The sequence below is a fragment of the Gobio gobio genome (assembly GCF_949357685.1).
Source record: "Gobio gobio genome assembly, chromosome: 1".
Classification (NCBI taxonomy): domain Eukaryota; kingdom Metazoa; phylum Chordata; class Actinopteri; order Cypriniformes; family Gobionidae; genus Gobio; species Gobio gobio.
This window is the reverse complement of record NC_137097.1, coordinates 20,001,810-20,073,898: the sequence shown is the minus strand read 5'-3', so window position 1 is coordinate 20,073,898 and position 72,089 is coordinate 20,001,810. Positions and strand designations below refer to the sequence as shown.

Genomic DNA, 72,089 nt, shown 5'->3' with positions numbered 1-72,089 from the left:
CAGTGATTGTCCCGCGATGCAAGCATGATAAACTGCTATGGCAGCAACGTATACTTTGAGTGTGGAGGGGGAACGACCCGCGTCCATTAGCTCTTGAAGGAAGGCGAGCACTTCTGTTCCCTCGCACGAGACTGCGTCAAGGTTTCGTGCTGTACACCAGTTAGAGAAAACCGACCATTTCAGTGCATAGAGCCGCTTGGTTGCGGGGGCTCTAGCTTCAGAAATAGTGTTCAGAACAGAGAGGTTTGCGGGTATCCGTTGATGAGCCATACGTGGAGAGCCTCCAGCTCGGGATGGGGACACCAGATTTTTCCTCTCGCCTGCATGAGGAGATCTTTCTTCAGCGGAATTGGCCATGGGGCTGCGTCTGACATGAGAGTCAGTTCTGAGACCCATATTTGGTTCTTCCACAACGGGGCTATTAAGAGCACTGTGGATTTGGTTTCCCTGATCTTTTTGATGGCCTGTGGCAACATCGCGATTGGGGGAAAAGCATACAGAGGGAGTCTGGGCCAGGCATGGGCCAGTGCATCCCTGCGTTTGCAGAAAAATATTGGGCAGTGAGCATTGTCTTCGGATGCGAAAAGATCTACTTTTGCTTCGCCGAAGTTGTTCCAAATCAACTGAATTGTAAAAGGGTGAAGAGACCATTCCCCGGGGGGAATGCTGCCTCTGGATAACATATCTGGACCTTGATTCAGGATACCTGGCACGTGAGCTGCTCTCAGGGAGCTCAGGTAGTGCTCTGCCCATATAAGGAGGTGTTTCGCCATGGAATGTAGGGAGCCTGATTTCAGGCCGCCCTGGCGATTTATATAGGATACCACTGACATGTTGTCTGTTCAGACCAAGACATGGTGACCCTTTATGTACGGAAGGAAAGCTTTCAGCGATAGAATGACCGCTTTCATCTCTAGACAGTTTATGTGCAGCTTTTTCTCTGACAAAGCCCATTGGCCAGAGACTGGCTTGTCCTTGTGTAGGGCGCCCCAACCTAGGTTGGATGCATCTGTCGAGACCACTTTCCGCTTCGTAACTGTACCCATAGTAACACCTGTCTGATACCAGGTGGTCGCCTTCCAAGGAGCCAGAGCTTTGAGACAGTTGTGGTTCACTTTGATGCGAAACTGGCCCGATCGCCATACGCGGGCCGGGACGCGGGAATTCAATCAGCGTTGAAGGGGCCGCATGTGTAACAGACCCAGTTTGAGTACTGCCGAGGCCATAAGACCTAGCATCTTCTGGAAACGTTTGAGAGGAATGTAAACGCCGTCTCTGAACGATGCCGCCATGCTCTGAATAGAGAGGGCGCGCTGTGACGTAAGCCGCACCCTCATCTGTATTGAGTCTATGACTGTACCCAGAAATGATATCCTCTGGGTAGGAGACATTGAGCTCTTGGCGGTATTGATCCTGAGACCCAAGCATTCTAGATGTTTGAGGAGCCAGAATTTGTGTATCATCAACTGTGCCTCTGATTGGGCTATGACAAGCCAATCGTCGAGGTAATTGAGTACCCGCATGCCTTTCAGTCTCAGCGGGGCTATGGCCGCGTTCAGTAAAAGCCTGACTCGCTTTGCGTCGGGTGCACGGTTTCGACCGCTCCCTTTTCTAACAGTTTCGATACCTCGGCGTGGACCACGTGACTCACGCTGCCTTTTACTGAGGTCTCGACCACGGCGCGAAAGCGCGGGGGTCTGCGAGCGATCTGTAGTGAGTAACCTCATTTTATGTTCAACACCCAATTTGATATACCGGGAATGGCCTACCAGGCCTGTGCCCGTGAAGCCAGGGGCTGAATTAGTAACGGGGGTGGGCCGCTTAGTGATAGGGACCCGGTAACCCGGTTGCTTTGTGTTTATCCTTTGCGGCGTGCACTGGGTAGTGGGCGCGCACATTACATTTGTGGCACAGGACAGCGTGTGAGCTGTGAGGGGGGTGTTTGAGTGTAGGGGTGCATACTGTGAAGTGTGCACAACATATACAGAGAAAAAGCTCTTTTTGAGATTTATTTGGGTCGCCATGACAACGGTGTTTGTGTGCAGGCGAGCGCTTTTGATAATGGGCTCGTTGACTGCGAAAACGGAGTCGCCAGTCACCTGGTTGAAGGGAACTGGGAGACTGAGAGAGAGTGGTGGGAGTCCGGCCAAGGCAAGACCTGGCCACCTTCTCTTTCCTCTTACGGCTAGGATGGCTTCGGTGGTTCGGGTTTCAACGTAGCTCGAGGTCGAGGTCCCCGGAACTCAGACTGCCTGATGCGGCTCGTAGAGCGTAAGCGCTGTCGATGCCTAGACGTCGAGCGCTGCCTTGAAGTCGGCGGTGCAGCCATGGCGGGTTGGGGCGGCGCTTTGTGCCGGCCAGACGAGGAGCTAGAGCGTTTGGGGAGAAAGTGCTTCATAGCATGCGGCGCTTTCTGTGCCTCCGTGAAACGCTCGGCGAAGCCAACCACCGCCGGGCCGAACAAACCAGAGGAGGAGATGGGGGGCATCCAGAAAGGAGGCTTTGTCGGCGTCCTTCATCTCCGTGAGGTTCAGCCATAAGTGGCGTTCTAAAACAGTCAGGTTGGCCATAGTCCTTTCGATGGCCTGCGCATTGGCTTTGGTAGCGCGCAGAGCGAGGTCTGTGGCGCTGCGCAGGTCTTTCAGGATTTTAGAATCAGGAACAGACTCGTCCAGAGCCTTGTTGAAGTTTGGCCTTGTACACCTGAAGGACAGCCATGGTGTGTAGTGCTGAAGCGGCTTGGCCAGCGGAGGCGTATGCTCGACTGGTGAAAGCTGAGTTAGAGCGACACGGTTTGGAGGGGTCCTGAGCCCTGGCCTGCCATCCCCTGGAGGAGGGCGGGCAGAGGTGCGCAGCAACGGCCTCTTCGAGGGGAGGAAAACCCTCGTATCCTTTTTCCTTAGCGCCGTCAACAGAGGAGAGCACTGGGGAAAACGAGGATTTAGCACGAGCTGAGAAGGGGGCTTTCCACGCCTTAGTTAGCTCGTCGTGGACTTCAGGAAAGAAGGGAGCGTTCTTGTGAGGGGAGGAAAGGCGGCGGCTTTGCAGGAACCACTCGTCCAGCCTGCTTCGCGTTGTCTCCTGGGGGAGAGACCACTCGAGCCCGAAGTCTCCCACAGCGTCAGTGAGCACGCAGATCAGCTCAGCATCAGCGCTGGACTTAGAGCTTGTGGCGGTCTGCGTCGAAGCAGGGGGCTCTGAGACAGAGTTCGACCAGTCGCGTCCAACGAAAGGCTGTCCTCCTCCTCCTCTTCCTCTTCCGCTGCTGGTCCACCGAAGGAAACGGAACAGGCCGCTGTGAGTGAGGGGCGCTGTTCCTCCTGGGTGAACTTCACCGGCGAGAGCGAGGCACGTGGAGAATGACTCGGTGTGCAGTCGCTCGAGCGCTCAGGTGGCCTCTGGTCACGGCGCTTCTTCTTGCGCGGTTCGAGAGGCGCGGGCTGGGCGGGGACTTCTAGGCTGGCGAGACGAGCCCTGAGGGTCTGTAGCGCCATCTCGTCGCACTCGGGGCAGCCGCCCTTGGAGAGTGCGAGTTCGGCGTGGTCCCATCCAAGGGATGCCACGCAGAGGATGTGGCGGTCCCCGCCGAGGAGAGGTGCTCTGCACGAAGCACAGGAAGGGCGAGGCATTTGAAACAACGCCTCGCTGCTCTTTTTGAAAGCGGGGTTGCGGCGGCAACGCACGCGCTAATGACACACAGACACAAATAAAGGATATTATGCTGGATGGCGAAGCTGGAACGGCAGGGGGCTGAAGGCAGAGACCAGGTGGGGAATCCGGCGTCCTCAGGGCTGCAGGTAGTTCTGCTTGAGTGCTTGTTCGACGGCGGGGCTTCAATTCCGAAGATCAGCGAAGAAAGGTATCGCTGAAGGAGATTAAATCTGATATCCTATGGCAAAACACGGTCTTAGATAGCCTCGAATATGCAAATTCAATTTACCTTGTTCGGCGGGAATTCTAGCGACCCCTATTGGATTCGCTCTCTCAGCCGCCTCGCCACAGGCTCCTGCAGTTGCCGCAGCACAGCCAATTCTATCGTTTTACATAAGAAATTTTTTCTTTGTTTCTTTGCAGCCAAAATTAACTAGAAATACCACATTTGGATGATCATAAACAAGGTCAGAAATTAACAGTGGCTTGGGGCAAAAATGCCACCAAAAATGAATAAATAAGAAATAATTAAAAAATGCCCCTGTATGAGTTCTTGATTTAATCTTTATCAGCTGCAGTCCATAACATTTATTGTTTAAAAATGACTAGATGCATATGAGTGAGTACATCATGAATCCATTTTCCAAACCATGTTTGTATTAGGGATGGGCTACAGTGGTCGAGTAATCGAGTACTCGAACGTGACAGCGATCATCGATCATGAGAATGATGATCGCCCTGAAAAAAAAATATTTGTCTCTTTTTTATTAGTTATTGCATCGTTTTGCGGAGGTCTGATTGGTTAGCGTTTTACAGCGCGCCTCCAGACCGCGGCAAAATAAAGGCGTGCACTGCAGTGATGTCTGGAATCATGAGATCATTAAATGGTTAGTGCAAGATGTGCAGCGCCAATCTGCATAGCATTATAATGAGAGAACACGATGGAAATAGAATGCTGTAAATGATCTGTGCTTAGTTCCCCGTGTATCAGCTGATCCACAGAGAAACTAGCGAGAACACTCAGACTAGCGCGTGAAGTTCATGTGAGCATCCGCGTCCTTATCTGCAGATGCACGTTGTAAGATACTTTTATGTTGTCTATATCTGATTAATCTAATATAAGAAGCGTTTGGTTGAGCTTAATAAGCTAGAAAAGCGCTGCCGTTATACCGGCTGTTCTTCATTCTCTTCAGTTTCAGCTCAAACGCATATTTCATGCTCGACATGATGGTTTAGAGACGGTCATATTCTTTTCAGATAGGCTATTTCTTTCTCAGAATCATTGATATTAGTAATGCAGCACTGCTATACTGTTCTCGTATTTTTTAACAGTAGACCTAGTTTATTTAAAGTTGGTTTTTCGCTATGAGTTCGAAAACGCGCAGTGATGTCTGTAAACGCTTCGATCATGAATAATAAAATTAAGTGCATGATGTGCAGAGTCAATCTGTCAAAGCATTATAATGAGAACAGGATTTTAATAAAATGTTGTTTCTGTGTGCTTTCGTTGTCCGTGTATGAGCGTTGTTAAGGGAAGACCGCATTCAAAATGTTCTGTTTCAAACCATAGCCTGTAAAATCTAGCGCGCTGAAGTTCACGTGCGCATTCACGTCCTTTTGTGTTGATTTATGTCGTAATAGGTTCATAATAATCTTCATATTAATATTGATATATGGTGCGTTTGGTTGAGTTTATTAACCAGCTAGCAAGCTCTGCAGGGTGGTGTTATTTCACAGTTTCAGCTCAAAGGCAATGCTCGATATGACTTGGTTATTTGAGACGGTCATTTTATAAAGATGTTTCTTTTTCAAAGACATTTATGCATCATAATCTAGCAGTTATTTTTTGTTTTATATGTTCATGTTTTCATATACCCGTTTTCATGTCACGTTTGTATTTGTCAACAACCATTTTCATAACAGTATTTTCATTATTTCAATGACGGACATGCCCCGCCCCCTGCACATGCCCCGCCCCCAATTACTCGAGTACTCGTTTTTGAGACCTATCGATGATCGAAATGAGAAATTGACAAAAATGCCCATCCCTAGTTTGTATCTTACCCTGAATTACTACGGTACACATACAGGGAGTGCAGAATTATTAGGCACGTTGATTTTCTGATCATATTTTTTTTCCAGGCACATTTGACCAATTCCAAACCACAGTAATCCTAATAACTACTATTGATTTAGTATTTAATAATGTATAAGTGATATATAATTGTTCATGAAGGCTGGAAATGAAAATCACCTTATATTCAGGTGTGCAGAATTATTAGGCATGTTTTCTTTTACAGATAAATTGAGCCAAAAAAGAGATTTAACTCAGACTGAAAAGTCAAAAAGTATTAAATGCCCATGAGAAGGATGCAATACTAATGCAATACTAGACATTGCAGTTAAGGCATGACCATTGGACAGTGAAATGCTCGTTGGGTCAGCAGGATCTGACAAAAACAGGTGGTGAAGAAAAGACACCTGTTAACTGCAAAAGAATGAAGAATTAAGGTGAAGAATTAAGGGTGAAACCATCAGGAACCCTTTAGTCTCCAGCGCCACCATTTTCCAAAGCTGCAACCTACCTGGAGTCTCCAGAAGTGCAAGGTGTCAGGATCTCAGAGACTTCAGTTAGGTAAAGAATCCTAAAAAATGACCCCCACTAGATAAGAATCACAAGCTGAAGTGTTGTAAAATACATGAAGAAGGTTTTTTTATAGGCTTTATGGACAGATAGGTTGAGAGTGACTCTTGAAGGACCAGCACCACATCCTCTAGTACCACTGTTTGAAGAATTCATCTTCCAGAATCTGGCAGTACGTTTTGGGAGTTCATTTTAGTCCATCCTGAAGTCCGTTTTGCAGAGATGGACTAAAATGAACTCCCAAAACGTACTGCCAGATTCTGGAAGATGAAGCCTATAAAAAAACCTTCTTCATGTATTTTACAACACTTCAGCTTGTGATTCTTATCTAGTGGGGGTAATTTTTTAGGATTCTTTACCTAACTGAAGTCTCTGAGATCCTGACACCTTGCACTTCTGGAGACTCCAGGTAGGTTGCAGCTCTGGAAAATGGTGGCGCTGGAGACTAAAGGGTTCCTGATGGTTTCACCCTTAATTCTTCACCTTAATTCTACATTCTTTTGCAGTTAACAGGTGTCTTTTCTTCACCACCTGTTTTTGTCAGATCCTGCTGACCCAACGAGCATTTCACTGTCCAATGGTCATGCCTTAACTGCAATGTCTAGTATTGCATTAGTATTGCATCCTTCTCATGGGCATTTAATACTTTTTGACTTTTCAGTCTGAGTTAAATCTCTTTTTTGGCTCAATTTATCTGTAAAAGAAAACATGCCTAATAATTCTGCACACCTGAATATAAGGTGATTTTCATTTCCAGCCTTCATGAACAATTATATATCACTTATACATTATTAAATACTAAATCAATAGTAGTTATTAGGATTACTGTGGTTTGGAATTGGTCAAATGTGCCTGGAAAAAAAATATGATCAGAAAATCAACGTGCCTAATAATTCTGCACTCCCTGTACTTATTCTCCCCACTGTAAATTGCACAGGAAAGCATACTTATTATTAATTTATAATAATTCAATTTTAATTTCTTAATTTTTAGGTTATATACAAACTGATATATTTTTAAACTGCCAAAATGATGCAGATTTTTGGTCTGACCGCCCAGAAATACTCCTATCATCAATACATCCTTGATCAAACGGCTGCAAAATTCAACCCAACCCCCAAATTTAACCCTAAGTTTTCAGGATTGCTTGAAAATTAAAGGCAGGCATTTTTCATTAAAGGTCCCATGGCATGGCATTTTTCTATTATTTTATAATGTTTCCTGAGCTGTACTTATATTGTTAGTATGACTTTTACATCATAAAATGTCATAATTTAGAAATAAAAGGCATTTTTTATATACTGCTGTTTGCCCTGTGGCTGAATGCCCTGCTTCAAGAGGCGTGTCTGCTGTGAGACTTCAGTAAAAACACCCACTGTTGTGATTGGCTGACATCTTTGCATTTTATATGAGCGGAGGGGGCGTGGTTTATCGAGGCACGAGCAGGCACGAGTCTGCCAGGGAGACGGATGGACCTGAGTTCACTTCACATCAGTTCTCAGCATGTCTGAACTGTTTTAGTTACAGCATATACTTTAGGTTATTAGTCTATTTCTATTATAGTCTAGTTTTTATTTCTGTCACTCATGTCAGAAAGTTAGTAACTTTAGTAAATTATGGATCAGCGCTGACTGGAGACGCGAACCGTTTAGAACGATTCAGTCCGATTTGGTGAACTGATTCGGTTCACTAAAAAGAACTGGTTCAAAAGAAAGATCGTTCGCGAACCGGACATCACTAATGTATCAGAGACTGAGCTCAGCGATTGCTAACAAAGTTATTTATAGTAACTACTGAGTTATGAGAGCGCTGTCAGTCAGCGCGAGTTTATTGTGTTTGTATCTGAGAGTTCTGAATAAACAGTCACACCGAGTCCGTCTCTTCATCATTATTCTACCAACTTTGTAACACATGCAAAGTACCATTACAGCTGTCGAGATGAACGAGTTAAAAGTAAGTGTTGATAATAGCATTATTTTTAAAATAAAATAAAAGCGTCAGTGACGCGCGTTGAGTACACAGCGCAAACAAAGACACAACAGCAGTAATCGGATGTAATCCAGTTTATTGTGGGGCTAGGCTGGCTAGCCCGGATATGCTCAAGCTTACCCCCCTTCTGCTTAATCTCACGCCGCGTTTGGTGCCTCCGCTGTGGGCCAGATGCAGTACTGTGGGTCGGGGATGTTGAAGGCCGAGCTTCGGCGTGTGTGAGGTTTATCTCTGCTGATGTTGAGCAGAAACTCATGACTGTATGCACATTTTAGAACCGATAGACGCGACGAGGACGTACAAAAACACTGACTCACAAGATATAAAACACGAAAACACCGTTCTGTCTGGAGAGAGAGAAGCCGCATTGTGTGCACGAATAATAAATAATTAGCTACACATCAGAAATCACTGATCACAGATCAGAAGGAACTGAAAAAACACTCCAAACACTGAGAAACTGCCAGCGTTCACTCGTTCACAAGCAATGATGCAATGATCTCTCGACGAGCGTTTGCATGGGCGTGCCAGATTCTCTGGGCGGAGGAAAGGGAGGAAACCGTGCCTGCTTGGACGTCAAACCAGGAGACTTCAGGATTGGCTCGTCTGGCCTGTCATTTTCTCAAAGGCAGAGAAAGACAGCCACAACTCGGTTTTACACCGATCAACATTTCTATCCACTTGGGGACAATATTCAGGCTAGGGGAACTCATATTAATGTTGAAAAACCTCATAAAATGAAAATTTCATGCCATGGGACCTTTAAAGCTTAACTCTGCAAGACAGTGGCCCTCCAGGACCAAAGCTGCCCACCCCTGATCCCTAGGATAGGATAGGTTATATATCATTTACTACCGTATGCCCTGGTAATGATGCTTTAAATGTCTAAATTGTTTTATGGATGTTTTTTTGCCCTAGACCTCATGGCATTGAAAAAGGCAAGTCATGAACTTGATGAAAGGGAAGAAGAGAAAGACCATTATGATAAACACCATGACTTCATGACTGGAGAAAGATCGACACGGGCTAAAAAAACGTCCTCACAAAAAAGAGACCAAAAGACAGGAACTAAAAGTTATTTCACTTGCCAACAGTGTGGAAAGAGTTTCACTGTTAAACAAAACCTTAAAGTCCACATGAGAATTCACACTGGAGAGAAGCTTTACACCTGCCAACAGTGTGGAAAGAGTTTCACTGATAAACAAAACCTTAAAGTCCACATGAGAATTCACACTGGAGAGAAGCCTTACACCTGCCAACAGTGTGGAAAGAGTTTCAAACAACAAGGAAACCTTAAAGTCCACATGAGGATTCACACTGGAGAGAAGCCTTACACCTGCCAACAGTGTGGAAAGAGTTTCACTGATAAACAAAACTTTAAAGTCCACATGAGAATTCACACTGGAGAGAAGCTTTACACCTGCCAACAGTGTGGAAAGAGTTTCACTGATAAACAAAACCTTAAAGTCCACATGAGGATTCACACTGGAGAGAAGCCTTACACCTGCCAACAGTGTGGAAAGAGTTTCAAACAACAAGGAAACCTTAAAGTCCACATGAGGATTCACACTGGAGAGAAGCCTTACACCTGCCAACAGTGTGGAAAGAGTTTCACTGTTAAACAAAACCTTAAAGTCCACATGAGAATTCACACTGGAGAGAAGCTTTACACCTGCCAACAGTGTGGAAAGAGTTTCACTGTTAAACAAAACCTTAAAGTCCACATGAGGATTCACACTGGAGAGAAGCTTTACACCTGCCAACAGTGTGGAAAGAGTTTCACTGATAAACAAAACCTTAAAGTCCACATGAGAAGTCACACTGGAGAGAAGCTTTACACCTGCCAACAGTGTGGAAAGAGTTTCAGACAACAAGGAAACCTTAACGTTCACATGATAATTCACACTGGAGAGAACCCTTACATCTAGCCTGGTTTTACCAGACTCTCGTACATTTCATTTGTACATAGAGTCTGGCCACTCTCCATTGACAAGCGTTTACTTCCTTGAAGGCGGGTTCTCTGGTGAAGTTTAAAACTATTGGATCTGCCAAGAGTCACTCTGGATCTGCCTAACCAATCACTAACGTTTGGTCGTGACGTATGTCATGCGCCGTTCGCCTTTGATTCTCACATTAACTGAGCACACCACCTCATTGTCAGTGATAAAACCTTGTGCATTTGGATTGTTATTTATTCACGGTGGAGAGGAGAGTTTTGTGTTCGGAACGCGCTGCTCTCGTGGTGCATATCTCGTGCAATCATAACATGATTGTATGCTGTCAATAAAATGTCATATGCTTGGTATGATAAGAATAAATGCTGCCGTGCCGTGAATAACAGCCCAATTCAAATGTTTACGTGCTTTTCTTCTTTTATTTTTTGAGCGGTGATGAAATATTTTGCTCTTGTAAACACTTGCCAGTATTTAAAGAAATACAAGTCTAGAAATGCAAATTACAGCTCACGCAACCGCACAGTGCTCTGAAAGGGTCTATAAAGGATATAAACAGTGAGTTTTGAAGTGATATATTCTTGAAAACTCAGAGATGTGGATTCGGACAGCAATTACATTACCACACGACCTTGGTGTTTGTCAAAAGCAGTCGATAATTCAGCCTGGGGTTTTTCTCGCGGGTGGTGGGAGACGGACGGCTTCAGCAACTCCTTCACCACTAACGGAGCGAACTTAATACATTTCCCGGACCACAACATCAGCAGTGGTTGTTCTTGCTCCGTGTAACGGGAGTTCGTTTGTTCAGGGAAGAAGGAGGCGAGAACTGGCGAACGTTTAACAACTTTTAATCAAATAATAAACACAAAATGAAAGTAAAAGCGGCAGCCCCTCACGGACGACTGCCGCGCACAAACATAACAAAACACAACTTAAAATCCAGGCCTGGTCCTCTCTCGTCCTTCACCGGTGTCGCTCGTCCTTATATGCCTCCGTGCTCCCTCATGAGAGGACTCGAGACCGGTGTGTCTCAATCACGTACACCGGTGTCACTCGCTCGTCCACCTCGCCACACTCCGGTTTTAACATTCGTCAGCGCTGCCACACACTCGCATCTTTCACCGCCGCCATTACTGAACTACAACTCAAACTAGCGCACGACATCAACGTCATCGCTCTCAGCCACTCCCTCTGTTCGCTGATTGGACCGGTAAAAAATTGTTCGGGGGAAAACCTAAGCATACACCGCAGTCCCAGACGTAGTACTGAAGGAAAATGAAAATTGAGCGGAAGTACGTAGGAGGGCGGAGCCAGGCTACCTTACATCTGCCAACAGTGTGGAAAGAGTTTCAGACATAAACGAAACCTTAAAGTCCACATGAGGATTCACACTGGAGAGAAGCCTTACACCTGCCTACAGTGTGGAAAGAGTTTCACTCATAAAGAAAAACCTTAACAGGCACATGATGGTTCACACTGGAGAGAAGCCTTACACCTGCCTACAGTGTGGAAAGAGTTTCACTCATAAAGAAAAACCTTAACAGGCACATGATGGTTCACACTGGAGAGAAGCCTTACACCTGCCAACAGAGTGGAAAGAGTTTCAAACAACAAGGAAACCTTAAAAGCCACATGAAAACTCAAAGTTAAGGGAAGCCTTACGCTTGCTCTGTGCGGAAAGACTTGCAGAATGAAAGAAAACCTTCAAATTGACATGAGAGTTCATACTGGGAAGAAGCCCATATGGTGTCTAATGGTGCGTTCACACCGGACGCAATTCGCGCGAGTGATTTACATGTTAAGTCAATGCAGAGATGCGAAATGGCATTCTGCGGCGCAGAATAAAAGGGCTAGTTCACCCAAAAATGAAAATAATGTCATTTATTACTCACCCTCATGCCGTTCCACACCCGTAAGACCTCCGTTCATCTTCAGAACACAAATTAAGATATTTGTGTTGAAATCTGAAGGCTCAGTGAGGCCTGCATAGGCAGCAATGAAATTTACACTCTCAAGATCCATTAATGTACTAAAAACATATTTAAATCAGTCCATGCGAGTAGAGTGGTTCAATATAAATATTATAAAGGCACAAGAATATTTTTTAAAATAAATTAAAACAACGACTTATATAGTGATTTCCGATTTCAAAACACTGCTTCATGAAGCTTCGGAGCATGTTGAATCAGCAAGTCAAATCATGATTTGGATGGAGTGTTAAACTGCTGAAATCACGTGACTTTAGCTCTCCAAACCACTGATCCGATACACTCCGAAGCTTCATGAAGCAGTGTTTTGTAATCAGTTATCACTATACAAGTCGCTATTTAGTTTTTTTTGGCGCACCTAAAATATTCTAATCGTATTTCAACAAAAATATCTTAATTTGTGTTCCGAAGATGAACCGAGGTCTTACGGGTGTGGAACGGCATGAGGGTGAGGAATAAATGACTTTATTTTTATTTTTGGGTGAACTTACATTTTATAACCCACATGAATTTAGAGAGTTTTGATGCTTAATTGTTGAAAAAGAGAAATAAACCCTTGAATGTTAGATAGTGTAAGTGTTTAGTCTAGCTAATAAAATCTTGTTTGTGTCACATGTAAAGTTGTTTGTGGTACATGCTCTGAGTAGTTCTGTTCAAGTCAAGTCAACTTTATTTATGTAGCTCTTTTTACAAGGCAGATTGTTTCAAAGCAGCTTCACAGTATTAAACAGGAAAATAATGATGCAGAGAAAACGGTGATGTCATCAGCTCATTTCAATTATTATACAGTGACAATGCGGGCAGATCAGTAATTTAGTTGATATAGTTAATGTAGTTTACTAATCAGATTTATTTGGATATTTAGTTGAAAATGTAGTGTCCCCATCTGAGCAAGCCAAGTCAAAGGCGACAGCGGCAAGGAACCAAAACTCAGGTGGCATAATGGAGAAAAATAAACCTTGGGAAAAACCAGGCTCAATCGGGGTGCCAGATCTCCTCTGGCCAATTAACAAACAGCGTATGATTTTTTTTCTGGCAACTTTACAGGTCAGGGGTCATATTAGATCAGAATATTCGAAAGATCGGAGTCATCACGCCAGAGACGGGTTTACAGAGAATGACATATCGATTAAACAATTAATTTTATTGCAATTTTCGAAAGATCGGAGCCATCAGGCCGGCCATGGGTTTATTGTGGATGATATATCCATTAAACAATTATTAAATGGGAATATTCGAACGCCGGAGACGGGTTTATTGAGGATGCCATGTCGATGAGGTAATTTAAGGATCGATCGCCCTGCAGTTGATTTCGATATTCTCGGTATTATCAACTGGACAGAATTTTGAGACCGCAGTGGACGTGATGGCGAGGATAGAGCTGCCAGGCAGGAGGCCGAGAGGAAGACCAAAGAGGAGGTTTATGGATGTAGTGAAGAAGGACATGAAGGTAGTCGTTCTGAGAGAAGAGGATGCAGGGGATAGGGCTAGATGGAGGCAGATGATTCGCTGTGGCGACCCCTGAAGGGAACAGCTGAAAGGAAAAGAAGAGTAGACGTGACGGCGTATAATATGTTAAGAGCTCGCTCAAGTACTGGGAAGCTAAACCATTTAGTGCTTTGTAAGTAATAAGCAAGATTTTAAAATGTATGCAATATTTAATAGGGAGCAAGTGCAGTGTTGACAGAACTGGGCTAATATGATCATACCTTTTGGTTCTAGTAAGAACTCGAGCTGCTGCGTTTTGGACCAGCTGGAGTTTGTTTATCAAGCGAGCAGAGCAACAACCCAGTAGAGCATTACAATAATCTAACCTTGAGGTCATGAATGCATGAACTAACTGTTCAGCATTTTGCATTGAGAGCATGTGCCGTAATTAAGATATTTTTTTAAGATGGTAAAATTCAGTTTTACAGATGCTAGAAACTTGGCTTTTAAACGAAAGATTGGTATCAAAGAGCACACCCAGGTTCCTCACTGACGACGAGGACTGGACAGAGCAGCCATCAAGTGTTAGACAGTATTCTAGGCTACTACTTGTGGAGCTTTTTTGTCCAATAATTAAAAATTCAGTTTTTTCTGAATTATGTTGCAGGAAATTACTAGTCATCCAATTTTTTATGTAGAGCTGAGTATCGTCAGCATAACAATGAAAACTAACGCCATGCTTTCTAATGATATCTCCCAGTGGTAGCATGTACAGGGTGAAAAGCAATGGTCCTAGCCCTGAGCCAAGCGGTACTCCATACTGAACTTGTGATCGGTGTGACATCTCTTCATTTACTGCTACAAACTGATAACGGTCAGATAGATATGATTTAAACCATGCCAATGCAGTTCCACTAATGTGTTCAATTCCTACATAATTTTCGAGTCTATTCAGAAGAATGTTGTGGACGATAGTATCGAATGCAGCGCTAAGATCGAGTAACACTAATAGAGAGATACAGCCACGATCAGATGATAAGAGTAAATCATTTGTAACTCTGATGAGAGCAGTCTTAGTACTATGATACGGTCTAAATCCTGACGGGAAATCCTCACAGATACCATTTCTTTCTAAAAAGGAACATAATTGTGAAGACACTGCCTTTTCAAGTATTTTTGACAGAAAGGGTAGATTTGAGATTGGTCTATAATTGCCTAATTTTGTAGGATCAATTTGCGTTTTTTTAATAATAGCCAACTTAAAAGTTTTCGGTACATATCCTAAAGACAAAGATGAATTCATGATATTAAGAAGAGACTCTATGACCTCTGGTAGCATCTCTTTTAATAGCCTAGTCGGTATAGGGTCGAGCATGCACGTTGTTGATTTTGATGATTTAACGAGTTTAGCCAATTCTTCTTCTCCTATAGCTGTGAATGAGTGTAATTTTTCCTCAGTGACACTACAATGCTCTGATGTGATACTGTAGTAGACGGCTGCATGGTTATAATTTTCTTCCTAATGTTATCAATATTACACGTAAAGAAGTTCATAAAGTCATTACTGCTGTGTACAAACATCAGAAGTTGAAGCTTTATTTTTGGTTAATTTAGCCACTGTATCAAATAAATATCTAGAGTTGTGTTTGTTTTCTTCTAAGAGAATCGAGAAATAAGCAGATCTAGCAGTTTTTACGGCCTTTCTGTATGCGATCATGCTCTCTTTCTACGAATTGCAAAAAAACTCCAGTTTTGTTTTCTTCCAGCTGTGCTCCATTTTACTGGCTGCTGTTTTTAAGGACCCGAGTGTGCTTGTTGTATCACGGCGTTGGACTATATTCTTTAATCTTCTTTAAGCGCAGAGGAGCAACTGTGTCTAAAGTGCTGGTTATTGCACATTTGTACTCCTGTGCAGTTGCAGAATCTTTGAAGCACTCTTTGATGAGTGGCCCGAGATGAGCTGCGACAGCCAGTGGTTTCTTAGGCTGATCGAAGACCACATGCAACCAAATTAGATTACTTACTTTTAAGACTAGTCTAAGCAATTTAGACTAGTCAACCAGCCCCTGGTTAATCTATTGACTAAACATGTTATACATGTGGTCTTTGTTCGCTATGTTAAGCAATTCTAAAACATTTCAAAAGATCCATAGTCAAAAACATAGTCAGGGTTTTGGGACACCAGATTGGGGATTACAAAATTGAAGAACTCTTAATTTAGTTCATTTGTTGGGTGAGGGGTATTGTGGATTATTTATTAATATTAAACATACTAATGGTGAAAAGTGTAATTACACTGCATTCAGCACAATCTGGGCTACCATAATATGAGAGCATCATGTAATGCAAAGGCATATTTTGAGTACACCTTTATACCTGGAAATAAATCCTGATTTACTATTTAATTATATTGCTTCTTTTTTATTTTTATTACCTGTGATACTTTTTTTCAGGATTCTTGGATGAATAAATTAATTAATGGCTGATGAAAATTCAGCTTTGCATCACAGAAATAAATTATATTTAATATATATATTTATATTTATGTATATGTATATCAAAATAGAAAACCATTATTTTAAATGGATTTTTGTTGTATTTTTGGTCAAATAAATTTTTGCTTGATGAGCATGAGGCTTCTTTCAAAAACATTAATTCAAATAGTAATGTGTCCAAACATTGACTGGTACTTTATTTATAGTATCTGAGCAGAACTTTGCAAACAAAATCTTTATTGATGTGACGCTAGGCTACTTTACAGTAAACGCTTCATAATCTGTCCAAAACAGGCCAAAGAAATCTTGTGTTGTCTTGCGTCTATGACATGTTAATCTGCAGTTTTATATGTTTGCTAAAACATTTTATTTCAGTATTTATTACATATTTATTGCATCACTCATCTCAGTATAGTTTGGGTAAACTGTATGTGTAGTAGGGCTGCACGATTTAGGGAAAATGTCATATTGCGATTATTGAGGTCAATATTGCGATTGCGATGTGCGATTGCAAAATAATAAACAAATGGTATCATGAGTCAACTTGCTTGGTTCTCAAGGAAAATCCACACACAGATAACTGATAATGCTGAAATTTGTATTTCTCAACTCAAACTAGCAACAACAACAAACAAATGCACAACGTTTTCAAATTATTTTTTTTCAGCTAAATAAAACAAATAGAACAAAGAAATTTCTATGTTCATGAAAATAAGATATTTTGAACATTCTGTCCAAACAAGGATATTTTAGCTGGACGTAACATGTTTGTATACACTTTGAAAAAGGAATTTGGATATAAATGTGTGGTTCACTCAATCAAACCACTAAAACTGTCGTTGGTCATTTACAAAAACAAAAACATAGGCAACAAACTGGTACTTCCAAATCCTCTTTCTAAAAAGCTCTACTTATCACTTGAGAGGTTCTTTGCCAAAAAAACAAGCATTTCCACCTTGTCTGGTTTCAGACAGGAGCGATGATTCGATACAACATTACCACTAGTGCTAAAAGCTCTCTCTGATGCAGAGCTTGTTGCTTGTATGCACAGATATTTCTGTGCTAGTTTGCATAGCCTAGGGAAGTTTATTTTGTGTAACTTCCACCATTTCAGCGGGTCTTCTCCATGGTCTACACTTGGCATGTAAATGTAAGCGTTGAGTTCCACAGCCACTGCTTCTCTAAATTGTACCATGGGATCAAATGTGGTTGATGCTGTTGGTGTTGTTGTGCGTGTGTTTTCCTTGAAGAAACTGGCCAGAGTTTTCTTCTTGGCTTTAGCAGCAGGTGGATTTTCCACATCTAGGCTATCCTTGTCCATTGCTGCATTGCTTGTTTGGGCTACAGGCTGCTGCTGATGAATTTCCTGAAACAAATAAAAAATGTACATGTTTTAGAAATCTGTTACATAGAATTGTAGCCAGTTAAAGGGGTGGTAAACCACGATTTCACTATTCTAACTTTAGCTAGCGTGTAATGTTGCTGCTTGAGCATAAACAACATCTGCAAAGTTACAACGTTCAAAGTTTAAAGCAAAGGGAGATATTTGCTTTTAAAGAAATCCATTTCTAAGGACTACAGCAAACGGCCAGTAGGCGACTACACACATTCCTCCAGGGTTGGTGACATCACCAGCCCCAATATTTACATAAACCCCTCCTCCGTTAATATTAAATAAGGGGGGGGGGGGGGCATTTTGTATCACTGTTGTTGTGGTATAGTGGTAGGCTACATTGCAGGTCTGGGGATGGGCGTTTAACATACAGCATGTTATATGCATGTGTTTGAGACAGAGGGGAACAGCTCTCAGATATATGCTGCCCATCATAAAGCACGAGACAGACAGGGTCGGAGGAGAAGACTGGAAAATGTGACATAATGGACAATATTCGTCCGTTGCAATTCATGAGTGGTTCTGTGTGAATCATGCGCGACGGGCGCGCCTCCCGCTGCACATTTCACGGAGGAAAACATCCACAATTTTCGCGAGTTCAATGCCGGATTTGCACCTCGGCTTGTCCTGAAAGCTGGATTTACAAACAGAAGCTGTTAACGGGCCACAACCTGTAAGTCTGATTTATTTTTTGTCGATGTGTTTTCCTGTAATAGGTTAATTGTACTTTGTAGCAAGGAAGTAAACAGATGACAACACTGTTCTGCAAACCAGTCTGTTAAATGCTCATTCATACTTAACGTTATCCGACGAACACCTAACGTTACAAACACCTAACGTTAAAATCTCAACAGTGAACTTGGCATTAGTGTAAATGATTCTTTGATAAGAGCTTTTATGTATTATTTATCTACAGGCATGCTAAACATGGTTCTGTGTGTGATTTGGCCACTAGTAAAGCCAGTGCTTAGTGTTCGTTTTGGGTTAATAGTTCTTGCGACAGATATTTGGCTATAATCGTTCTAAAAATACAAAAGTGCCATTCAGTAGCGATCACTATAGACCCGCAGTCTTTACTCTTGAGGACTGAACAGGTTCTGCTTGATTATCTTCTCTAAAATGTTCTGGGTCTGATTCGGGCTCAGATTGGTATGGTTTTATTGACGCCATCGTTTCTAATACTGACCAAAGCACAATCTACAGGTAAAGGTAAGGGGCGTGGCGTTTCCGATAAACGTGCACTAGGCGGTTAGCGAATCACAACACACTGGGCCAGCTAACCAATCTGAACCCACTGCGTATTTTTGAGGGACCGGCTTCATACAACCCGGAAAGCATCAGACCGTTTTACAAAGAGGGACAGAGCAGTGTAGAATAAAGGTCAAATATATGAAAAATAATGCAATTTTTTTAAAAACGAAGCATGAACACATGTTACAGTGCACCCCACAAACACAATCAAGCCTTCAAAAGAATGTGTTTTACCACCCCTTTAAGTAAACACTGTGTTTTCACTCACTATCAACTCAGAGATGACTCGTTCCTTTAAGGTCTGGGTCTCTTCTGCAGAGATGTATTGTGTTCGGAACCTTGGATCTAGGAATGTGGGCATGTTTAGCAGGTCCTGCATGACTTAATATTTCTCGTTGAGGTAGTTCAAAATTTTAGATTTCAGTGATTTGGTCAGGCCAGTGTCCTCTTCCTCTTCAGCCAGCACTGAAGTATTCAAAATATGCAGAGCAGGCTTCACATAAGATATGCTCACATATCGTTCACCTGACAGGGCATCCGTGAAGTCCTGGAGTGGGCTGAGTGCTTTGTTGACAGATTCCAGGACCTCCAGGTCCTGCCATGAGGGCAGTAGGTGTCGCACTTTGCGATCTGCAGAGAGAATCTTGGACAAAGCATTTTGCTGCTCCAGGACTCTAGCGATCATTTTCTGAGTAGAACCCCAACATGTTGAGCAGCCTGTCACCATGGCATGCTCTGGGAGGTTAAGCTCTCTTTGTGCTTCCCTCAAAGCAACTCTCTTCTTCCAGCTATGGGAGAAGTGGCCCACAATCTTCCTGCATATCCCAGTAGCCCGGTTAATGCATTGTGCATTGTCTTTCAGGGCATTACCTGTAAGTGATAAGACAAGACATTTACTAACTACAGTGACTAAAAACATTCATATTTTAATATTCACACTCTGATTAAATGCCCAGTTCCAACCTAATAGCATAAAAACAGTAATACACAAATGACAACAAACACTTTGATATTCATATGTCACCACTCTAAGCTATAAATGTTAGTGCAGTAGTAGGAAAATAGCTGTGGCAGATGTGTAATTTATACACAACCCTATATATACGCAGCCCTAAATAAAATAGGCCACTCTTAGTATGATTTGTGGCACACATAACACTGTATTTAAAATTGTTATTCTTAAATTAACAACTATCCCAAAACCCCAAATAATAGTATAATATTTTATACTATTGTACTCTTAAAAGTACAATAGTATAAAATAATTGCGATAGCCTAATAACAAAAGATGAAATCAATTTAACTTACCGATGGCCAGAGGAAGTCTATGCCCAAAGCACTGGAACCTAGTCCACTGATTAAGCTCCACCGCTTTGACAACGTTAGTGCCGTTGTCTGTTGTTATGGCAACCTGACACTCCTCACGGAGGTCCCATGCAGCCAAAGCCTCTCTCAAGCCCATAGCTATGTTCTCTCCCGTGTGGTCGTCTGGGAAAGAGGATGTTTGCAGGCAGCGGCTTTTCAGTTCAAACTCCTCGTCAACAAAGTGCACAGTTAGGCTAATATTGGGTTCAGTTGTTCTGCTTGACCACAGGTCCGTAGTTGTTGAAAAGAACGTTAACGTAGCCATTTCCAATTGAACCTCGCCACGGCATTTGTTGTAAAGCTCAGGGATTGCAACTTGAGAAAAATAGTTCCGCGAGGGCAGCTGGTACCTCTTGTCCAGTGTGCGGATCATTTTCTGAAATCCCCCCCTGCTAACGGTGTATATGGGCATCATGTCTCCTGCCAAGCAGTGCGTTATAGAGTCGGTGATTTCTCTATATCTCTGTGAAGGCGCAACACTCTCAAACACATCTGTAATTGTGTTTTTTTTTTTTTTCAGCTTACAGATTGTTCTTTTTGTTCAGTTGTTTCTTTACTAATCTGGGCTTTCACCTTCATGCATTCATCATACTCTTCTCTGTGCTGTTTCAGGTGCTGATATAAATTTGTCGTGTTGCCACGTGATGTAGCAACTTTATTTTTACAAATTCTGCACAGTACCTCTCTCTGCTCAGTGTCGGATATCTTATAGCCAAAATATCGCCATATAACAGAGGTAGCATTTTTTCTGGCCACCAGTTCAGTGTCCGCCTGCTCGACATCCATCTTCACTTGTTCTCCGCGCTGAACACCGGAAAAAGTCACGACATGACCATACGCGCCACACGTGCCACTGCCTAAACTGAAACTCACTGGTCTTTATTTTTATTAGCGGTGAATAAAATCGGCAAACAGCTCTCAGAGAGAATGGGTTGTCATGTCCACTCCACACATGCATTTATTTATTATGAATTTATTTCATAAAATTGCAGCATTTTGCATCATATAATCGCACAGGCTTGATATCGTGATTGCGATTGCGATATGATTAATCGTGCAGCACTAATGTGTAGTAAGTGAAAGTATGTCAGTTCTATTCATTCACACAGAGACAAGCAGAATATACAGGATTCACATTTAAACAGTCTTTTTGTGGTTTAATATTCACAAACACCTGTATCTATATCGCAATTAGAATAACAGAGAATATATTTAACTGTCACAATCCTCGGGTGGATCCATTGTTCCTCGAAAGATACCAACTCTTCTTCTGGAGGTAAATTATCCCAGGATTATTCCTTACTGCATCTCAAAACGATGTAAAGTACATTAATCTCACTAAACTTGATGTGTTTTACCGAGTTGATGTGAGCATTGACTTGTTTGGATAGATCTCATCAGAATTAGCCTTTGAATAGAGCGCACGATCCGTGGGCGTGGCCCATTAGCAGATATTGAGGCAGCACACGAACAACTGACATCTCTCTCTTTTTAAATAGATTACATAAACGGAGAATATTTGAGTTCGATTTTATGTACATCATTTAAAAACCTGACATTTCGACATTTCTTTAGACATATGTCTCATGTTTGTGTGACATGTATTCACTAAGTTGGAGTTCATTTTCTGAAGAGTATCAGAATGGACTAAATTGAGCACATTTTGTTTTTTATTGTGAGTGCACAAAACTAGAAGTAGAAAATTAACAGATTCGAATGATGTATAACACTTGCCCGTATGACTAAAATCAATTTGTCATTTTTGAGTATTTTGAGTCTATTTCACACTGATATGAAAAAAGCGGCTTGGTCATGTAGGCAGGGTTTACGATTAGCAGCAGTCTGTATGACTGTCTGTGACACGGGAAATCAATTAATAAAAACATATATATTTTTTAATTATATTATAAGGGCTATTATATCTTATATTGATTTCGTTAATAACTTGACAGCACTTAAATGTATATTCTTACAAGTTAAAGAACAACTTGTTTGTGGGACTAGTGGATTTTTTGAAGGGGCAAGTAAGGGCAAAAATACTCCAGATACGGAATTTGTCCCTAGGATAAAATGGTCTGTTTTTGTCTTATTTGTAAGGGTCATGAATAATAATGTTGAGCTCTGCTCTGATTGGCTCATTTCAGTAGCTCACACAAGTGCAGTTATTCAGCAAACACAATCGAAAAACAGCACAAGCAGCTCGTGAGTCATGACAGAACACAGACCACCTGAATGACACTTTAAGCAGAAAAGAAATGCAGCTTACTTGTTTATTGGTGTTTTCAGATCATCATGTGTGCGAGAGAGAGAGCGAGAGCATGCACTTTTTAAGTAAAATACCGAAAATAATGTGTTCTTTTAACAGAAAAGCTCTGATTGGGGGATTTAAATGACTGAAATATAGCAACCACAACCATGGACACTCGAACGCTCCTCTCGTTGCTAAATCTTGAAAACAGTATAACTGTTCAGAAATTGTATGTACGTTAGGCGGAGGCAGGGAGACTGTTAGAGGGAGCGCAGCCTACGAACTACTCTTGAGCTGGCTTCTGCTGATGAAACTGCAAACTATTCTTCAGTAAATTTTTCTTGAATTAATCTAACTCCTGACTCTTGGTCTTCATTTTTCACTACTGGTCCAGGGTCCTAAGCTGTTTCCCTAACACCTCATCTTCACAATACCTGCAGAACTTCTGATGATTCGGCCATGTAGGTCCACATTAAAACTGCCTGGCCTTGAACATGGGCTGATAGGCTATATGCAAATTTGGGGAGGAATAAATATAATGATCCCAACTACATCACAGTCTGTGTTATGATGGCCATTTTTCAGTGGTCTTTTTCAAGCACACGATTTACATATGAAGGAGGAAAAAATGGTGTTTGAGGCTCATGGTATGTTAGTTCCATGTACTGAACTTTTATTATTCAACTATGCCAAGGTAAATACAGTTCCCTTTCAGTCGGTCACGTTCAACGTATGCCACCGACGAATTGGGATCACTTCTGAGAGCCCCTATCAGCTTTGAAATATAGAGAATGGGCCATTGGCCAGTGGCGTGCAAGATTTGCATCCCGTGGGTATAAAGTGAAATATACCCGACACACCTTGCATATATGCAACACACCTTGTCATTCACTTTAGAGCCGAACACCGTGATGGTGAAGGAGACTTTGTCTCACCTTCCTCGTGAGGGTTTAAGCGTTCAGCGCGCCATGTGCCGTCTAGCTTCCGGCTGACAACGCGGGTACGAAATTCAAAAACATAAATACCGTTTTGGCGCTGTGGCGCGAGATCGCTTTGGTGCAGCTCAGCTCTAGAGAAGCACAGCGCACGTGAACAGATCTTCTCTTCCGCATTAATACTTAATACCAGTTACAGCGCAAAATAAACATGAATGAACATCTGAACGTGTGTTAAAAGATAGAGTACAACTTACCGAAACCCGTATCATGTCACATGGAATCACTCGATCAGTGTTTCAAACGCAGAAAGGCGCCAGTAAAAGCTTGTAAACAATGTCATGTAACATTTACCTCAGAAAAAAAATATATCCAGTGTCCATAAACTCGTTAGTCAGCAGCTAGAAAAATTGACTCTAGAGACAAGCATTTTGCTAAATATCATATTCCATATTCATTATAATTTGTAATGTTCTTCAATATTGAATGCATGTTTGAATTAACCTGGCAAGTTTTTATGACAGCCACCATTTAAATGTTTATATTTAAAAAAAATATGTATATTATGTAATTTGTAAAGTTAATATTATAACTTTATTATTATATATTTTTTTTGTAATTTTGTGTAATTTAAGTGTTTACAAATCAGTTCATTTTTACCTTTAATATTATAGTACAACTGACTCCCATAGTTTACAGCACTAGTTAAGAGATTTGTTTTCCCAAATTTGTTTTAGATTTTAGATTTTGCATGAGATTTGTTTCAAAATGTGCCATGTATTGTACCTTAAATATATCCAAAATAATCAAGAACCAAGCCTTTCCAAAGTTTTTTTGTGTGACAATTTATTTATTTCATTTAACTCTTTTCTTTCTTTTTTTTATGACAAAAACAAAATAGTTTTTCCGTTATCACAACTATTCTAACACTGGTTATTCAATAAACAGATATTACTGTTACTAAACTCTGTTCAAAATAAATTTCATTCCAAATTGATCCATATCGTGATACGTATCGTATCGTGACATTGTTGGTGATACACAGCCCTAGTCACACTGATAAACACTTCAATTGCCGTTTCAGGTCTCTTAAATATAGGAACTTCTCTCTGGTGTGAGTTATCACATCTTATATAGTCCAGGCAAAGTAACTCATTTTGGAGCCAAAAATAGAACTAATTGTAAAAGATTTTTTCAGCATAGATAATTTCTATAAGGTGTCCAGACCAACATACTAAAAGTCCTAAGAAATCCTAGTTGAGGAAATATGTAGAATTCTCATCAATCCAAGATGTGCGCCAGTAAGGCCAGATAAACAATACACCCCAATGGGGCTATTTTTTTTTCCTTAACTCCTATCAAAATAAGACTTTATACAATGAAAGTATCCATGAAAAGTAACATTTTTTGTATTACAAGTTTCTTTGAAAATGAATTTGAATATGCAAATGAGCTATACACTAATCGAATAAAGGCTACCCAAAATATACCCGCATAGGCTTAATTTTTTTCCACAATAAAACTTTACACAATGAAAGTGTACAAGAAAAGTAAAACATTTTGTATTAGAAGTTTCTTTGAAAATGAATATGCAAATGAGCAATATACTAATCGAATATACCCAAAATACACCCTTAATTGGCTTATTTTTTCCTTTACTCCTATCACAATCAAACCTCACACGGTGAAAGTATACATGAAAAGTATTTTGTTTTACAAGTTTCTTGGAAAAATCTATTTTAAATATGCAAATGAGCTCAACACTATGCCTAATTGACTTATGGCCAAGAAGCCATAAAGTCACAAGTAGAAAAGGCAGAGATCATGAGTGAGATGAGACAAGATGAGAGACAGAAGCGTGCGCGCCCGCCGAGTGTGCACAGTTCGGACTACTGTCATTGTCATTGCGACTCCCCACCCTGCCTCCACGTCGCCTTCTAACTGTATTTGCAATACAGCTGCACCAGACAAACACTGCCAGTCTGAATGCACAACGCGCAGCTCCCGCTCTCCATACGCACCACTCCTGCCCTGCCAACTCACTGCTTGCGCGTGCGGTATGAAGCCGGCGTAACACGCCTGCTAACTTCACGATGAACACTCCGACCCCAGGAAACACCACTGTGTTCCCACCACTGACATTGGGCAAAGGACCATCTACATTGAGCAAAGGATTCAACATTTGTGCTTGGTGTAGTAGGGCTATACTTTCACTTTCTGAATCACGTCATATTCCCCTTCAGAATCAGGGTCCGCGAATAGAAGACCCAACACTTCATTGCGGGTAAGTTTTATTGATGCCATTAGAAAATAATAATAATCTAATGCAAATACTCGCTGACATTGACAATATTGCTCTGATAAAATGGCTCACTCGCACACTAGCTCCGCTTTTGTTCGCACTGATTCAATGCGCTCTTGCTCGAAGATTTTGAATAGAAGCATGACTTTTTTTGCGTCGGGGATGAAGTATGATATGTCTGCCATCTAGTGGAGGGGAGGTCGAACGAAATTTGACACCCTATTTGACAAAATCGTCCGTTTTATTCAGAGCCGCATCTTGTCGAGTAAACTCGGCCGTGGCGCCTAGAGGGTTACGGGTCCGATTCTCACTATTAACTAGTAGCTTATTAGTACGCATATTAGGATATTGGCTTTTTCTTATAACTTATACCTATAAATATTAATGCCTTATTCTGCATGACCATATTGAAGCCCCCCTAGTGACGCCCATGGTTTGAATTAATCCATAGGCAAAAACAATACAAAAGGAAAATCTAGAGGTGGGAAACTTGGATACATGTCTCCATTTCTCAAGTGTTTTTGTCTGTTTCAAAGTGAAGTGGGAGTGCAACTCTCTACAATTCCTTTAGGTCATAGAGCTTTAGGTCTTGTACTGCTAATGTGTTTTTGCTGCTATGGTAACCAGTACCTGGTTCGGGTTTTCGGGTTCGGGGATTACAAAGTTGAAGAACTCTAACTCTTAGGCTACGTTCAGACTGTCAGTCCAAATTCGATTTTTGTGCTGATCCGATGAACACAGGCAGCAAATGTTGTCCTGTGCATTTCTCTCTGAAAATCTTAGTAAAATGGGTTGTTCCAGACATTGTTCAGAAGAACAGCGTACTTTGATTAAAAAGTTGATTAGAGCAGGGGTTTTCAAACCTGTCCTGGAGGACCCCCAACACTGCACATTTTGTATATCTCCCTCATCTAACACACCTGATTCAACTCATGAGCTCATTATAAGAGACCGCAAGACCTGAAGTGGGTGTGTCAAATATGGGAGACATACAAAATGTGCAGGGCTGGGGGTCCTCCGAGATAGGTTTGAAAAACCACTGGATTAGAGACAGGAAAACAAATAAAGAAGTGCAGAAAAGTATAGGCTGCTCCGCTAAAATTATATCAAATGCTTTAAAATGCCAACCAAAATCAGAAAGACGTGGAAGAAAACGGAAAACAACCATTCGAATGGATCGAAGAATAGCCAAAATGGCAAAGATCAGCTCCAGGGAGATCAAAGAAAGTCTAAAGTTACCTGTGAGTACTGTAACAATTAGACGACGCCTATGTGAAGCCAAGCTATCGGCAAGAAGCCCCCGCAACGTCCCATTGTTGAAAAAACGACACATGCTGAAGAGGTTACAATTTGCCAAAGAACACTGGCCTAAAGAGAAATGGCGCAATTTTGTGGACCGATGAAAGCAAGATTGTTCTTTTTTTAGGTCTAGGGGCCACAGACAGTTTGTCAGACGACTCCCAAATACTGAATTCAAGCCACAGTACACTGTGAAGACTGAAGCATGGTGGTGCAAACATTATCATGATATGGGGATGTTTCTCTTACTATGGGTGTTGGGCCTATTTATCGCTTTCCAGGGATCATGGATCGGTTTGAGTACATCAAAATACTTAAAGAGGTCATGTTGCTGAAGAGGAATGCCCTTGAAATGGGTGTTTCAACAAGACAGCGACCCCAAACACACCAGTAAGCGAGCAGCATCTTGGTTCCAGACCAACAAGATTAACATTATGGAGTGGTGACTCAAAATCAAAAATGCTGTTTCTGAGGCAAAACCAAGAAATGCGGCATGTAGTGCAATCGTCCTGGGCTGGAATACCTGTTCACAGATGCCAGACATTGGTTGACTCCATGCAACACAGATGTGAAGCAGTTCTCAGAAACCGTGGTTATACAACTAAATATTAGTCCAGTGATCGACAAGAAAGCTAAATCAAGCATTTTTCAGTTTATACAGTAAATGTTTGACTTTGTAAAGAAAAATGCAGACACTGCTATTTTTTTGAACAGCCTAATATTCCTTTTCCTTCACTTTCTGTAAAGTAATAACAAATGAGCTAAATTTTTCTTCATGTTTTGACTTAGAATAGAATGCGCAGTTCCCAATGCATTTGCGTGTATTGATGAGCTTTACTCACTTTTTTAAACACACTGCTATTATTTTGAACACAACTGTAAAACATAAACGTCAGAAGTTGTTTTAGGACACATGCTGAAAGTTACTGCAGAAACAAGGTTGTGATGTTGCAAAGATCAGAAAATGACAATATAACAGAGATGTATTTTGAAACCGGACGACAGTACAGACGCTGCTCATACTAGGGTCCTATGAAATGGTTTATGTTTTCCCAAATTCATTTTTTTCTGTTTTAATTTTTCTGGATTTAGATTTTTTTTATTATACATTTTTAATGGTTACATGACATTTTAGTAAAACATGCAATTCATCTAAATCATGAAAAACTATTTAAAAAACTATTTATATTATTATTTTTATTTAAATTACATATTCAGGGCCATGAAAAACGTTTCCCCCTCCAATTCCTTTTTTTTATTCTGGATTCCATTTTAATGGTGTTGTAGGATTTGGGCCTCAAGAGGTTGATGTTATGGCACATTCACAAACGAAGAGAGTCAGTTTTAATGGAGATGGGATTTTTATTTCCCCCAATTAAGGCCAAGGGCTTAACAAAATCAATTTTAAAGACATAACAAGTAACAACAACAACAAAAAAATTGGGGAAAAAAAACTTGAGGTACAAGTCAAAAGTACAATGTACAAAATTGGCTTCTTGCTAGCCAGCAACCATGTCAGTCATGCATCCAAGGGTTTTTACAGACATCTGTTTGCCGTAACGAAGAGTAAACCGTCCTGTCACAAATGGCTTAATTACATTTTAATAGTAAATTATTTAACAAGCAGTGATTTTAATAATAATAATAATAATAATAATAATAGGTACTCAGAACGTTTTACATATAGAACGGGGGAGTCTCCTCAACCACCACCAATGTGTAGCACCCCCTGGATGATGAGACGGCAGCCATATTGAGCCAGAACACCCACCACACACCAGCTGATTGGTGGAGAGGAGACAGAGTGATAAAGCTAATTGGTAAATGGGGATGATTAGGAGGCCATGATGGACAGAGGCCAAAGGGTAAATTTGGCCAGGATGCCGGGGTTACACCCCTACTCTTTTTTTCCGAAGGACATCCTGGGTTTTTAAATACCACAGAGAGTCAAGACCTCGGTTTAACGTCTCATCCGAAGGGTCCATTTCAATCAATTTTTTCCTTCAGAAATGTTTGTATGTGTATGTTATAAATGAAGTCAAGGCAATCAAATGAAGGCATAAAACGTTCATTTATATTATCTTTTAATCATATGAAATTAAACATAATCAAAACATATGTTAAAACATCATGCAGGTAACATTTTATTTGTCTTTTTTTCCTTTGACCGGATGTCAGTGAAAGAAGAGAGTCAAGATATGAATGGAAAGGAAGAGAAAGATCAACATGAGAAACATGATTTCATAACTGAAGAAACATCTTTTAGTTGTTCAAAGACTGAAAAGAGTTCCTCCCAAGAAAACGCTCAAAAGACAGAAACTTATTTCACCTGCCAACAGTGTGGAAGGAGTTTCAGTGATAAAAGAAACTTTAATAGACATTTAAGAACTCACACTGGAGAGAAACCTTACACCTGCCAACAGTGTGGGAAGAGTGTCAGCCGAAAAGGGAACCTTAAAGCCCACATGAGAATTCACACTGGAGAGAAGCCTTACACGTGCCAACAGTGTGGAAAGAGTTTCACTGATAAAGGATACCTTGAAAGTCACATGAGAGTTCACTCTGGAGAGAAACCCTACACGTGCCCTCAGTGTGGAAAGAGTTTCAATCAAAAAGGAAACTTTAGCATGCACAAACAAACTCACACTGGAGAGAAGCCTTACACCTGCCAACAGTGTGGAAAGAGTTTCAGACAAAAAGCACACTTTCAAGACCACATGAGGATTCACACTGGAGAGAAGCCTTTCACCTGCAAACAATGTGGAAAGAGTTTCAATCAAAAAGGGCATCTTAAAGGCCATTTAAGAGTTCACACTGGAGAGAAGCCTTACACCTGCCAACAGTGTGGAAAGAGTTTCAACCGAAAAGCAAACCTTGACACACACATGAGAATCCACACTGGAGAGAAGCCTTACACCTGCCAACAGTGTGGAAAAGATTTCATCCAAAAAGGAAGTCTTGAATGCCACATGAGAGTTCACTGGAGAGAAGCCGTTCATTTGTGATCTCTGTGGAGAGAGTTTCAGATATAAAGTCACCTTTAAGCACCAGATGAGGATACACTTATGAGAGAACGGTTTTATATGTCATCAGTGTGGAATGAGTTGCAGACAGAAAAATCTTGGGTTTATGTAATAACTCATACGAGAGAGAATCATTTCATGTGGCATCACTGGAAAGACTTGCAGAAACAAAGCCAACCTTGAGATTTACATAAGAGTTTAGATAGAGAGGCCTTTCACAGCCCTCAAGGCTCTGAAATACGGCTCAGTTAGTTTTTTTTTAAAAATATTTTATCGGTCCTTGCTTAGGGGCAGCGCACTGGTGAATATCCCGTGTGGCAGTTAAATGAATGTGTAAATATGTGCTGTGCATTTTCCTTTCAGTAACAAAATTAATACGGTGAGAAAACTACATTCTCACCGCATCAGATATAATAAACTGTTCCCGCACAAAACTTGGAAATACTAAGATTGTGATGGCTACATTAAAAGAAAGGCACATGTTATCTGGCAGTATTCCCTTTAACACAACCTCCAATGTGTATAGAAGGAAATAATGCTAGGAAATTACAGGTTTTCCACCTGTCCAGCTCCTCAAGACCTCAAGGCTTTCGCACAAAATTTGACTCTCTGAAGCGTGAGATCAGCAATAAAGAATTTAGAAACTAAAGATCACCTCTGTTCAGAAAAGTGCAAACACGACAATGAAAGTTCTTGTTTTAGACTCTAATTCAGGGCTGTCAAACTCCTTTTCACTGAGGGCCACTTCAGCATTATGGCTGCCCTCAAAGGGCCAGGTGTAACTGTAAGACTGTATAAATGATACTATTCCTTGACACATTGTTAAATAACTGTCTCTTTATTTGATTATTATTTGAGTTACAAATATTGTATTCATTTTCATGATGCTTGATCTGTGCTTGGTCTCGATTAGATTCATAATTGAAAACATCTGTTCGCACAGATATGTGCTTCTAAACATGGACAGAACATGAGCAGAAGTTGTGGCATCAAAGCCGGGGGCAGTAGACGGTAAAAGTCCTTGAGTGCAGAATCCTGGAGCTTTGCTCTCGGGCCACTATCGCTTTGAAGCTCTATTAACTCCATCTGAAGGTGATGGGGCGCACTGTCGACGTCGACGGTCAAAGGATTGGCAAAGATGGCAAAGGCTGAGTGCTGTATTGTGAAGTCAGAGAAGCGCAGATCAAACTCATTAATTGACCGGCTTACTTTGGTATCCAACCGAGCGCATGAAAAAGCACCAGGAACCAGAGGTGGGACAAAGTCATTGTTATGCAAGTCACAAGTAAGTCTCAAGTCTTTGCCCTCGAGTCCCGAGTCAAGTCGAGTCAAAGATGAGGCAAGTCCCGAGTCGAGTCAAAAGTCAAAGCCAACAAGTCTCAAGTCGAGTCCAAAGTCCTACCGTTTTAGTTTCAAGTCATTTCAAGTCCTCTTACCACAGAAATAAAATTTATACAAATCATGTATGTCTGTAAGATTTGTATTTATTTAAACCTCTTTTTATACAATGACATTAATCAAATACAGTAAAAACACAAGCATTTTTTGTGAAAATTTAAATGTTCTATTTCAACAGCATATTGCACTAGAACAATGCACAGCAGCTTCAGTCCTGTATTGTATTGACCTCATATTGCAAAACAGTTTAACTTTCAAATAGACATGGGTCCTTTTAGCCTAAACTTAGGGCTAACTTAAACATGTCATCAATAAAATCTTCTGAAATACTGGACCAACGTGATAATATGAGAGAGAGAGAGAGAGAGAGAGAGAGAGAGAGAGAGAGAGAGAGAGAGAGAGAGAGAGAGAGAGATGTGTGGACAGGTGATGAGCAGAGAGTGAGTGTGTGTGTGCACGCGTGCTGTGGACAGGTGGAGGGATGCCCCTATACTGCATTGCATTTGCAAAAGATCAAATTGGCCAAAAGTCTGTCAGTCATTTGTGCACGATGGGGATGCGGAATGATGCCACCATGGCTGAAAACTCGCTCCACTGGAGCACTAGAAGCAGGCACTGCCAAGACTCGGATGGCTACTTGAAAGAGTGAAGGAAGAGTCTTACTGTTCAGTGCCCAGAACAAAAGGGCATTCTGTCCTTCTGCCATGCCAATGTAGTGACTTAGCTGTACTGCTGGTGGGGTCCCAACATCCCTTTTCTGCCTCTTATGGTTTGCAGCAAACAGCCCTTTTCCTTCCATGTCTTCTAGTTCTTCTTCAGCAGGCACTGGCACAGGCACAACCTCCGTCTCTGCAGCATCTTGCAGGATCAATTCTAAAAAAAAATGTGTCACAGTAGAAACAAAAGAGCCCTTATTACCATTACTGATGTTGATGATACTGTGCAAGACTGAAAATTGTTATTATTGTTAAAGTCAGATTAATATCACATTAGATCCTAGATCAGATTAAGATCAAATTATTTTACGTTGCATTTAAATTGCATTGCAAGTCAATATTTACCTTTAACTCGTTGTGCCACCTCTGCCTTGATGTCACGGTTGACCAGCACATGGGGCTCAATCCACAGCAGACAAAAGGCTGGATCCAAGGCAGCTGCTTTCAGATAGACTGTGTCTGAAAAAGGGGCAGTGATCCCTTCTTGAGACTGGGCCATTTTCACATTAATGAAGATCCCAAGAATCTTTTTTTCAGGGATGCCTGCAGACCTCTGACCAGGCCGCTCAGGAAACGAACTTGAGGCGTCAGCTTCTCAAGATGGTGATTGAGGGACAAGACGGATGGAACAACTGCACTGATTGTAATGACTTTCTCCCTGTGTCAAATCAGTTGCTTCTCCGAAAGGTTTCAAAATGTCCACCAACTCCTTCAGCAGATTCCACTCTCGTGGTGTGAATGACAGTTCTTTATGCCCGGCCTTCTCAAGAACTGCGCAGAGCTTTTGCTGATCACAATGAAGGACTGCTTTCACCTGCCACAGTGTGGAATTCCACCTCGTGCTCACTGCAGCAGGGATGCCTCTGTGCTCCCCAAATTCACCATCGAAGATGTCTTTAAACGTTGTGCTTGTGTGGAGCAGGGAGCTAAGTTTTGATAACTTGTAGAGAGAAGGACATGCCACTTTTGTTTCTTTCAAACCGTCTCCCACAACCAGCTGCAACGTGTGTGCAAAACACTGCAGGCGCTGTTTCTTTGCCATAGCATTTGAAACTACTCTTTACTCATATCAATGTTGTTGTGTTAAAATTCATTGTCTATTGTACACTACGGTATACGATAATACATTTCAGTTTCAGTGTATGCAATATTAAGAATATTTTCACTGCTTCAAAAGTCATAAGAAAGCCCTTTCCCTCAAAAAACTAAAGCTATACTACCACTAAAGGTATACATCATTGCCAGGCGTCTTCAGGGCTATCATCCACTCGCGAGGCATAGGCACTGAAAGGCACAATGTAATAACCTTAGTGTAATTGACAGAATTACTTAAAAATATTTTGCTACCTAAAAGTTAAAGATTTTTTGTGTCACGCATGCATGCATGTCTATTTCCCTCATATTAAATATAAAACGCATGTGGACTGATATTTTTCCAATGTTTGGACTCCTTTATTAATGGAGTATATAAACGGACGTTTCAATATATTGGTATTAAATGTATTTTCTGAGAATTTATATTTTAAGTTTTTACTGCAAATGTCGAAATGCGCGCTCTTTGGTCCATCGTGCTTGAGCTGTATGCGCAATATAATTTTATGACACAAAATTTTGAAATGTAGGCTTAAATCAAACACATTTTAATACAGATTCTGTATATATATGTGCGCCACATACCTATATATATATAGACCCATGTCTATATTAATGGGGCAGGTCAGATACCTGTGTCTCTTCGTTTATACACATATCCTTCAAGAATGGTTTTATGATCAATAATAAAATAAGAATCAATGATAATCAAGTTATAACTATTTTCTACATTGGATAAATCAGTTCATCTATAACTTCTCTATATTTAATGAGTGATTTTGTAGATTTTATTATATATATTTGCTGTGTGCTTGTGGAAACAAATTTCTTTAGGTGCTGCTCTGATGTCTGTGTTAAACGAGCTGACAGGCAACTGTCCTTGGAGTGTGAAACACTCTGGGAGTGAAGGGGGGCCTCTCTGCATGTGTTGATCTATATGTCATCCTAAAGTGACCTTATGTCCACATAGGTTACAGGTCTACGTGACTTTTTGGGGACTCAGAGAAATGTACCTCTTTTATGTGCCTTTCTTACTAAAAGAATAAATTCACTTCTGTACTAAGATGTTTTGGAAAAGTGCCTTGTTGATAGTTAGTTAAGATGTTCTCAACCTTGAGCAAACTGTTACTCTTTGGAGCTTTTGTGTGTATGTGCGTTGCATGATCTTTGCAGAATCAGTATTGGAGATGGAGTTTTCTGCAGACGATGCCAGACGTGGAGACGTCTTTCTGTGACCTCCGAGGTCATTGTAATCTAAATCTAGGACTGGGCGACAACGAGTCTATGCATTTTTAGTGATATGTGCTCCTATCTGTTTACGTGTGGAAAGTTGCTTACATTGCATGTTGTTAGAGCCAATCAGAATCATTCCACATTACAATAATGACGTGGTTAGACCTTGAAAACAGTATAACTGTTTAGAAATTGTATTGACGTGAGGCGGAGGCGGGGAGACTGTGTTAGAGGGAGCGCAGCCTACGAACTCCTTGTGAGACTTGAAGTTGGCTTCTGCTGATGAAACTGCAAACTATTCTTCAGTAAATTTTTCCCTGACTCTTGGTCTTCATTTTTCACTACTGGTCCTGGGTCCTAAGCTGTTACCCCAACAATATATATATATATATATATATATATATATATATATATATATATATATATATATATATATATATATATATATATATAAACGGAAAACAAAAACAACGAAAAAAGCAGCTGGCTGGCCCCTAGAGGGGTGGGGAAACCCCCCGGTTCCAACGTCTATGCACTCATGTACCTCATATAATCCGGGTTCAAAAATTCCTATTTTTGTTAGCATGAACCAGCAAGGTAGACGTGCGTTTATTGTCTCGTTGATACAGTAAATATGCAGCAGCTAGTAAGTTACGGTACATCCGATAAGGTGCTTGCATTCGTTCAAAACGTACCTTTCTTTGTGCAACTTCAGGTGCCGAACAAAGTTGGACGTTGTGGCAGCTCCGTCTGTAATCTTCGCCCCTCATGTTTTACAAATTGCAACTCGTTTTTTGTCGACTACCTCGTAATTTTTATAGCCAAACAAAACTATCTTTGGTATCATTTTGCCAACTGGCGCGTTGTTGCTTGTTGTGCTTCAGTGGTTGTCTTGTAATGTGCCTGCTAAGATGCTGTTGAATCAAACCAACATGGGACTACAGTGATTGGATGTCGTGCAGGCAGCGCGCGTGTTCTCTGCATGCATACAGGTGGTGCACATTTTTTTCACAGATGCAGATACACTGAGAGCGGCGTGGCCGTGTGAAAATTTTTTTCCCCCCAGGTTTTCATGGGAAGTAGCAAGTCTTCTCGAGTCAAAATGCACAAGTCCAAGTGAAGTCACGAGTCATTGATGTTAAAGTCCAAGTCAAGTTGCAAGTCTTTGTATATTTTGTCGAGTCGAGTCTGAAGTCATCAAATTCATGACTCGAGTGTGAGTCCACACCTCTGATCTGTTGAATATGAAAATACAACAAACAACAAATACATTTGACTTAAAGTGGTGGAACAGTGCAGAACAACATACAGCCATTAAGTTGCCCCAACAGGGCGTTGTGTATCAAAAAGGTAAATGAAAATAAATTAATATAATGACGAAAATATTACATCTATATAACAAATATAAATAAATAATTAGTCCCATAGTATTCAATGGCTGACTGTAGTAGGTGATTTCATATAATATTGTAAATGTAAACTCATTACTTGTCTGAATTTCCACATTATAATGGAATCATAAGCTACTAGTCATAAGAAGAATGAGGGTCCTTGACCGATTAGAATGAAATGCATCCATTCCAAACTGGATGAAGGGTCCTCAATATTTTGGCCCTTATAAGACATAATCTCATAAAATATGATATTTTTCCCTATTTGAATTAAGGTCTACTGTACAGTAGAGATGTCAGTTAAAGGGTTAAGTTCTGTTTTAGGTGGGATATTATGAAAGCAAAAAACACTAAACAAGACCAAAAATCTTGATTTATTAACCTGTTAACACAGTATACCCCCATTTCCCCATTATATCTACTTACAAGTCATTTGCCCACCAGCAACTTTAGTTGCCGCTTGGACTTTTGACTTAAGTGTACAGAAAACTTTAGATCTCTTGTAAGATATCTTCCCAGCGCTAAAGTATCCCTTTAAAGTTATATACATTTATGCATTTAGCAGACGCTTTTATCCAAAGCGACTTACAGTGTCGCCTTATTACAGGGACAATCCCCCTGAAGCAACATGGAGTAAAGTGCCTTGCTCAAGGACACACTGGTGGTGACCGCTGGGATCGAACCAGCAACCTTCTGCGTATCAGTTCCATGGTTTAACCCACTGGACCACCATCTCACATCTTTAAATCTAAAAACTCTCCACACTGACCACATATGACTGGCTTCTCTCCAGTGTGAACTCTCATGTGGTAACTAAGGGTTCATTTATATCTGAAAGTCTTTCAACACTGATCACATGTAAATGGCTTTTCTCCAGTGTGAATATTCATGTGTTTCACAAGGTTTAGTTCTCGAGTGAAGCCATTCCCGCACACAGTGCAGACGAAAGACTTCTCTCCAGTGTGAACTTTCATGTGCCTGTTAAGATTTCCTTTATGTCTGAAACTCGTTCCACACTGTTGGCAGGCATACGGGCTCTCTCCAGTGTGAACTCTCATGTGGGCTATAAGGCTTCCTTTTTCACTGAAATTAGTTTCACACTGTTGGCAGGTGTAAGGCTTCTCTCCAGTGTGAACTCTCTTGTGGGCTTTAAGGTTTGTTTTTCGGTTGAAACTCTTTCCACACTGTTGACAGATGAAAGGCTTCTCTCCAGTGTGAATTCTCTGTGATTGTTCAGGCTTCCTTTTTAACTGAAACTCTTTCCACACTGTTTTCAGGTGTAAGGTTTCTCTCCAGTGTGAACTCTCGTGGGCTTTAAGGTTTGTTTTTCGGTTGAAACTCTTTCTACACTGTTGACAGGTGTAAGGCTTCTCTCCAGTGTGAATTCTCATGTGTACTTTAAGATCTGCTTTATGTCTGAAACTCTTTCCACACTGTTGGCAGGTGTAAGGCTTCTCTCCAGTGTGAACTCTCGTGGGCTTTAAGGTTTGTTTTTCGGTTGAAACTCTTTCTACACTGTTGACAGGTGTAAGGCTTCTCTCCAGTGTGAATTCTCATGTGTACTTTAAGATCTGCTTTATGTCTGAAACTCTTTCCACACTGTTGGCAGGTGTATGGCTTCTCTCCAGTGTGAACTCTCGTGGGCTTTAAGGTTTGTTTTTCGGTTGAAACTCTTTCTACACTGTTGACAGGTGTAAGGTTTCTCTCCAGTGTGAATTCTCATGTGTACTTTAAGATCTGCTTTATGTCTGAAACTCTTTCCACACTGTTGGCAGGTAAAATAACTTTGAGTTCTTGTCTTTTGAGCTCTCTTTTGCGAAGAAGTCTTTTTAGCCTGTTTCGATTTTCCTCCAGTCATGAAATCATGATGGTCATCATAATGGTCTTTCTCTTCTTTCCTTTCATTAAGTTCATGACTTGCCTCTTTCAATGCCATGAGATCTAGGACAAAAAACATACATAAAATAATTTAGACATTTAAAGCCTCAATACCAGAGTATAGGGTAGTAAGATATATATCCTATCCTATGGATCAGGGATGGGCAGCTTTGGTCCTGGAGGGCCAAAGTTTTAATGAAAGACGTCTGCATTTAATTTTGAACACTTGGGGTAAAATTTGGGGGTTGGGTTGAATTTTGCAGGTGTGTTTGTTCAAGGATGGAGTAGTGCTGGGTGGTTAGTAGTGATGCGCGGGTCGTCTCATAACCCGCGGGCCCCGCGGGTAACCTGCGGGTCGGGTTGGGGCGGGTTAAGAAATCTTCACTTATTTGCGGGGCGGGTTGGGGCGGGTCATTAAAAACAAAATAAAAAAATCTATGTATGTTGCCTGCAATTCCCTATAGCCTATATAAAATATTTGGGAGTATCTATTTTCATATTTTATTAGGTTTTTTTGATAAGGTTACAATATGAAAGCCGTAGCAACGTAACTTGCATGATGTCCCCAAGCCTTTGGCATCACGCGGCACGTCATGACAGCTGCGCGCCGAGCAGCTCCCACCACCGGCAGCCACGACAACAAAAACGGAGAGATAAAAGTGAAGATGGAAGACGAGGTGCTGGAGTCTAGCCGAAATAGATTAAACCCTGGCACAGTGGACGCCATTCTTTTTTTGCACAGCGAATGTAAACACGCTATGAACATTTCTGTGTGCTAAATAAAACAAAAGTTTAGTGGTTATGTAGCGTAGGCTATAAACTGCCTATACAAATCTGAAATAAAAAATGGTTAAGCCTTCAAGATGCAAACGCTACTTTGGTGAAAATTAAAGGTTGAAAATCTTTATCATTATCTTGTTATTAATATGACCTGATTTATGGTTCACATTCATAATAATTGTATGGTGTTGCCAGTTTACAGGGCCATGTTTCCAAGCACTTTCAGAAATAAAGGCTGTTTTCATTTACATTACAATGGCTAGTATGTCTATTTAATGGTCGCGGATGCGGGGCGGGGCGGGTTTTAAAATTTATACACTGGTGCGGTGCGGGCTGGGGCGGGCCAAATAATTTCATAAAAGCAGGACCCGCGGGTTGGAAAAAAAGCCGACCCGCGCATCACTAGTGGTTAGACCAAAAATCTGTATCATGTTTTTTTATTTATTTATTTTTGCAAGATTTTGGTGGTTTCACGGTGTATCACAGTTTTGATATAACCTAACAATTTAGAAGTGGAAATATAATTAATTATAAATATTATAAATTAATAATAATAGTATGCTTTGCTGTGAATGTAATTCTTTCATGGTAGACAGCTTTTGTTTTGACGGCTGAGAACTAAGAATTTTTGTGTGCGTTTTAACAAATGGTATATTATTTATTTATTCATTCATTTATTAATCAATTACGCTTTAATGTACAATACTAATATATTTCTTCAATAGTAATATATTTGTTCTTTCATGTTACACCAACCTTTAATTTTGATGTGAAGACCTGTGAATTCTTCAGGTCATCATATGGCCGTAAGTGGTATTTGCAGTATTAAAGAGTTCGTTTTGGATGTTATTTAATTTTTCTGTTATAAGAATTATTACTGTTAGTGTAAGAAAATTTGCAGTTTGAGACTTTGATATATAAAAGCTCATTGTGATATAAGAATGTAGCGACTGAGGTGAATCAAACACATAATCATCTGTTACATCAAGGGTGTCCAAAGTCCGGCCCGCAGGTCAAATGCGGCCCGGGGATGAATTTCAAACGGCCCGCAGCTTGTCTATTAAAATATATCATATGTGGCCCGCCACTGATTTTTTCACGCAAGGTGGCAGTACTAGATTTTAGGCCAGGGCAACAGCAGCAAAGGCGGAAACAGCACTACTCGAGCTCTGCGCAACTCACAAGCTCTGAACAAATGTGTTTACCTGCTGAGTGTCTCGATCACGCGCCCACTAAACAGCCCGTGAGAAGTGTTCGAGTTCGGCACGGAGGTCTCCGGTACGAGCTGCAAATCTCTCTGTGATTTCATTTAGTTTAAAGCCAGTTAAACAGCGCTGACTTAATCAACAACACTAACGTGCAAATCAGAAGAAACACTGAGCCGATTAAGTCAGAATACTTTTCAACCAACAATTCACCATCATTTATAATGGATTTATTGTGGTAACACTACCTCTAACGGTGGTAATTTGTCAGAAATGTAGGTTAATATCTAATTTTATTTAATTTTTAATGTAGTCATGTATTCGAGGCCAAATTGCAGACTATTTTTGTCATAAACTTGCAGTTTTGTGCATTTGTATTTATGTTTATAGAGTAAATACCATAAAGCCATTCTAGATATAGAGAAATATATATATATATACAGGTCCTTCTAAAAAAATTAGCATATTGTGATAAAGTTCATTATTTTCCATAATGTAATGATAAAAATTTAACTTTCCTATATTTTAGATTCATTGCACACCAACTGAAATATTTCAGGTCTTTTATTGTTTTAATACTGATGATTTTGGCATACAGCTCATGAAAACCCAAAATTCCTATCTCAAAAAATTTGCATATTTCATCCGACCAATAAAAGATAAGTGTTTTTAATACAAAAAAAGTCAACCTTCAAATAATTATGTTCAGTTATGCATTCAATACTTGGTCGGGAATCCTTTTGCAGAAATGACTGCTTCAATGCGGCGTGGCATGGAGGCAATCAGCCTGTGGCACTGCTGAGGTGTTATGGAGGCCCAGGATGCTTCGATAGCGGCCTTAAGCTCATCCAGAGTGTTGGGTCTTGCGTCTCTCAACTTTCTCTTCACAATATCCCACAGATTCTCTATGGGGTTCAGGTCAGGAGAGTTGGCAGGCCAATTGAGCACAGTAATACCATGGTCAGTAAACCATTTACCAGTGGTTTTGGCACTGTGAGCAGGTGCCAGGTCGTGCTGAAAAATGAAATCTTCATCTCCATAAAGCTTTTCAGCAGATGGAAGCATGATGTGCTCCAAAATCTCCTGATAGCTAGCTGCATTGACCCTGCCCTTGATAAAACACAGTGGACCAACACCAGCAGCTGACATGGCACCCCAGACCATCACTGACTGTGGGTACTTGACACTGGACTTCAGGCATTTTGGCATTTCCTTCTCTCCAGTCTTCCTCCAGACTCTGACACCTTGATTTCCGAATGACATGCAAAATTTGCTTTCATCCGAAAAAAGTACTTTGGACCACTGAGCAACAGTCCAGTGCTGCTTCTCTGTAGCCCAGGTCAGGCGCTTCTGCCGCTGTTTCTGGTTCAAAAGTGGCTTGACCTGGGGAATGCGGCACCTGTAGCTCATTTCCTTCACACGCCTGTGCACGGTGGCTCTGGATGTTTCTACTCCAGACTCAGTCCACTGCTTCCGCAGGTCCCCCAAGGTCTGGAATCGGTCCTTCTCCACAATCTTCCTCAGGGTCCGGTCACCTCTTCTTGTTGTGCAGCGTTTTTTGCCACACTTTTGCCTTCCCACAGACTTCCCACTGAGGTGCCTTGATACAGCACTCTGGGAACAGCCTATTCGTTCAGAAATTTCTTTCTGTGTCTTACCCTCTTGCTTGAGGGTGTCAATGATGGCCTTCTGGACAGCTGTCAGGTCGGCAGTCTTACCCATGATTGCGGTTTTGAGTAATGAACCAGGCTGGGAGTTTTTAAAAGCCTCAGGAATCCCAGGTGTAATTAGTTGATTCAGATGATTAGGTTAATAGCTTGGTTATTTTCATGATATGCTAATTTTTTGGGTTTTCATGAGCTGTATGCCAAAATCATCAGTATTAAAACAATAAAAGACCTGAAATATTTCAGTTGGTGTGCAATGAATCTAAAATATATGAAAGTTTAATTTTTATAATTACATTATGGAAAATAATGAACTTTATCACAATATGCTAATTTTTTGAGAAGGACCTGTGTATATATAAATAACTTTTTGCCTTGTGTGCGCTACAAAAAAATGCTGTAATTTTTATATTTTTGTCTTGTTTCTAGTATAAATATATCTAAATATTCTTAAATCAAGATGCATTTACTAGATAAGTTAAATGACATTAGATATTTTTTCTTATTTTCTGGAAAATTAAATTAAATTGAAGTGAGTTTTTGGTTAAAACAAGCAAATATATCTGCCAATGGGTAAGAATTATAATTTTTCTGTTTGGTTTTCTTATAAGATAATTTTTCTAATACATTGGCAGATAATTTAGTTTGTTTCAAGCAAAAACTTAATTCATTTAAAATTTTCCCCCCAGGAATCAAGAAAAAATGTCATTTTCCTTGGTAAAAGTATCTTGATTTAAGAATTTTTAGATATTTGGACTGGAAAAAAGACAAACATACCAAGTAAGAAAAGTAGCACTTGTTAAATTTAAATAAGAACAGAGTTCTAACTCACTAATAATATTTAAATTTCACCCATTAAAACTTTTGGTTGATGAAAGTTTTACTTTATTTACTTTATTTATTGTTAAATATCTATAAATTTACATCTCAAGCTACTCTACTGTCAGCTCAAGCTTTTGTCAAATATGTCATGTTTCCAAGAAACAAAACAAATAAACAAAATAAATATATATAATAGAAAAGGGACCGGCCCCCGGGTATGTCCACAACATCGAATCTGGCCCCCTTTTAAAAAAGTTTGGACACCCCTGTGTTACATGAACAAATATGTTTTGAAAGCTCTATGCTTATTAGCAGACCTTCCTCCAATAGCACAGGGTACCAGGATACTCCGTTACCTGGGTTACCATCAGATAACCATTGTTTTACAGCCTAAAAGAATGTGGCCACATGGCAAAGACAAAAAGCCTGTAAAACACGCTTTTGCCTCAAGTTATAGACAAACTGTCTATAAATGAACATAAACCCCAGGACATTGTATGTACACACATACTGTCTTGTATGTTATTTAGTTTATGCATGTCTTATGAACAACTTACTATTTCATGTTACCTCATATATGTCATGTCTCCAATCAAATTAATTCTCGCTTCACGACTTACACCTTCACATAGGTCACGTCGTTGTAGTAGGCAATGTGTGTTTGTTACATTAACTAGAGTATAAATGGGCACAGACCCACTGATTTCATGCTTGAACAAAAGAGCCATTAAATCTCCAGAAGAATTTCCCGCTGGTCAAGTCTACCTCAGGAGGGTGTGACTACTCCCATACCTTAAAAAGAGTGATCTCAGATTCTCTTTTTCTCCTTCTCTTCTTCCTGGCTGAAACAACACATCTCAGCCAGCAGGCCCAACTTACAGCTTGTGCAACTTCCTCAACCTCGATGTCAAAGCAACCATGCAAGTTCACCGTCATTCCTTCGCTCATCACAGAAGGAATCGATCGCAACTGCAAAACCATCGGATGGAACCATCATCAAGACTTTCTCCTGCGACCGTATATCTGGACGCCTTCCCGGGCGAATGCAAGTAATGTACTAAGAAATACAAGTCACTGTGTAGTTAGTAACGCATTGCTTGCACCAGGCTAATGTTGACAAGAGAGGAAAGTACATTTTTCTGAGGTATTAAACTTTTTTTTCGTAACAAATTATAAACAGGTTATAAACAAGTTATAAACAAGTTATAAACGTGTTTCATCAGGAATTGCGTAGAAGACGTTGTTCCGACCAAAACAATACGGCTGTACCCAAACCAGAAGCCGTGGCTAAATGGGGATGTTCGCGCGGCACTCAATGCGCGGACCTTCACCTTTAACTCCGGTAATGCGGAGGAGCATAAACAAGCAAGTTATGCCCTCCGGAAAACCATCAGAGCAGCAAAACGGCAGTACAGGGACAAGATTGAAGGACAGTTCAACACCACCGACTCCAGAAGCATGTGGAGGGGAATTAACACCATCACGGACTACAAAGGGAACACAAACTCCACCGTGAACACCGCTGCCTCTCTCCCGGACGAGCTCAACACCTTCTATGCTCGCTTTGAGGGAACTAACACCGCCCTCGCGGAGAGAGAGCTCGTGGCTGAAGATACAGAGGTTGGTGCACTCTCCGTATCTGTAGTGGATGTAACCCGATCCTTCCGGCGGGTGAACGTCCGTAAAGCCGGGGGTCCAGACAGCAATCCGGGCCGCGTCATCAGAGCGTGCGCGCACCAACTGGCTTCAGGCGCATATTTTTCAGAGTTTTCACGGACATCTTTAACCTGTCCCTCTCCCTGTCCGTGGTCCCCACATGCTTCAAAACGTCCACCATTGTTCCTGTACCGAAGCAATCAAAAACACTCTGCTTAAACGACTGGCGTCCTGTTGCTCTGACCCCCATCATCAGCAAATGCTTTGAGAGACTAGTCAGAAACCACATCTGCTCTGTTCTCCCCCCCTCACTGGACCCACTGCAGTTTGCATACCGCACAAACCGCTCCACTGATGATGCCATTTCATCTACAATTCACACTGCTCTTTCCCACCTGGAAAAGAGGAACACGTATGTGAGAATGCTGTTTGTAGACTACAGCTCAGCATTCAACACCATTGTGCCCTCCATACTTGACATTAAACTCCGGGCTCTAGGCTTAAACAGCTTATGCAGCTGGATCCTGGACTTCCTGTCAAACAGACGCCAGGTGGTCAGAATGGGCAGTAACATCTCCTCATCACTGACTCTCAACACTGGAGCCCCTCAGGGCTGTGTTCTCAGCCCACTCCTGTACTCCTTGTACACACATGACTGTGTGGCAACCCACAGCTCCAACACCATCATCAAGTTTGCTGACGATACGACAGTGGTAGGTCTCATCACTGACAATGATGGAACGGCCTACAGAGAGGAGGTGCACACTCTGACACGGTGGTGTCAGGAGCACAACCTCTCCCTCGACGTCAGCAAGACCAAGGAGCTGGTGGTCGACTTCAGGAGGAATGAGAGAGAACACCGCCCCATCACCATCGATGGAGCACCGGTGGAGAGAGTCAGCAGCTTCAAGTTCCTCGGTATCCACATCACAGAGGAACTCTCATGGTCCGTCCACACCGAGGCCGTTGTGAAGAAGGCTCATCAGCGCCTTTTCTTCCTGCGACGGCTGAGGAGGTTTGGAATGAACCGCCACATCCTCACACGCTTCTACAGCAGCACCATAGAGAGCCTGCTGACTGGCTGCATCACCACCTGGTACGGCAACAGTACCGCCCGCAGCCGCAAAGCCCTGCAAAGGGTAGTGCGCACGGCCAGCTGCATCATCGGAGGTGAGCTTCCCTCCCTCCAGGACATTTACGCCAGGCGGTGTGTGAAGAGAGCTCAGAGGATCATCAGAGACTCTAGCCACCCGAGCCATGGGCTGCTCTCACTGCTGCCATCAGGCAGACGGTACCGCAGCATCAGAACACGCACCAGCCGACTCCAGAACAGCTTCTTCCCACAAGCAATTAGACTCCTGAACTCTTGATCCATCAGGATCATAACACACACTGGACAGAATATCACTCAGCACAACCCACTGTAGATACACACACATTATATACACATTTATTTATCATTTATCACATAGCACCTATTGTACATTGGATCTCTACTGTGAATAATAATGTATACTGTACATGGTATATTATCATTACTATAGCTTAATGTATACTGTTTAATGTATGTTTAGTGTATATTGTTTAAAGTATATGTATATTGTAAGTATGTGTATATTGGTTAAAGCTGTGAGAACTACACTCACATTGTGTAAATTATTTATTGTTTATTGTAGAGTATACTGTGCTAGATGTGTGGATCAGCTCTAATGTCACCCGAATCCACTGCTAAAATCTTCCACACCTATGATTTTCTCTGATTAAGGTATCCGCACCCGATCATCACATTATTAGAATTATTCAAATTCTCAAATTTGCCAAAAAGTATTGGGCCACTCCTCCAAATCACTGAGTTCAGGGGCCTCATTTATAAAACTTTGCGTAGGATTTACGTCAGAAGTGGCGTACGGATGAAACATAGGACGTGCGTACGTACAGAAATATTCAGATTTATAAAACCGTGCGCACACACATTCTACGTTCCACAATCAATCTTAAATGTAGAGCAGCTTTTGCGGCTTCATGTCACGCCCATAGTTGCCCATAAATAGTCCGTGAAACGCCCACAAGTTAATATTCATCGATTGCGAAATCATGGCAAACACAGAGAGGAAATAAAAAAAGACGTAACTTCACTCAACCTTGGCAAGGTGGAACAGAGGAGAAAAATGTTGTTTTGGAGGGCACTGTGTGGGCATTACTAATGCCAAAAAGGCACTTGAGTGGCAAAAGGTTGCAGATGCCGTAAATGCTGTAGCTTCACAACCTCGGACCATGGCCAAAATAAAAAAGAAATGGTCGGACATCAAAGTCGAGGCAAATAAGCGTCTAGCGCTCCATTGCCAGAGTGTGTCCTCGTTTGCCAGCAAGTCTTCTTGCCGTGTGAAGATGCGTTCACTCTGAATCCTTCCATTTGCCACATCTTCTAAGAGCGCAAGATCAGCCATCGTGCATCATTACGCATTGTGATAGGGCATTTTATTTCCATCCATTTCATTGCATCTGACAAGCTACAGATGTCGGTTATAATCTACGTGGAAATCTATCCATCCATCCATCCATCCATCCATCCATCCATCCATCCATCTATCTATCTATCTATCTATCTATCTATCTATCTATCTATCTATCTATCTATCTATCTATCTATCTATCTATCTATCTATCTATCTATCTATCTATCTATCTATCTATCTATCTATCCATCTGTCTGTCTATCTAATTGCATCTATATCTGCTCCGCCAGATGGACACATTGACATATTTCATTCTGTTTACCATATTATTTATGAGGATGAATTGCATAACATGTCAATATTATTGCAAACATATTTCACATTTTTGTTTGTTTTGCACTGCAGATCGATCAAACGGGGGTTCGTGTAGGCTGTTAATTGTAATACTTGCTTTGTGAAGTCTTCATGTTATTTATGAGACGCAGTATTGCCATTTCTTTTACACAACGGTCTACAGTTTCACACACTTTCACGTGTTTCTTCATCTGCCGACGGTGTCGCCATTTCTCATTTCACCCGTTTTTGTGTGTACGCCTGGGTCAGAGCTTGCGTGAAGGACCGCACATTTTCCCGTCAAGTTTGCTTTTTATAAATACCAATTATTGCGTAGAGAGTGGCGTACGCCTTCTTTCGTTCATAAATGAGGCCCCAGGTCTTCAATTTTCATAACTGGTCTTGAGTCCGAAACTGTTATCCCCTAACACACTGTGTCCGACTGATTGCACTTCATCTTATCTATGTATCATCTTTTTATAACGTTTTTTTATTTTTATTTAAACTTGTTTTTATCTTTGGTTATTGTTATTTGCTTTCTTAAACATGGTATTTTTATTAAGTCGTGATTATCAATATTTTAATAATTTTTCTATGTAAAGCATTAGGGCTGAGCGGTATATCGAGTTTGAACAATATATATTGATACATTTTAAAGAGACAAAATGGAATGAGGCAATACCGTTTATATCGATATACAGTAGATTGATACGAACGCATCTGAAAAATAGCGGAGTACGCAGAATGAGCTGATGCAGGGAAAGTGCATAATACAATTTGTCCTCAACAAGACACATGCTTTATATTAAGGGCTTCAAAATAACTGGATATAGTTAGATATAGTTGACCCGTATAGTTTAAAGCAGCTTGCCCAGTCAGACGCTCTGAGAGATACTTGTGCTGACAGACAGATAAATAGCCTATTTGTTCTGTTTAATGCGTTTGAAATGTGGTGCTTTCCTCAGTGCATAACTTACATTTCACAGGTATATTCTCCATCAGTAAATGTTAGAAAGTCATGCAAATATGTCCATTTTATGTCAGGAGAGGACACACCTTCTGCAAGTGAATCTCTGCTAAAATTCCGTGAACGAGCGCCACTGCGTGCATGTGCGCCAAACAGACGGAGCGCAATAGAATAGAAATGCAATAATTCTGACTAAAGTATACTTCTAAAATATTTGTTGTTGGACAATAAATGTGCCATATGTGGAATTCTAAACCTAAAAGTAAGTATATTTTTATGAAAGCGACCATTAAAATGTGGTTATATATAAATATAGGCTAATATGCTTGTTTTTATTTTCATTTTTAGTTTAGTGAATTTAAAAACAAAATTATTAATTGTAAACCTCCAATTTGCACATAATATATCCTACATTACATTCACTGTATTGGTTTATAGCTTTCAATATCAACATTGTTTTTAGGACATCACTGGGCAGGATGTAAAAAAAATCTATAAAAAAAAAAAAATGTATACTGATTTTTTGCATCCAAATAGGAAAACTTAGAAAATACCAGGATGTATACCGTGTATCGCCATTTAAACCAAAATACAGATATTATTTTTTGATTATATCGACCAGTTCTATAAAGCATTTTGATTTACCATTGTGTATGAAATGTGATTTATAAATAAACATGCCTTGCATATTTAACTTTACCACCATAGCCTACTAAAGTGCTGACTTTATACTTTTGACTGAATGGTTTGCTTTATTTCTTATTGGAGAGCTTCCTATACCTTTTACTTATACTTTTATAATGGCCATTATTGATCATTAAAACTGACGTTTAACAAAAAGAGAGTTGTGTTTGTCATATTTCATTTTATTACAGTGAAGACAATCAGAGTACATATTCACATATTGCCTGAACCACATATTTATAGGTTGAATGTTATATTTCATTTTGTTTTAAAGGTCCCGTTCTTCGTGTTTTTTTGATTGTGTTTACAGTGTGCAATATAACATGTGTTCATGTTTCGCGTGTAAAAAAACACAGTATTTTTCACACAATTTACTTATCTGTATACCGCTGTTTTCACTGTCCTAAAAACGGCTGGTGAGTTCCTGTTCTATGAAGTCCCTCCTTCAGAAATACGTAACGAGTTCTGATTGTGCCAGCGGTTCCTGTGTTGTGATTCGACAGCAGCTTAGCGCACGTTGTACGGAAAGGGCACGCCTCTTAACGGGAGAATGATCTCTATAGCGTCCCTGGGAAAGCCAAACAAAGGTGATTTGACTCCGGGATGAAAATAACAGCGTCTCGACGACATGGCGACAAACACACTCAAGCTACAGTTCCTTTTCTCCACGTGACCATCCTCTTCTCCACGTGGGACAGCAACAAGACCACGCCCCCTTTTTCGCGTATTCTTGTGGGCGGAGGTTAGTCTGTTCTACTGTTCTACTGACGTAATTAATGAAGGAAGTACCAGGATGTAGTCCAAGCCGGCCGTTCGCTGTAGGCTTTGAAAGGGAACTTCTGTTAAATAAAATATCTTGCTTGGCATTGAACTTTGAGCTTTATAATTTTACAGGTATTATTTATGCTCTAACAGCAACATTACACACTAACTAAAGTTTGAACAATGGGATCACGAAGAACGGGACCTTTAAATATGCATGCAGTGAAGATAATCAAAGTACGCTTTTCCTGGACCACATTTGTGTGGCTATTTATGTTTAAGATTCTTAAAAAAAAAAAAAAAATATATATATATATATATATATATATATATATATATATATATATATATATATATATATATATATATATATATATATATATATATATATATATATATATTATCGTTGCTTTATGATATTAATATTGAACCACTGTACTCACATGAACTGATTTAAATTGTGTTTAGTACATTAATGGATCTTGAGAGTGTACATTTCTGTGCTCCCTATGGAGGCCTCACTGAGCCTTCAGATTTCAACAAAAATATCTTCATTTGTGTTCCTAAGATGAACGGAGGTCTTACGGGTGTGGAACGGCATGAGGGTGAGAATAAATGACATTTAATTTTTGGGTGAACTAACCCTGGCCAGCCTTTTGCGGATATAACAGCTTCAACTCTTCTGGGAAGGCTTTCCACAAGGTTTAGGAGTGTGTTTATGGGATTTTATTTTATTTTATCATTCTTCTAGAAGCACATTTGTGAGGTCAGGCACTGATGTTGGAAGAGAAGGCCTGGCTCTCAGTCTCTGCTCTAATTCATCCCAAAGGTGTTCTATCGGGTTGAGGTCAGGACTCTGTGCAGGCCAGTCAAGTTGGGAGAGGAAGGGGTCATTACCTCTTGGCAGGTGTAAGCCTTCTCTCCTGTGTGAATTCTCATGTGGCCTTTAAGAAGCCCTTTTCGAGTGAAGCTCTTTCCACACTGTTGGCAGGCGTGAGGCTTCTCTCCAGTGTGAATTCTAATGTGTTCCTCAAGGGTTCCTTTACGAGTGAAACTCTTTCCACACTGTTGGCAGGTGTAAGGCTTCTCTCCAGTGTGAATTCTCATGTGGAATTTAAGAGACTCTTTATGAGTGAAGCTCTTTCCACACTGTTGGCAGGTGTAAGGCTTCTCTCCAGTGTGAATTCTCATGTGGACTTTAAGAGACTCTTTATGAGTGAAACTCTTTCCACACTGTTGGCAGGTGTAAGGCTTCTCTCCAGTGTGAATTCTCATGTGTTTCCCAAGGTTTGCTTTATGAATGAAGCTCTTTCCACACTGTTGGCAGGTGTAATGCTTCTCTCCAGTGTGAATTCTCATGTGTTTCCCAAGGTTTGCTTTATGAGTGAAACTCTTTCCACACTGTTGGCAGGGGTAAGCCTTCTCTCCTGTGTGAAGTCTCATGTGGCCTTTAAGAAGCCCTTTTTGAATAAAGCTCTTTCCACACTGTTGGCAGGTATAAGGCTTCTCTCCAGTGTGAATTCTCATGTGGACTTTAAGAGACTCTTTTTGAGTGAAACTCTTTCCACACTTTTGGCAGGTGTGAGGCTTCTCTCCAGTGTGAATTCTCATGTGTTTCCCAAGGGTTCCTTTATCAGTGAAACTCTTTCCACACTGTTGGCAGGTGTAAGGCTTCTCTCCAGTGTGAAGTCTCATGTGGCCTTTAAGACGCCCTTTTCGAGTGAAACTCTTTCCACACTGCTGGCAGGTGTGAGGCTTCTCTCCAGTGTGAATTTTAATGTGTTCCTCAAGGTTTCCTTTACATCTGAAACTCTTTCCACACTGAGTGCAGGTGTAAGGCTTCTCTCCTGTGTGAATTCTCATGTGGCCTTTAAGATGCCCTTTTCGAGTGAAACTCTTTCCACACTGCTGGCAGGTGTGAGGCTTCTCTCCAGTGTGAATTTTAATGTGTTCCTTAAGGGTTACTTTTTGAGTGAAACTCTTTCCACACTGTTGGCAGGTGTGAGGCTTCTCTCCAGTGTGAATTTTAATGTGTTCCTCAAGGTTTCCTTTACGTCTGAAACTCTTTCCACACTGTTGGCAGGTGTAAGGCTTCTCCCCAGTGTTCATTTTCCTGTGGACTTTAAGGTGCTGTTTTTCAATTAAACTCTTTCCAGACTTTTTTTGTGAGGAAATCTTTTCAGTCTGTGAGCAACTAAAAGATTTTTCTCCAGCTATGAAATCATGATGTTGCCCATACGGATCTTTCTCTTCCATTTTATTTAGTTCTTGGCTCTCCACTTTTAGTGCCATCAGATCTAAAAGAGAAAAAAAACAAGTTAACCCCAGTTAAATGGCACAAAACAACAGACAAAGACATTAAACCAGAAACATGTATGTTACATCCTATACCCAGTAAGCTACAGTTCTTTAGGAAAATTTACAAACTCACTTTTCATCATGTTTGGATTCTATGTGTTCAGGACACTGCCACAGTTGTTATTGAAGTGGTTTGGAATATAGGGATTTGCGATTTGGGGAAAATATCTAATTGCGATTTTTCTGACAGATATTATGATTCGATTTGCTATTTAAAGGGGTGGTAAAGCACGATTTGACTTTTCTAACTTTAGCTAATGTGTAATGTTGCTGTTTGAGCATAAACAACATCTGCAAAGTTACAATGTTCAAAGTTTAAAGCAAAGGGAGATATTTGCTTTTAAAGAAATCAATTTCTAAGGACTACAGCAAACGGCCAGTAGGGACTACTAGACATTCCTCCAGGGTCTCTGACATCACCAGCCCCAATATTTACATAAACCCCTCCTCCGAGAATATTAAATAAGTGGGGGCGAGGCCATTTTGTATCGCCGGGGGGAAGCGTTGTTGTGGTTAGTAGGCTGGAGTGTTGTTGGCGCAATGCCGACGAAACGCTGTTATTTTCATCCGGATTGCAGGTCCACTCTGTTCAGCCTTCCTAGGGACGGGAGTGCGTTGCAGTGCGTTTAATATACAACATTTTATATGCGTGTGTGTATGAGACAGAGGGGAACAGGGGTCGGATGAGAAGACCGGAAAATGTGACATAATGGACAATATTCGTCTGTATTTGCAATACACGAGCCGCGGTTCAGCTGCACGAGACAAACACTGCCAGGGCACCCGCTGCACAATTCACGGAGGAAAGCTTCCACAATCTTCGCGAGTTCAATGCAGGATTCGCACAGCGGCTTGTCCTGAAGGATGGATTCAAAAACAGAAGCTGTTTACGGGCCACAACCTGTAAGTATGATTTATTTTTCGTTGATGTGTTTTCCTGTAATAGTCTGTATTGTTAATTGTACGTTGTGGCAAGGAAGTAAACAGATGATAACGCTGTTTGGCTCTGCAAACCAGTTTGTTAAATGCTCATTCATACTTAACGTTATCCGACAAACACCTAACGTTACAAACTTTTTTTTAAATCTCAACAGCGAACTTGGCATTAGTGTAAATTATTCTTTGATTAGAGCTTTTATGTATTGTTTATCTACAGGCATGCTAAACATGGTTCTGTGTTTGATTTGGCTACTAGTAAAGCCAATGTTTAGTGTTCATTTTGGGTTAATAGTTCTTGCGACAGATATTTGGCTATAATCGTTCTATAAATACAAAAGTAACAGTGCCATTCAGGAGCGATCACTATAGATCCGCAGTCTTTACTCTTGAGGACTGAACAGGTTCTGCTCGATCATCTTCACTAAAATTGTCTGGGTCCGATTCTGGCTCAAATTGGTATGGTTTTATTGATGCCATTGTTTCTAATACTACCCAAAGCACAGTCTACCGGTAAAGGTAAAGGGCGTGATGTTTCCGACAAACGTGCACTAGGCGGTTAGCGAATCACAACACAGCTAACCAATCTGAGCCCATTGCGTATTTTGAGGGACTGGCTTCATACAACCCGGAAACCATCAGACCGTTTTTACAAAGAGGGACAGAGTAGTGTAGAATAAAAGTAAAATATATGAAAAATAATGAATTTTTTTTTAAACGAAGCATGAACACGTTACAGTGCACCCCACAAACACAATCAAGCCTTCGAAAGAATGTGTTTTACCACCCCTTTAATTCTGTTAGGTCAAGCTTCAGCTGCACACCCTCTAAAGCCGGGTGCACACTGTGCGATTTTGGCCACGATTTGGCCGTCTGAGACAAATTTTGAAATCATAAAAGATTTCTCTGATGCTAGGCTAAAATCTGAAGTCTTTGATCTTTAGTTTGACATGTGCACCGACAACCAATTAATGACCGTTGCGATCAAATTTTACCTCGGACAAAATTCTGGCAGTGTCAGAAGATTTTAGGCGCAATCCTGCAGTGTGACTTCTCCTAGGACGATCGTCAAATCAAGAATCAGTAGGAGCGCAGAACCCAATGACGCATTTCGTGCTACAACATCAAATCACAACAGGGAACATGTCGAAAAGAGTCAGGTGAATGAAAAATGCCACTGCTTGTTTTTGTTGTTTGCTGAACGCTACCATTGTGTCTGTGAATGCGGCTCACCGTTACCGAACGTATCACGGATTGATGACGTAAAACTCAGTCCGTACGAGTCTCTTGCTTGCGTCCGTTTTTCACGTCTGACTGTCGTACAGTCTGACATAATGACAACTGAGATCCTACAGTGTGACATTACATCAGGGATCATGTTCATACAGTCTGACAAGCAACATTCGCAAAGGATTTAGAAAAATCGCACCGTGTGCAGGACCCTTAACTCCAATTATAAAATAGTTTTTTCTCCAATTCATTGTTGAAATATAATTTTATACACAGTGTCTGTCATTTTCACGACAGGTTTATTTAACATGCATGAAATAATCAAGACATCACTAACAGGTTAAGTAGAATATAATGAATATAACGGCTAATATAGAGCATAATTTTATTCACTAGAGAAATCAACTCTTTCACTAAATATATGTTGACACTGAATGACTGCCTGAGGTAAATGTGATGCTAACGTTACATGACATTGTTTAGTTTACAAGCAGTTATATTGACGTCTTTCCCCTGTTGAAACACTGATTTAGCGATTACACCACATGACAGTAAGTTGTAATGTATCCTCAGCATCAGGGACGTCGTTAGGCCTATTTTAGGGGGGCTGAAGCTACCCCAAAATGTTCCTAAGCCCCCCAAAATGATAATAAGAACCACAATAACAATTCGATTTATCAATAACCCGTTTCCTCATTCATATTTAGACGCAACAAATGATTTATATCCAGCTACAAAAAAATAGCCGAAAAGTCGGAAGTTGGACAGAAGTACAAAGAGTCGTTGTGCTATCAAGATGATACAGCGTTGCAGACCGGAGCACTACTGCAAGTAACTTCATCTCGTCTCATCGTTACCAAGGTTATAATCGTTAACGAAAGCGAACGAAAAAACGAAAACTAGGTGGGTTGTCGTTAACTGAAATAAAAATAAAAACGAGGCAACTGGTAACAAAAATGGTAACTAACCAAAACTGTAATGTGTGTTTGGCAAAACTAACTAAAATAAAACTATAGATCAAATGTCCTTAGTTTTCGTCTTCATCAATGTCTTTCATTGAGCAAATAACCTTCAGCTGCATTTCCTTCCCCTGCGTCTCTCACTCACGCGTCTCTCTCACATCCACACGCGCCACCAGGGGCGTAAATTTAATCTAAAAGTTGGGGGTGACAATAAACATGAAATTTCTCAAGAGCAATTTTTGAAGGGGACACAAATAATACAGCCAAAATCGTACTTGTAAGGATGTGTGTACCACAAAAAAAAAAAAAAACAACATTTTGTACTTATTTGGCGTTTTGGTGCACTGAAAAATTATCTAATGTCCGTTTTTCTTTTCTATGTTATTTTATCTGACCAACAACAACGCAATAGTAGTTTAAATACGATTAAGGTTCACCACGCAGTCATATTATAATTATTAAATTATCTTGCGTCCTCTACATAGTATTTTATAATATGATATTCAGATATTTAGATATTTAACTGCAGCAAGCCCTCTGATCTGCCCCTTATCATCATATTGAGCAAAACCCTACACAGATCTGACTGAACTTTCGGTTTAGAATTAGCCAATTTTTAGAATTTGGGGGCGGGTTGCTTGAATTTTGGGTTCATTAGCCTATTATTCGTAATGAAAAACACAACAACAAAACAGTACAATGACACACTCCCTTAAATAGGCGCTTTTACACTTTGAAACCAAATCTTCGATAATCTTGTCTGTCAGCTGTTTGCTCGTTCGGCTCGTGCTGTATTGAGCAGACACGTTCAGTTTTTAATTGTTTTGTCAGTTCTCTAACTGAACTCAATGATTTTATTACTATACAGCGGAGCGTAGGGGGTGCGGCGGTGGGCAAGTGATGTTAACAGTGTTTTGCCTAATCTGTATTAAAAAGAAAAGAATCACTTCATCTGACGTTTAAAATGAAAATAGCCTTGACCGCGACTTACTGGTGTTTCACAAATGCTGTCTGAAGAGCCTTGTTCTCTCCCCAAACTTGTGTGGTAGTTTTTCTACGTTCTACTACGTTAGTTGAGGTGTGCGGTGGATCAAACCACTGTGAGGCAAGGGGGGACTCAAAATGTTTCTAAACTTAAAACGCATTTTTTTGTCCCGTTTGCGTTTGTATTGTTTTACTACTTACACATTTATTTTAAATATATATTGTTATATTATTTACAATACTCAGCATGGTTTTTAGGGGGGGACAGCCCTCATATAGGGGGGGTCCTGTCCCCCCCATCCACTCTGCGATTTACGCCCCTGCGCGCCACACACACAACACACACACACACACACACAGCCCCTCCCCTCCGTGCACACCGCCGTCTCCATGAGAACGAGTGCTCGCCGTTGAAAGCAAGTTTGCGAAAGGTTGGCATCTCGTGAACACCTTTACACAATCACACACTGAATGTTTGATGAGTAGGCTATTGTATAGGGTACATTTATCAGAAGCCTTGGATGAACAGGGAAGTGCGACTCCTGCTGAAGTCACGCAACACTGCCTTCAGATCAGGAGATGCACAAGCCTACAGTACATCCAGAGCAAACCTGAAGAGGGGCATCAAAAAGGCCAAGCACTGCTACAAGCTAAAGATAGAGGGACACTTTTCCAACTCTGACCCTCGACGCATGTGGCAGGGCATTCAGGCCATCAGCGAATACAAACCCACCCACTCCACCCCCGCAGCCACTGATGTCAACTTCCTGAACGAGCTAAATTACTTCTATGCTCGTTTTGAAAGAGACAACAGAGAAACTGCCACCAAGCTCAAACCCTCAGCTGACCACCCACCAATCACACTCTCCTCCACAGATGTCTGCAAGGCACTGAGCCGGATCAGCGCACACAAGGCTGCTGGACCAGACAACATCCCTGGTTGTGTTCTCAGGGCATGTGCGGAGCAGCTTTTTTTTTTTTTTCAGTTTTTACAGACATTTTCAACCTGTCTCTTGCCCAAGCAGCTGTACCAACATGCTTTAAACGCACTTCCATTGTGCCAGTGCCAAAACACTCTAGCCCGAGGTGCCCTAATGACTACCGCCCTGTAGCACTGACACCCATCGTTATGAAGTGCTTTGAGCGGCTGGTCCTGGAACACCTAAAAGACTCTCTACCATCCACATTGGACTCACACCAGTTTGCCTATCGCAGCAATAGGAGCACAGAGGATGCCGTTTCCATGGCACTGCACTCTGTGCTCACCCATCTGGACAATAAGAACACTTATGCACGCATGCTGTTTGTTGACTTCAGCTCAGCATTCAACACTGTCATCCCATCCAAGTTAATAGCCAAACTTGGAGACCTGGGCATCAACACTTCAATGTGTAACTGGATTTTGGACTTCCTAACAGACAGACCCCAGAATGTTCGATCAGGATCCACCTGCTCCACGTCCATTACACTCAACACTGGTGTACCACAGGGCTGTGTGCTAAGCCCATTTCTCTACTCCCTCTTCACCGCCGACTGCAAGCCTGTGTATGGAACTAATGATATAAATAGTAAACTTAATAATAAACTTCACCTGTAAATTCTGTTTATAGTAATAGCCATCCGTATATTATATTCATAGTACATATTCACCTGTAAATTCTGTTTAAAGTAATAGCCATCTGTATATTAAATTCCTAGTACATATTCACATGTAAATTCTGTTTATAGTAATAGCCATCTGTATATTATATTCACTGTACATATTCACCTGTAAATTCAGTTCTGTTTATAGTAATAACCATCTCTCTATTTATACATATTTATATATACTCAGTACATATCCATGTCCTGCACTTACGCAACCACTGTATATCCTGCACTTGCTGCTATTGCACTTCTGGTTAGACCTAAACTGCATTTTGTTGCCTTGTACTTGTACTTGTGTAATGACAATAAAGTTGAATCTAATCTAATCTAATCAGGAGCAAAATCTGGCCTAAGGAAATTCCCCCTTTGATGTCTCTAAAAGCTAACATTACAGTAACTTTTCTTTAACAGAGTAGAAATGGAAGAGAATATGTCTGTCACGTTTTACTTGTTAAAGGGATAGTTCACCAAAAAATGAAACTTCTGTCATCATTTACTCACCCTCAAGTTGTTTCAAACCTGTATGAGTTTCTTTCTTCTGCTGAACACAAAAGAAGATATTTTGAATAATGTTTGTAACCAAGCAGAGAGAGCAACCATTGACTAAAAATACTATGGTAGTCAATGGTTGCTTTCTCTGCTTGGTTACAAACATTATTCAAAATATCTTCTTTTGTGTTCAGCAAAACAAAGAAACTCATTCAGGTTTGGAACAACTTGAGGGTGAGTAAATGATGACAGAAGTTTCTATCCCTTTAAGCTCTAGATGTGAGTGCAAAGATTTTGCAAACGCAAGTTACAAATACCCTGGGGGCGAGTGTGGGAACTCAGATTGAAGTGTGTTCGGCGCTTGAAACAAGACGACTGTGAACTGTTAAAGATGGCACTCGGTTACACGCGTGCACCGAACTATCCGTCATTGTGTTAAACCCGCCAATAGCGCGCCAGGTGAATAAGCCGGTTTCTGATTGGTCCCCGCAAATTTGTAACAGAAGCAGGATAGAAATATGTACAAGTTTCCAGCCTGAGGTACAGGGCGAAATCAAATCGCCTGCAGTTTGGGCTGGGTTTACCTGGTCTAGGCCATTTCAGGAGCGACTCGCGGAACAGGATAGCGGATTCAGTCAATTAAAAGCGCTCGTCATTCCTGAAACTTTGCGGTATATGTGGACGTTGGTCCTCTTAAGAAACATAGTTTAGACTACAGAAAGCAAGCAGTGCAGCCGTTATAGTGATCGACAGAAAATCCCTCTATAAACCAATGAATCTAACAGCACAAAAAATTATTTACATTGAGTATAAGCTTTGCTTGTTATAATGAGAGGATCTGTGAGCGTGTAGACTTGAAAATATCAAATGAGTGAGTTCAGCTTTGAGAATGAAACCAACCTGTGTGTTCTTCAGTTTTTTCATGTTTCACTCTCAATGTTTCTTCAATCTTCATGTCTTCTCTCTCCTCTTTCTCTGTGTGTTCCTCAGTTTCTTCATGTTTCACTCTCAATGTTTCCTCAATCTTCATGTCTTCTCTCTCCTCTTTCTCTGTTTGTTCCTCAGTTTCTTCATGTTTCACTCTGAATGTTTCTTCAATCTTCACGTCTTCTCTCTCCTCTTTCTCTGTTTGTTCCTCAGTTTTTTCATGTTTCACTCTCAATGTTTCTTCAATCTTCATGTCTTCTCTCTCCTCTTTCTCTGTGTGTTCCTCAGTTTCTTCATGTTTCAAACTGAATACATTTTCAATCCTCAAGTCTTCACTCTCCTCTTTCTTTCTTTGTTCCTCAGTTTCTTCATGTTTCAAACTGAATACATTTTCAATCCTCAGGTCTTCACTCTCCTCTTTAATAAACACCATCTTTATTAATGATCTCAGTCGCTTCTCCAGGAGTTTTTCTGTGTGTTTGTCCTGTTTAAGACGAAAAATAAATCCACATTAAATCTCTGAGTGTCTCAATCAGCTCTATTTCAGTATCAAAAGTCTCAGTAACACTCAAAACTAGCACTACAAACTAATAAAAGAAAACAAATTACACAAACACTATATATTTATTTAATTTCTCTCATCTCTACTCGTCAGAAACTGAACTCATGTTTATATGATGAACTGAGTCTCTATCAGCTCTAGTTCAGTCTCAGTCACACTCAACACTAGCACTACACACTAATAATGAACACTAGAGAGTGTGATAAAGCTCAGTTTCTCTCATCATCTCTACTCTCAGAGACTGAACTCATGTTTATATGATGAACTGAGTCTCTATCAGCTCTAGTTCAGTCTCAGTCACACTCAACACTAGCACTACACACTAATAATGAACACTAGAGAGTGTGATAAAGCTCAGTTTCTCCATCATCTCTACTCTCCAGAGACTGAACTCATGTTTATATGATGAACTGAGTCTCTATCAGCTCTAGTTCAGTCTCAGTAACACTCAACACTAGCACTACACACTAATAATGAACACTAGAGAGTGTGATAAAGCTCAGTTTCTCTCATCATCTCTACTCTCCAGAGACTGAACTCATGTTTATATGATGAACTGAGTCTCTATCAGCTCTAGTTCAGTCTCAGTCACACTCAACACTAGCACTACACACTACACACTAATAATGAACACTAGAGAGTGTGATAAAGCTCAGTTTCTCCATCATCTCTACTCTCCAGAGACTGAACTCATGTTTATATGATGAACTGAGTCTCTATCAGCTCTAGTTCAGTCTCAGTAACACTCAACACTAGCACTACACACTAATAATGAACACTAGAGAGTGTGATAAAGCTCAGTTTCTCTCATCATCTCTACTCTCCAGAGACTGAACTCATGTTTATATGATGAACTGAGTCTCCATCAGCTCTAATTCAGTCTCAGTAACACTCAACACTAGCACTACACACTAATAATGAACACTAGAGAGTGTGATAAAGCTCAGTTTCTCCATCATCTCTACTCTCCAGAGACTGAACTCATGTTTATATGATGAACTGAGTCTCTATCAGCTCTAGTTCAGTCTCAGTAACACTCAACACTAGCACTACACACTAATAATGAACACTAGAGAGTGTGATAAAGCTCAGTTTCTCCATCATCTCTACTCTCCAGAGACTGAACTCATGTTTATATGATGAACTGAGTCTCTATCAGCTCTAGTTCAGTCTCAGTAACACTCAACACTAGCACTACACACTAATAATGAACACTAGAGAGTGTGATAAAGCTCAGTTTCTCCATCATCTCTACTCTCCAGAGACTGAACTCATGTTTATATGATGAACTGAGTCTCTATCAGCTCTAGTTCAGTCTCAGTAACACTAAACACTAGCACTACACACTAATAATGAACACTAGAGAGTGTGATAAAGCTCAGTTTCTCTCATCATCTCTACTCTCCAGAGACTGAACTCATGTTTATATGATGAACTGAGTCTCTATCAGCTCTAGTTCAGTCTCAGTAACACTCAACACTAGCACTACACACTAATAATGAACACTAGAGAGTGTGATAAAGCTCAGTTTCTCCATCATCTCTACTCTCCAGAGACTGAACTCATGTTTATATGATGAACTGAGTCTCTATCAGCTCTAGTTCAGTCTCAGTAACACTAAACACTAGCACTACACACTAATAATGAACACTAGAGAGTGTGATAAAGCTCAGTTTCTCTCATCATCTCTACTCTCCAGAGACTGAACTCATGTTTATATGATGAACTGAGTCTCTATCAGCTCTAGTTCAGTCTCAGTAACACTCAACACTAGCACTACACACTAATAATGAACACTAGAGAGTGTGATAAAGCTCAGTTTCTCTCATCATCTCTACTCTCCAGAGACTGAACTCATGTTTATATGATGAACTGAGTCTCTATCAGCTCTAGTTCAGTCTCAGTGACACTCAACACTAGCACTACACACTAATAATGAACACTAGAGAGTGTGATAAAGCTCAGTTTCTCCATCATCTCTACTCTCCAGAGACTGAACTCATGTTTATATGATGAACTGAGTCTCTATCAGCTCTAGTTCAGTCTCAGTAACACTCAACACTAGCACTACACACTAATAATGAACACTAGAGAGTGTGATAAAGCTCAGTTTCTCCATCATCTCTACTCTCCAGAGACTGAACTCATGTTTATATGATGAACTGAGTCTCTATCAGCTCTAGTTCAGTCTCAGTAACACTCAACACTAGCACTACACACTAATAATGAACACTAGAGAGTGTGATAAAGCTCAGTTTCTCTCAGAGACTGAACTCATGTTTATATGATGAACTGAGTCTCTATCAGCTCTAGTTCAGTCTCAGTAACACTCAACACTAGCACTACACACTAATAATGAACACTAGAGAGTGTGATAAAGCTCAGTTTCTCCATCATCTCTACTCTCCAGAGACTGAACTCATGTTTATATGATGAACTGAGTCTCTATCAGCTCTAGTTCAGTCTCAGTAACACTCAACACTAGCACTACACACTAATAATGAACACTAGAGAGTGTGATAAAGCTCAGTTTCTCCATCATCTCTACTCTCCAGAGACTGAACTCATGTTTATATGATGAACTGAGTCTCTATCAGCTCTAGTTCAGTCTCAGTAACACTCAACACTAGCACTACACACTAATAATGAACACTAGAGAGTTTCATACACGTGCTCAGTTTCTACTCGTGAGTTTATTCTGTTACTTTACTCACACAACGCTGATAAATGTTAGATAAAGCAATGCAATGTTACATTTAATAATAAGTAATTCAATCTGCGTTGCTTGTAAAACTTTGAAGATGGTTTCTATAGTTTTAAACACTTTAAACACTTTAAACACAAACCTTTCTCCAGCAGAATCGCAACACATGCAGGAGCGCGGCGCAGCCTTATGACGTCACATCACCACACCAAAATAAAAGTCCCGTTCACACACTCCAGTCTACAATCACAGAAGTGCACAAATACAAATAGTACAAGAGATGGCAGAAATTCAGAGTTGAATGTATTGGTGACATACATATTTAAATACATGTTGTTCAATGATGTGCTGAAAATATTAGGAAACTAAAGACTGAGAGACTTTGTCTAAAAGTTAAAACTGTTTTGTTTAGGGGAATTAATTATTTGTATAATATATAAGTACATATAAAGTTCATTTGAGTTTTAAAAATAGCTGAAAATAACCTAATTATGATTGATGATTTTAAGATGTAGACTATAAGATTCTACATCTAAATATATAGATCTATATCTAGATATTCTCACTAATAAATAAATTATTAAATAATAAATATAATATAAAATCTCAATTTTTGAGTGACAGGAAAGAAGACATTGTTGAATAAAGTCATTATTTTAGTTTATTTGTTTGCGCATGAGAAGTATTCTCGTCGCTTCATAACATGAAGGTTGAACCACTCGAGTCACATGGACTATTTTAATGACATTTTTACTACCATTCTGGGAAATTAAACTGTTAATTAAATAGTTGTCTATGGAGAGGTCAGTGAGCTCTCGGATTTCATCAAAAATATCATAATTTGTGTTCTGAAGATGAACGAAGGTCTGACGGGTTTAGAACAACACGAGAGAGAGGAATTAATGACAGCATTTACATTTTGGGGTGAACTAACAGTTTGACGTCTGCATTGCTCAAATGAGTAAATGTATAGTCTTTATGATCAGTGTAAAGAAAACCTGATCTTCAATAAGTCTCGGTAGGTTTGTTATTAACTTTAATATCAGTGAACAACATGTTACCTACTGTAGTTAAATTAATTTGTTTATAGAACCACATCTTTGTACTACATTTTATATTTATAAATAGCATCAGCCCCAGTATATTGACTGTCATACATTAACTTTTCAAAACAGAAGAGTTGAGACTAGAGACTGTGGAATATTTATGTTAATGATAAGTTGTAAATGACTACCGGTTTCTGTTTGCCCTAACACAACATTATATTTGGATATAACCAGTTGTGAAACATCAGGCTGGTCCTAAGGGATATGGCCAGTTTTCAGTTGTTATCAAGTTCTTAAAAATAAAAAAAAATGTGGAAAAACATGTACAATCTACTGTTCAAAAGGTCTTTTTCTGAAGAACACAAGGTTCAACAGCAATATTCAATGTAACCATTTAACCTTAGATCATAATGAATCAATATTCGATTTCTAGACGTGGGCGGGAATTATACGCGCCTTTCTGCTGATTGGTCAGCCGAATATCAAATTGTTCCGTCATCAGTTCTTCCTCAGTTTCACAGCAGAATAAAAGTCCTGCGCTGCTACAGCTGTACGGATTCTTAACGCGTTTATTGCAGCTACATTTAATCTTTTATTCATCAAACAACCAGACTAACAAATGGCTCGACACAGCACGTACCGGGGCAGAGCCTATACAGGGCTTTCTTCTGTGTAGATAGAAATTCACATAGTCCTACACTTCGCATCAGCTGGGCATGGCAGGCTAGGCCTATATGACGGCTGTCCACCCCGGTTGCCCAGTGTTTAAAAAATAATAATAATTAAGATATAAATTAATATAATTAGCTGTAAATTAAATATTTTAAACACTAATACAAAAAGGAAAAAAAGAATGCAATGACTTAGGTATGTTGGGCCTATAACGTTCACACAAGAACTGTCATTCTGACTGACAACTGGAGAACAACAGTTCACACAGTTCCAATAGGGTAAATTGCGATGAGCTAAACAAACTAAAGCAGATAAACACGCCAACAGTCAAGCGCAGACCAGTAGGCCTATTGAAGTGTTCAGGAAATACACAGCTGTTATAGCTACCTTTTGTTTTTGACTTTATCTTGTTAATAGTGAGTGTTAATTGATGTCAAGCAAAACGGTGTGTGTTATTTTCTCTGCCAAGTAAACTTCCAAAGCACATCATGTGCGTTCTCTCCGCGCTGTCCTGTGTGTCCCGCAGCTTTCACACAGATTGTGAGAGTTGGCCATCCAAACAAAACAGGCCAAAGAAGTGTATGGGAGATGCGAGGTAGCCTACATTCATTTAAGAAATAAACACTTGCAATAGCCTAGCCTATGTCTCTTTTACATGCGCCATAAGTGGATTTTACATTTACAAGGACCCCATAGCCTAATTATAACAATGATTCAGCCCAAAATTAATGTGGGTGGGGCAATGAACACAATATGTTTGTGTGTGTATGTGTGTCTGTGTGCAAATGGCCTCCATCCTATGATTTTTGTATTAATAGCCTGCAACTTTTGTAATCGACCATCGCTATTTGCCAGAAAATAAGTCGCACCTGAGTGTCACACCTGGTCATGTTGAGAGAAACTGCACTTTATTATTAGCCTACATTCAGAATTAGTAATAGGCTACCGGTAAATAAAATAGCTACAACAACACCACAGGCTATGCGCATTCTACTTGCCCAACAGACCAATTGTAACCATTGACCATTGTACAAAAGACCAATTCAATAAAGCAGAATATTTTTTAATGTTTAGCTGTCTGTGTTTTATTTTGATAATAATGTGAGGCGCCGGCACCAAATTAGATTTTTTCTAATTTGGAAATAACTTAGCCTAATACTGACATCATCATAGGCTACAGATGAGTAGGACATCATAACCATCATCGAAACAGTAAAATGTATTTGGGCACATTTAAAATGACTACAAAGTCATGCCTTTGAAAAATAAATAAAACAGGATGCGCTGCGTGCGCCTCGTCTCCTTGAACATCTGGCGCACACCACAAACATGAAACAAAATAGCCTACAGCGAACACGTCTTAAAAGTCAACATTTAGATTATTTGATGTTAAATGCATTATTTAGTCACTTTGGAATAAATCACAGCATGTTTCATGAGAATAAAAAATGAGGGAAAATACGGTATGATATAGCAAATTGGCGGACCCCCTGGCACTTTGCTGGTCTAAAGCCGCTGGTCTAAACAGAATAAACTCCTGTATAGGCTCTGACAGGGACGTGTTGTGTCGAGCCATTCGTTAGTCTGGTGCTTTAATGAGAAAGAGATGTAATGCAAGTTGCAATAAAAGCATCAAGAATATGCATTTGCCCATCAATTTTTTTCAAGCTGATGCAAATTTGTAAAATAATCCTATGCAACTCGTGTAATAGGCTAAATTCCAAGCGTTCTGAAGGTAGGCTATCGCTTCTATAGGGTTTTCTGGTGAGAAACAAACCGAAATGGCAAGTGAAAATCTTGTGTTGCAGTCCTGTGTGCGTGTGCAGCAGCTCGCTTTCTTTGAGATATCAATTATAATAAATGTTAATAAAAAATGTTTTTAACATCTCTGTTGTTCTCTGGTTTTCAGACAGTTCTTGTGTGAACGTTATAGGCCATACGTCAACGCATGATTCTTTCCTTTTTGTATTAGTGTTTAAAATATTTCATTTACAACTAATTAATTTATATCTTAATCTATTTATTTTTATTAGTGTTTAAAATATTTAATTTACAACTAATTAATTTATATCTTAATTTATTTATTTTTATTAGTGTTTAAAATATTTAATTTACAACTAATTAATTCATATCTTAATTTATTTATTTTTACTGGGCAACCAGGGTAGGTTATGACAGCCGTCATATAGGCCTATCCTGCCATGCCCAGCTAATGCGAAGTGTGTGTGCATTTCTATCTACACAGAAGAAAGCACTGTATAGGCTCTGCCCCAGTATGGGCTGTGTCGAGCCATTTGTTAGTCTGGTTGTTTGAAGAATAAAAGATTAAATGTAGCTGCAATAATCGCGGTAATCCGTACAGCTGTAGCAGCGCAGGACTTTTATTCTGCTGTGAAACTGAGGAAGAACTGATGACGGAACAGTTTGATCTTCGGCCGACCAATCAGCAGAAAGGCGCGTATAATTCCCGCCCACATCTAGAAATCGAATATTCAAGCCGTTTATTCATTTTTATACTTCTGAACAAAAAACGAAAAATCAAGCAGAATTTTTGTTTTTCGTTTTGTTTAAAAAAACGAAAAAGGAGCCGTTTTTTGTTTTTTAATACCCGTTTCTATAAGGAAAATCAAATGGCCAAAATATACACTGACCAAGGTCCCCCACTAAGTGTCTGGATGAGAGGGGGGCAACACATAAAAAAAAATCTGTTTTTTAGGATAGGCAGGAGTTTAACTCTACTGAAAATATTTGTGTTGCATTCATCTTATCAGTCATGGAAATTCTAATCTTCTTCGTCTGCCATATTACACTTTTAGAAAACTTTATTTTTGTGCCTGAGTAATATCCTTCCATATGCAGCAACACCTCTTCTCTTTCTCTGATGAAGTGTTTACTGGTGGGGCAGGGCAACCTGTCAATCATATGACATCACAGCAATAACAAAGCACAACTATCCAATCAGTTCCAGATGGACAAAATGAAATCCTGTCCCACATTTTTTTTCTTGTTTTTAGTTTGCAAGAGAGTGATTATAAACTCAACAAATCAGCGGACTTGTGTGTAGATGAGATTTCCTGTTCGGTATGATAACGTTTAATGTTCCCATCAACCTCTTTAGTCCCATTTAGCCACTTTGTTATCAACTGCCTTTTTCAAGAAATGTAAAAGCTTTATAAACAAAAGGAGGTATCACCAATGTATTTTATTTTATGTCAAAATGACATTTCTTGAGCTTGTGTTAACCACAGACCTAATTTCAGGCATTTAACCAAAAACCCATTCAAAAACTCCACTGACTTCGGGACGATGGAGCCACAAATGCTAAAATGCTAACTCATTTCCTACTAACAACCATCATCCCTTCATCACTCCCCTGTGGGGAAACCAGAGTACCTAGAGTAAAATAAAAAATAAAAACACCTTCTCAACCCACACCATGGAAACTTTACACAGAAAGACCTCCTGGCTCAGCAAGGACTTGAACTGATTCTTCACAGAAAGAGTGTGGTGGTCCCAGAGTTCCAGTTGGGGTTCAGCGAAAAATCGGCAGCTGGCAGCAGGAAGTAGCTGACGTCAGCTGCCGCTTATAACCGGAAGTTGGAGGATGCCGCTTTTAGCAAGGCAAATTGGTACCAGAGTGTTCTTTAGGACAAAATCGCACACCTGACCTGATTTCCTTTTATGATTAAAAATATAGTTAATTATATATTATGAACGACTGGACATCTGGACCGGACATTTAGCAAGCTAGAAAAAGGACAACATAAACATAAAAAAAAATGTATGTGCATATGTATAATCATTCATGGTTCTCTCTATCAGACTCAAAAGTCAAAACACATGGCTGTCAGTATTATTCGTTCAGTAGATTCACAACCCCCACCCCAAAAAAAGCTCTTTCATAGACTGCTATAGTCATATAGTCCTCAATTTCTGGAAGCAGGAAAAGTCACCATGTGTGAACTTAAACAAGAAGAGACTTCAGTGAACAAAGGGAGATACGAGTCAATGGAAGGATTCGTTCATTTAAGATTCATTGAACACACAGATAAGTTCGTCATGTCCAACAAACACAGAGCAGTTCCAAATAATGCTGCCATCACAGCAAACATACAGAAGAGAAATACACCCTAAATAACTGTAAATGAAGATCATAATGGTAATAGAGAAGCATATAATGCATGTAATATAGAGCTTATGCTGCTCTAATAGATTTGCTGCTGAGGTCAAGCATTGTTTACATTTAAATGATCCTAAGCATTCTAGGTGAGTAGCAACTGTAGTTGACATTTGAAATCAACACAACTCTCCCTGAAGCCTTGAAGTCTGATCATACAGCTACAAGCTCTTTACAACTCTTCAGTTTGGAAAGTTTCCTCGGTTTGTATAATTTGGGAAGTTTCTCTTCAGTCATCAGCATGGAACTGCGACGCTCAAGAAGAACCAGGGCTCGTCCCACACGCCTGGGGGAATTCTTGGTGGAGGGCGTCTCTTCCATTCAAGACCTTTCACAGTTGGCAGCTGTAATCAAGTTAGATCACAATTACAGCTGCTGCCTCTCAAACAACGGTTTGGAAGAGCGCTACCTAAAGAACGCCGCTGTCCTTCCGGACATCCATCCAGCAGCCTCAGTCTCTTCCGTGGACGTGTGTCAGCAGGAAGAGCCTGTCTCCATCCACGGCTGCAGCGTGCAGGGCTACCAGGATATTTACCGCTCTGTGGTGGAGCCCATGAGGAACACACGCTCTGGTCGGCACCGTCCCTACAGCCTCGAGCTGGGACTGAAGATCAAGCAGCGGCTGTGGGAGACCCTCAACTGCCCTACGTTGGTGGAGACGGAGCAGCCTGACGGACGCGTCCTGATCACTGAAAGCTTCTCCACACCCAGCAGAAGCTTAGCTCCACGAATCCATGTGGACATCAGTGAAGAGCCCCTGCCCGAGGAACCCCGAAGAAAGAAGCCCAGACACTGAGTCATCAAAGTGTCACATGGAGGCTGGAGTATCACACAGCGGGGCCTACGTGTGTAAATATTGTATATAGTTATAGAGTAAGTTAAGTTCATAGTTTGTAGAGTAAGTGAAGTTTTTTATTTTGATATGAATACTTTTGGTGATTTTGTTGTTATGCAGCTCCTGCTAGGTTGTTCTAAGTGGTTTAAATGCATTGCTATGTGGTTGTCACAATGTTTGGGATGGTGTTGACATGTTTGGCAAGGTTTTCTGAGCGGTTATTAGCACGTTATGGTGCGGTTGCTGGATTTTCGGAGTGGTTTTTCTTGCATTGATATAGGGTTGTTAGGATGTTTTGATTGGTTGGTTGGTTGATGTGCAGTTGTTTTTAAGCAGTTGGGTTAGGGTAGGTTAGGGTCCCTCACACGGTTTGCAGCTTGACGTGCTGTGAGGGCTTGTGTGCATCAGTGATGCTGAGAGCTACGCCACTGGTACTTCACAACTACTGACAGGGTCACCCATAGTGGACAGGTGTCAGCTGAGATGCCAGACGAAGACAAACCACCTTCTGGACAGGAGAGGATTGGCCTGATGTTCTTGGCAGAAGATTGCCGTCTTCTGACCACAGCAACAACACCAGAATGACCTGTATAGAAGAAACTTTAAATGGATATGTATATATCTTTGATGGAAGTCCTCGATGGATCTGTTCGAACAGAACAAGGAAACACAAGATGGTTTAATAGTAAGGGTGTACATCAAGAATTCATTTCTTCTTCAGCACAGTAACAGCATCCAGTCAATCAAATCTGAGGGACGGTAATTATTATATACATTTTTCTATGCTTCTGTCATGCAACAGAAGGAGACAAACAAGGTAAGTAGCAAAAGTACAGTTCTTTATTAGAGCAGAAACCAGAGAAGCGGGAGTGAATCAATGGTGAGTATCACAGCAGTCTGATAGTGTGCAGATGACTGGGTGGAGCTTGGTGGGTTCCTTCAGATGAGGATGGAGAACAGGAATCTAGAGACCTGGAGCACTGAGGAATGAAGCAGAAGACTGATGACAGAAGACAGATGAAGGCGATCTCAGGTAAGTAACAAAGGTAGGTAGAACCGGTAGGTAGTCAGGCTAGCGTTGATAGTAGCCACGAGACTAGACCCTGAAGTAAGATATTGACATGCAGCCACTCTGGACGATGGTGACGTCACGCGCATACCCTCTAGTGAGTGTGATGACGAGGGTAATGGCTTGCAGGTGTGAGCCAGAGAGGATGATGGGAAGTGTAGTGCTGGGGAGACATGATGAATGGAGCAGGTGAGTTGGTGACAGCTTACATGTGTGGTAAACATGAAATGAATCACTTCTGAAATTGTTTCTAAATGTAGGCATATGATCACATAAATAGCCCACCATTGATTAGAGCAGTGAAAATTCTGTAATTACAATAATTACTATTTATAATTGGTGGTAATCTAGTAACTAAAATTCATAAACCAGATCTTAATAAAGCAGGTGCTTTGTAACGTAATTATTATAATAATACACTGATTATCATGAGTAATCAAAACGTCCATGTTAAACATACAAACTATCGTTATCAGTCAATTAAAATATGTAATGAAAGTGTAATTGTAAGATAAATCTAAATCTATATTTAATTTTTTCCTGTCAAAATGCATTTAATTCCTTCTTAATGAAAACACACAGAATATGTTACAATGTTTTGTTAACATTTACACAAACAAAGACTTACTAAAACTAACATAAAAATAAAATGTACTGAAAAACTAAAACTATAAAACACTAAACTAAAAACAATCACGGCATGAAAAACAGCATCAAGCTCAAAACTATAAGAAAATAATAAATAAAATGCTTTTTATTCAAGTTCTCCTTTTTCTGAGTTTCATTTCTATTGTCTGATTGTATTTTAATATATATTTATGTATCAAGACAAAAGGCATTATTATTAAAACGATATTAATGAGAAGTTTTTTTTCCCATCCATATTAGGTCAACATGGTCTAATTTTGTTTTGGTACTTTCATTGCATGGACAAAAACAGTTGAAATATTCTGCTGTGGGTCTGGAACAACATGAGTGTGAGTAAATTATGACTTATTTCCAGTCTAAATCTCCAAAAATTCTTAAATCAAGATGTATTTACTAGATAAGAAAAATACGTTTTGATTGATTTAAGAATGTTTCGATATTTGGACTGGAAACAAGACAAGCACTTTTGCAGTGTTGACCTCCAACCCATTTTTAGGGGTGAGACTTAATAGAGTGTAAAAGAAGAGTAAACTTGTTTGTTTGTGTGTGTCATACATTTACATTTATGCATTTAGTAGATGATTTTATCCAAAGCAACTTACAATAGATGGACATAAGCAATTTGTCACAGAGCCAAGAATAAAAATACATTTTCATGATTTATTTTTTGACTTTTTACCTTAACTCTTTTTCTTTCGTCAAATCAAAATACAAATAATGTGGTTCAGATAATATAATCTTCACACAATGATGACACAAGTGTCAGGGCTGTGTCACCAAACAAGATTAAACCAGCCCGAAGTGACAGAACCCTGACACTTGTGTGCTTCTTATATGTATGCATATGCATTTGCTGCTGATGGAAGAGAAATAAATCACTTATGTAAAGTAAAGGTTCCAAAAGGGGGCTTTTGCAGTGATGCCATAGAAGAAACATTTTTGGTTCCTCAAAGAACATTTCCGTGAAAAGTTCTTAAAATAACTGTGTGAGGAACTAAGAATTTAAGCTTTTTTAAGCATAAATAACCATTGCAAATGTTGGGTGTTTAAGGTTCTTGAGGGAACCACAGATGCCAATAAAAAACCTTTATTGTTAAGAGTATAAGCTCATTGGAAATATGTGTCTCTACCTGCATTTTTGCAAAACTACAAAAATGTTTGCCATGTTTTTTTCAAACATTAACCTTTTAGTGCCACAATATGTGCAACAACCAACAGAACAAAAAGGTGTTTTCACTTGTTCACCTTTTTTGGACAAAACTGAATGCACTTTTTAGCCTGACGTCGTCATACTCAATTCTAGTCTGATACTGCCTTGTTCACTGCATGAAAAGTGTGATTTTCGACCCCGTAAACGCCTGTATACTCCCGGAAATCTCCCTAATTTTCGGCAGTTTTCGACAATTTAGAGGCAGCGAACGTCGCGTTCGTCTGTGCCACAAATTGTCGTAAACTAACCATGACGTAGGGGGAGAGCCCCCCCCCCCCCCGCTGAGAGAGCCCGCGGAGGTGCGACGCCTCTAATTTGCATATGAATAGCAGCGAAACCAGAGAGTCAACGGCCAGACTTGAATTTACTCACTCAGTATTGGCTGAAGCCACTACATTTAAAAAAGAAAAATCCCTCGTGATTGGTTGGCAGATCACTGCAAACCCATCATTATTGGTCCCCCTGGCTCATTATAAATGTAAACCCCAATAATAATAATAAATATATAATTTATTGTCACAGGTTCAGGGTGTGACATCGGCTCTTCCTGTTGTTTGTCCTGTCCTGTCATTTTTCTGCAGCTCGTGATTGGATTATCAGTTTGATCACGGGCTGATCTCCCGCACCTGT

At 40.4% G+C, this 72,089-nt stretch overlaps 2 protein-coding genes across 3 annotated transcripts in view; one reads left to right on the top strand and one right to left on the bottom strand.

Annotated features, from left to right (window-relative positions):
• Nucleotides 1-11,083, top strand: part of LOC307130642 (uncharacterized protein) — an 18,989-nt gene extending 7,906 nt beyond the window's left edge. The window contains exon 3 of the mRNA XM_079823732.1: nt 9,203-11,083. Within this exon, the coding sequence (XP_079679858.1) occupies nt 9,203-10,212 (1,010 nt within the window). The 3' untranslated portion in view covers nt 10,213-11,083. The remainder of the gene's footprint in view (nt 1-9,202) is intronic.
• A 25,065-nt stretch (nt 11,084-36,148) lies between these two features.
• LOC307128789 (uncharacterized protein) lies at nt 36,149-62,012 on the bottom strand. 2 transcript variants are annotated; one of them, XM_079820773.1, is made up of 4 exons: nt 61,945-62,001; nt 58,510-59,020; nt 49,901-51,300; nt 36,149-37,734 (listed from the first exon to the last, which is right to left on the bottom strand). In XM_079820773.1, the coding sequence occupies exons 2-4, from the start codon at nt 58,967-58,969 to the stop codon at nt 37,720-37,722; spliced, it is 1,875 nt and encodes a 624-aa protein (XP_079676899.1). In that variant the 5' UTR covers nt 58,970-59,020; nt 61,945-62,001; the 3' UTR covers nt 36,149-37,719. The 2 variants fall into 2 exon arrangements, with proteins under 2 accessions (XP_079676899.1, XP_079676898.1); XM_079820772.1 differs by lacking the exon at nt 36,149-37,734 and having other exon boundaries at nt 49,635-51,300; nt 61,945-62,012.
• Nucleotides 62,013-72,089: the final 10,077 nt, after the last annotated feature.

Excerpts from the sequence above, each read along its gene's own strand:
- LOC307128789 (XM_079820772.1), bottom strand. The coding sequence starts at position 58,969 with ATGGTGTTTATTAAAGAGGAGAGTGAAGACCTGAGGATTGAAAATGTA. Across the intron at positions 51,301-58,509 it reads AAAAACTGAAGAACACACAG|ATCTGATGGCACTAAAAGTG; the intron begins GTTGGTTTCATT and ends TTTCTCTTTTAG.